The sequence below is a fragment of the Oryza sativa genome, chromosome 10, assembly GCF_034140825.1.
Source record: "Oryza sativa Japonica Group chromosome 10, ASM3414082v1".
NCBI classification, from domain to species: Eukaryota; Viridiplantae; Streptophyta; class Magnoliopsida; order Poales; family Poaceae; genus Oryza; species Oryza sativa.
The window spans coordinates 7100278-7172366 of record NC_089044.1 but is presented as its reverse complement, the minus strand read 5'-3'; the positions used below and the strand labels follow the sequence as shown (position 1 = coordinate 7172366).

The window sequence follows — 72089 nt, the reverse complement described above, 5'->3', positions numbered from 1 at the left end:
GAGCAATTCCACTATCAGTATCCGCCTGCGGAATTCTTATCGAAAAGAGGAACCAGGAAGAATTACTCGAGGAACCAGTTCATTTACATTGCAAAGTAGTCTCATGGAATGGTATCAGGAGAGAAAATATGCCAGACAGGCTAAAGCCACTGCTGAAGATACCATTCTCCACGCATAGTGGCTTTGATGACCATGAAAAAGTTTACCCAGGTGGTGACTCCGTATGCTGGCGCTGTGTGCTAGGTTTTCAAGTCGAGGCTCCCGTGTCTTTACGAGGGTATGCTCTCAATTGAGGTGGCGTCTCGGCTCCTATGTGGTGGCACACGAGGCCACTCGTCATTCTGCATTGTATATGCCTTTCGAGAAATGCTCAGGGGTCTTCCTGCTATCTCCACAAGGTGGTGGGCTAGACGACCTGGGTTCAAAGCCTCACCCCTTCTAATTATTTGATATTAGGTTATTTCCTAATATTCGAGTTTTTTTTTTTTTAATATGCCTTTCGGAAGCAGCTTGTTGCTACTCTGTTTACAGATGACAGGGCAAGTTTATGTTGATTCTTCTCTGGTAGTGGGCTTGAGGGTTGTGTTTCATCACGTAATTATTCGTACTGTCTATTTGGTAGTATCTTTTTAGTAAAGAGCCACATTAAGTATTACTACTGCCTATCACGCACTTTTTAATATGCAATGCCCTTGATTTTTAGACATATTTAATCAATCGTATTATTTAAAAATTTTGCGCAAACATATAAAAGTATAAGTCATTCTTATAGAAGTTTTAACAATAAGTGATAATTACATATATTTTTTTAAGATGAATGATCGCATCTTAAAAAATCAACGTCATATATTAAAAATCTTTTAAGAAGCGGGAGTAAAAATTGACTCTCTTCTTTGAGTGAAGTCCATTTTGCAGCAGGAAATTTCAATTTGTAGATTGTACATGATTTTGCAAAAGTTTTTTGCTTTCGAACTAGGGCTAGTAATATATGATTACACCACCATACTAACATATTTGACTGCGTTTAGTGTTATCTCAGCTGTGTCGATGGCTCCTTTGCCACCTGGGGCATCTATGTGGCATTCGAATCCAAGGTGTGGAGCAGATCAGTTTCACCTGATTTATATCAAATATTAGAGAAAGCTCAAAATTTTATCGTTTCCTTTTGATACCATTTGAATTATTTCCAGACATGTTATCAGCAAATTATTTCCTCAGTTTGAGGATGTTTGGTTTTATGACAGTTTGAGGATGTTTGGTTTTATGATTGGGAATAATTTGCTGATAACATGTCCGGAAATAATTCAAATGGTATCAAAAGATACGTTTCACAAGCGTATCTCATGTTTACAGTTTTCCTTATTGACATATTTACGTATAGGTGTGAAGCTCAGCTCATACCTGAGAAATTTAGACGACTCAGTGCTTAGGTGGGTATGATTGGCCAAAACGATCGGAAACGGTCGGAATCGGCAATATCTCTTTGGAAACGATGCTCGATCGGCTGGAATTGACCATATTTATCATTTAAACTACTTAATATCGACGTTAATATGATGCAGAAAGAAATTAGAAAAAGCAAAATTTCAAAATAGTCAAAAAGGGTATGGTCAGAAATGGTACCCCTTAAATGGAAACGACGTCCGGTCCATCGGGAATTTCCGTGACCGTTTTTACCCTTTTGGGCGTGAGTATGATGTATGTGTGCCCGACTTGTGCTTGACAAAAAGCACCATACCTGAGATATTGTACTTTAATGTGAAATTCCACATAGCTAAAGGTAAAGGTAACGACATGCAATTAATAATACTGAACAATCAAAACGATGACTTTTGTGAGGTCTCTTTAGTTGTTTCTTTTCCTTTTCTGTATAGGTTTTTGCTGGTTTTCCGTTTAATTAACCGTGCTTGTTTGGTTTTCGGGACCGGTTTCCCTTATTAACTAGGCCAATTCTTTTCTTCTATAAATTCCGGCAGGAGAAACTCCTGTCGTCGGTTCCTAAAAAAAAAAAATATTGCAAACTTCATAGTCTTTGGAGACGTCATCATGGGGAAATCACCAATCTTGTATCGGTGTAGAGCATTCTCATTCCCGTAGGTACAAAGCATGCACTGCTACTTCCATACTTGGCTCAACAATTGATACCATAGGCTTTTACAACAACAATATTCTGAATCAGCCATACCATTTCAAACTAGGATCAGTGCTGACATATATTGTAACACCTGGAAATTTCGAATTTAAAGTCTGGAAACTAAAATTTGGAGCCAACAAAAACTTTTCAAAAATTGCATCATGCTGAGTCTTCATGGATTTTATTGCAATTTTTGCCAGTGCCAATATTTAATTATCTCAAACTATAACACCATAAATTCAAAAAAAAATTTAACCTTAGTCCCTACTTTTTCTCCAAGTATTTTGATCAAAATATTTAATTTCCACCCATTTTAAACAGAAGAATCATCTAAATAATGTTTTATCCATGAAAAGATTTTGAATCAACTATATTTACGGGTTGTTACACGTGTTGTCTGCATGACACCGAGTTATCGTCAATGTAAGACAGGTCCATGACGAACTTGTTGACCGTGATGGATCGATTGTGTTTGTCCTTTTATTTATTTTTCATTATATTATTATTCATGTGACTCCGTATATCATGATTCTATTTTCATACTGGTATTTTTTGGGCATCCATGTTTGAAGTTAATTCTCGAGATGATGATGTTCTTCCATGTTCAATTGATCTTGATTTTAGTTTTGGTTAGATAATTCAAGTTCATTGCTAGTTATGGATGTGCGAATTGGTTATTTGGTTAAATAATTAATGTTCCTTACGAGTCATGAATGTGCAATTTAGATTTTTATTCATATTCCTGTCAGTAAGGTCTGGCCTTGTTAACCTTGCTTTGCTGGCAAAATGCTAAACATGTATTCACTACAACAAAAAACCATCTTTCGTGGCGGCCATTTTGGGTTTTCGCTGGCGGAAATTGCATCCGCCACAAAGCAAAGGCCAGTGAAAATGTAGATCTTCGCTAGCGGTTATCGACCGCCAGCGATAATTCATTTTCGCTGGCGGTCATCTTAAGCCAGCTGCCAGCAAAAAATCCATTTTCGCTGGCGGTTGCCTTAAGATGGCCGCCAACGAAAATGAATTATCGCTGGCGGGTTATAGGGACCAGCCGCCAGTGTTAATGCTGGCCATGTTTAAAAGAAAACGACGGACAGAGCAACACCGCTCCGTCTGCCTCCGTCAACGCTCGACCATTCAAAAATTTCATAGAAATTTACCCAAGCATTCAAAATTCCTCAAAAATTTACATTAAATAATTTTCATTCACCCAAGCATTCAAGCATCACAAAAATCAACACAATAACAAAAATATTGAAGTCCCCTCGCCACAGCCACTGCATCTCCTCCTTGGATACATCGGCGAGCGGGTCGCCTCGCCGGAGCTGGTCGTGCTGCTGCCTGGGCTCGCACCCCCGCATCTTCTCGTTCTTCCTCGCCCACAACACCTTCGTCACCTTTGCGCATCCACCACCACCACCACACACGGATTTCAGATTGCCGCGTCAACAAAAATATGGCGAATCGAAGCGCAAGAATGGATGGGTGCTGACCTTGGGAGGTGATGAGGCGGTAGACCTGGACGAGGAGTAGCTCCACCGGCGTTGGGCTTGTCCCTCACGGTGGCAGCAGCCTTGTCCCCGCGGCGGATCCGGCCTCCCAGCGGCACGGCGGCGGCAAATCCGGCCTTCCCGCCCACACCGAAGCGCCGCCAGCCGCCGCCGCCCTCCCTATTGCCCTCGCCCGAGTTCGCTGCCGCCTGCGCCAGCCCTCTCCTCCGCCCTCCCTTTCGCCCGCGCCCGAGCTCCGCCGCCGCCCTCCCTGTTGCCCATGACTGAGCTCCACCGCCGCCCTCCCTGTTGGCTGCGACCGAGCTCGCCGCCGCCCGCGCTAGCTCTCTCCTCCGCCCTCCCTTTCGCCCGCGCCCGAGCACGCCGCCGCCCATGCCCGAGCTCGCCGCTCACGCCTATCATGTGGATGGAGGGAGAGATGGTTGGAGGGAGGAGATAAGGTAGGTGGAGTGAACGGAGGAGGAGATAAGGATGGGTAGGTGGAGCGATTTTTAATGCCGCGATATTTTCAAGTGCTGGAGCGGCGCGGTCCCTGCCAGCAAAAATCTTTTACAAGCGGATAAGAGGTCCATCAACAAAAATAGAGATATTTTTACAAGTGGGCTTTTTAACCTACCGCCGTTTTCGCTGGCGGTTCTAAACTCACCGCTAGCAAAAATAGATTTGTACTAGCGGTCCTAAACCCACTATCCCTCATTAGAATTTTGCAAGCGGATTTCTTATATAACCGACAGTGAAAAAAATAGGGTAACGCCATGAAAAATAGTTTTTCTAGTAGTGATTCCCGATTATGTAGGATGGAAACTATTATTTTAATTCACGTCGGGATAGAAACTACTATTCAATTGATGAACTCTTGCAATTTTTTCAATGGACAGCTGTATTTTGCTCATAGAATAAAGATTTTTATGTCATATGTATTTGGGACAATTGCTCATTTTGACCCTATTTTAAAGTTTAACTACCAATTTAACTTTACTTTTTTTTGTTTGCTCATTTCATCCTGCTTTTCAAAAATCAAGTTCAAAGTTGACCCTATTCCATGAAAACCAAATAACAGTGTTAACTAAGGGGTGAATTGTCCTTTTTGCCTTTGCTCATTTAATCATGTTATATTTGGAACTTTTTAAAATATTTGTAATGAATTTGGCATAGTTTTTTATATCTAAGATTTGCCTTCAATTTGAAAATTTTGATTCAATTTAACAGATTTTTTTACAAAATTTTGACAACATATTATCCAACAGGAAATTCATATGCAAATCCAACCACAAATTAACATCAACTGGCAACAGCAGCTCAGGAGCACACGAAGCTGCAGCGCCGCCGCTTCTTCCTTCCGCACGCCAGCACTGCCCCTCGATCCTCACTTCGCATGTCGGCGCCGCCACTCCTTTGCGTGCTGCAGCTGTCGCCGTCCCTCCCCTCGCGCAGGAGCTGCCGCTGTCCCCTCTGAGCGCCACCTCTCCTCCATGCGCCGGCTAGCCACGCCGCCGCTTCTCCTTCTTCCGCGCGGCGCAGCCACCACCGTTCCTACCAAGTGACGCTGCTCCTCCAGCGCGCAACCATCGCTGCCGCTCCTCCGTGCGCTGGCCAGCCGAGCCGCCGCTTCTCCTTCCTCCATGCGGTGCAGCTGCCGCCATTCCTTCCGAGAGCCGCAGCTCCTCCGGCGCAGCCATCGCCGCCGTGCAAGCTCCGCTACTGCTGAATTTTCAATAGAACAATTACTCCCTCCATTACGTATTATATGATGTTTTGGGTTTATTCGAAGACAAATTTCTTCAAGTTTAATATGGTTTTTCTTTTAGCAATATTTTCAATAAAAAACAATTATATTATAAAATATATTCAATGGTGGATTTGATTAATTTAATTTGGTATTGTAGATGTTGCTATGATTTTTCTCTAAACTCAGTGAAACTTAGAGAAAACTGACCTAAGACGAACCTAAAACATCTTATAATGCTATGAAAGGAAGTTTTTTTTAGAAAGTAGATCACCATGACCCGGTTTTTGTAGGACTCTACTTGGCAGCATAGGGTTTCCAGCAAACATCGTAGCATAGGTTCAAATGGAAAATACGAAATTGGTCACAGCCTCTTAGCTATAGACTTCGAGTCCTAAGGACAGCAAAATACCGACATAGCTCCTGCAGGATTTGGTCCCTTGGGCTCCAAACACAGATCCCTGACGACACAAGTAAAAGCTAGACCAACTCTCTCTCACACACAGAAACAAAGCCGGTAACAGGCAAGCAAGAAGATAATATGCCCACCTGTGCCCTAGGTTGTCTCAGACTTGCCACAACACTCCTCATTTTTGTTAACCGTGCCTTCATCTCTTCTTCTTCTTTATGGTGAAGAGGCTTCCATTGCAAAAGACAAAGGATAATATGGAAAGGGATTGTCAGTGGTGAGTATACCAGTTTGTTCCAAAAAATCATGTTATTTCTAGTTAACCACAGGTTCCAGCATATTGCAGCCATCAAGGCAAATTTAAATCTATTATGTTTAAACCCAACTCTAATTGTAATAAGAAGAAAAAAAAAGATCCTCAAAGCCATTAGGAATGGAATCCCAGTTCATAGTATCTCAACAAACACATCAAACAAACTTAGGCTGTGTTTAGATCCAGGGGTGAAAAGTTTTGGCTTGTCACATATATACAGACACACATTTGAAGTATTAAACGTAGACTAATAACAAAACAAATTACAGATTCTGCCTGTAAACTGCGAGATGAATTTATTAAGCCTAATTAATCTGTCATTAGCAAATGTTTACTGTAGCACCACATTGTCAGATCATGGAGCAATTAGGTTTAAAAGATTTGTCTCGCAATTTACATGCAATCTGTGTAATTAGTTTTTCTTTTGGCTTATTTTTAATAATCCATGCATGTGTCCATACATTCGATGTGACATGGTGAAAAATTTTGCCATGGTATCTAAACAGGCCCTTAGTGATGGGACAACTAAACAAAATATGGCTATTTGATTCAATTGCAACACCAAGTTGATGTCGAAACTAAGATTCGGCAATACTAAAAAGGGTAGCGAAAGTGGATGGGTTATGAGACAAAAGATTTATACAGGTTAAGACCCTCTCAATTAGAAGTAATATCCTACTCAAGTGTGGTTGGGGATTTGATATGTTGATTTCTATATTAATCTGACGATCTCAAGTATGGTTATGCCCCTTAAGAGGCATCCTTCCCTCCTTATATAGTCATAAGAGACATGATTACAAGATAGAGACTTTATCCCTTACGGTTTAAATCTCTATAACTATTTTACAATCATAACCGATTAAGACTACGAGATATTTCTTTGATACACAAGTTAATACAATACCCGAGTCTTATCCTATACATATTCTAGCCATATATATGGACTATCCCCCATAATGATGTGACCATGGTTACCATTAGTACAACCAATGCTCACATCATGGATTAACAAGAAGTCATCAAGATCAATTCCTCCAAGTCTTGGAATCTGATTTGGCCACCTGCTACATTATTGCTGACTTCAAACAGCCGCCAAGTATGCATACAAACTCAGTACTTGATGGAAAGCTCTAGGAGTCCTCTTTCCAATGGATCCAGCCTCATCGCTAAATTCCATCTCAGTCATGTGCAATTGAAGAACCAAGGTGTTGTATCACTGTTAACGATCAAATTTGGTAAGATATGAACCAGGTTCGACATTGGAATCGAAGCGGATTTGGCAAGGAGATAGGTTCGAAGAACAAAGTATGCATCGGCTGCGAGGACATCGGCTGGAATGTGCATCGGCTGAGTTGGATCGGTCAGAGGATGGATGAGTCAGCCGATAGAGCCGGTACAGCCGATTCCGATGGAATGGGTTCCAAGACTGTTTATAGAATCGATCAACATGCTTCATGAGGATTGCCACGATGGAGATAAAGCTCTCAGATAGGCAATTGTATCTATTAATTATGATATTTTATGTAATTTCCTTAGAGATATGTTTGGGCAAAAGTCTGCCGCAAAGACTTATGGTATCTTAGTGTTTGTTAGAGATAAGAGTCGTGTCCGGTAAGGACATATTTTGTATCTCGGGTATAAATATGACCCGAACCCATGTAATCAAATAACACACGTTCAATAACACTTTCGGTGCATCGCCACCCTTTTTACTTTTGTTCTATTTCGACGAGTTCTTGCTTTCGGGTTGAGCTGCATCGATTCGATCTTCAACTAGAGGTAAACTTGTCATGACGGTTTGCGTTCTCGGGATTAGTGCTTCCATCTTTATGACACTCTAATCTTGTTTATGTAATTCGTCGAGTTATCACATATACTTTATAATATCTGTTAGTTTCGCTATATAACTTGCCATCGGCTGGTTTTTATTGTTAGAAAGTAGCCGATAGAGTTAAATTTCATTATTAATCTAGATTATATCGTATATCTACCATCTCTTGGAGGTTTTCATCATCTTGTTTAGATCTTACAGTTATCTTCATACTTAATGCTGCATCGGTTGAGTTTGATTTATTAAGTTTTATCTATAATTGTGATATCTTGCCTGTTTTATGATCATCAATAGAGATAGCATCGGAGTTTCAGCCGATCTTACCTGATTTAGCTATTCTTATCTCATATGTTTAATTATCATGCTAAATCTGCCCTTTATATTAAGATCTCGTTGCATTAAGGTTATATTAGGTTTCTTATTTGATATATCTTGCTTGTCTCGATATCTTGATATAGAGTGGTATCGGAGTATTAGCCGATACATGTTAGATCTATTCGATCGGCTATGCTATAAACATCTATATAATCTTTGCTTTAGTATATATTTCGTCTTAAGTGATTTATACTATCTCGGCATGGCGACCGATCTATCCCAATCACTTAGTTTAAATATGCATCGAAGTAAAGATTATACATTGTTAATATCTACAGGCGATCAAGTAGATTTAGTTTTATTTTATTAATTCATCATCGCCGATCGATTCAAATATGACATTGGCTCGAAGATAAATGATATGTCAACGGCAACTAGCCAATCGGCTATCGTTTATAGATTTAACCGCGGTTTTTCTTGTCTTTATTCTTGTTGATTGCAGGATCAAATCAACTGGCACGCTCACGAACCTAAAGGCGAGATTTTGGACCTGCACAGGAGTTAAGTAGATCTTCTAGGCCAGTGTGTGTTTTTCGCATCAACACGCTTTTGGCACGCCCGGTGGGACACGAGTTGCGACAACTTCCTCATGGCAGAAAATCAGTCACCGGGATCAGGCAAGCATATAGGGGCTAAACCTCCGTTAAACAAGCCACCACCCGAGAAGTCATCTGAGATCGATGAAGGGAACATTGTCCCAATTACTATAGACAAATTATCACAAGAACAAAGGCAGGAGTTTGAGCGGACGATGAAAGCCGTACAGGACAAATTCATGAATTCATTTGTCACGCCCGGAATTTCTATCCAAAATTCCAAACGCTTACATGTGTATGATCCCTCGTCCAGGAATCAGCCGAGGCACACAATAACAAATTGATAATAGAGTACAATTATTACTCTAATTAATAGGCGAATAAAAAGTCATTACAGAGGTAGATAGTTCCTCTCAAACAATAAAGATCTAAGCAGCGGAAAATAAAATAAACAGCGCGGACGACTCCATCCCACAAGCAGCCTGACCAGGGCTACGCCTAATCATCCACACCTCCAGCATCACTGTAGAACTCCTCCTCTGATGAATGATTACAAGGTGAGTATATGACATACTCAATAAGCCACACAACAAATATGCAATTGCAGGGGAGAACAAAGGATGGCATAATATGGTCTCATTTGCATAAACATCATTTAATAAGTATTTGAGATAATAGTAAAACAGTTGAGTAATTAAGCAATATTAAATAAACACTATACAACACACCCGTGTTGCATAGGCCCAACCATTCTGAACAACCAATCCCGGCTGCACAGTTCTATCTCCAAACCAGGAATATACCATTCCAAACCAGGAGCTAAACAAATTATTATCATCATCATTTATTATGGTGAGAGGTATGAAACTAATCACGAAAGACATTGTTAGACCCGCCCATAACCGCGGGCACGGCTATTCGAATAGTTTTACTCTGGCTAGAGATGTACCACTGTACCCACAAGACACAACCTCAACATCATGTCAACCATGCGTCGCAATACTTAGCAAGTACCCGAATAGAGATTGTGACAATACCCTCTGCATAACACAATTCAAAGTAGTGCACCGTTCCTGGATCATAATCACCTCCTTATAAACAAGGCATGGACTCCCCAGCGACCCCCGTGGGCTTATCTCCGCCACTTCACAGTCTGGTGCTCCACAATGAACGACACTATACAAAAAGTAAAGCCGTTGCCCACGCTGGCTTGTGGTTGGCACGGTTAATGTTTCACAACCGAAAATCGTGAACCGGTCCTTAATTGTTATGAGCACGACCATCAAAACCATGCGCTCACAACCCACCATTAGCAAGTTTTAGTTGGCAAATTAATTAATTAACCAATCAGGAGTGCTTGTTAACACTTTAACAAATATGATCAAGTCTGTGGTTGACGGCACAATTGCTGAACATCAAGACAGGGGACCAATTTATCTGGTAGGAGGTGTATTCCCAAATTATAGAAATTTGGTAACCAATAACCAACAACAGACTGCTAACGTACCTCCAGGCTAGCCGATGGCAATAGTTTCTGCTCCAGGACCAGTTGCCTCATCATCGGCACAGAGATAGACGGGCAACCCTTACTTGTTGTCCAGAGAACAACCTCAATATGCTGGGCAGAACATCAATCGGCTGACTCAGGAGCAGATTGCAACAATGTTTGGACTTACTCAGCTTGTTGTCGAGCTAGTTCAGCATACACCAATCAGGCAACCAGTGGTTCAGCCGATTCGGCAGCAAACAGTTCAGTCGATACCGACTAGGCAGAGAACACCTGTCAATCGGCAACATCAGCTTGTTGGGAATCAATTTGTTCCCGAACAGAAGATACATAATGTGCAATAGCCTCCTCAGTACTATCTTGGTGGCGACTTGAATTATCAATATCAACCTCATTCACCTCAGGTTCAGTACCAGATGGGAGGATCACCTTTACCTCAGCTTTTTCCTCAATACAACCAGTTTGATTCACTCCAGCAGCAGATGCAAGGAGTACCCCAGTAGAAGCCTTGGGCTGATTTGATTGTCGATGTGATGAAGGAGCAATTCGGACTTAAACTGAAGGATGCTGGAACCTGTATCGGCACCCCTATCATGAGTGGTTTGAAAGGGTTCCACTACCTAACCGATACAAGGTCCTAGATTTCTCAAAGTTTTCAGGACAAGACAATGTTTCAACTTCTGAGCATGTCAGCCGATTATTGGCTCAATGTGGTGAGGCATCGGCTGTTGATGCTTTAAGGATTAGATTGTTTCCTTTGTCCTTGTCTGGATCGGTATTTACTTGGTTTTCTTCTCTACCTTATAATTCTGTCAATAGTTGGGCCAATTTAGAGAAACAGTTTCACAGCTACTTCTACAGTGGAATTCATGAGATGAAGCTTTCTGATTTGATGGCAATAAGACAAAGGCATGACGAAACTGTGCAAAAGTATATTCAGAGATTCAGAGATGAGGAATAGGTGCTACAATTTGGCTTTGACCGATTCTCAGTTAGCCGATCTGGCTTTTCAGGGTTTGATAGCTCGATCAAGGAAAAATTTTCGTCCCAAGACTTCGAGAGCTTGTCCCATCTTGCATAGAAGGTGACCCTGCATGAGCAAAGTTTTGCGGAGGCTAAGGAAAATTTCAAAAAGGTCAATCATGTGTACCCTTATATGTATGACTCTGAAGAAGAAGATGACACCGAGGTAGAAGCAGCCGAGTGGGCCAGAAGCAAAAAGATTATAGTGAGCCCATGGGTGAAGAGTTTTGGGAAGGAAGAAAGATATGATTTTTACATCAACAAGGCTGACAAGATTTTTGATTTGCTACTTCGGGAGAGACAGATTGAACTTCCTACCGGTCATGTGATTCCATCGGCTGAAGAGTTGGGGAAAAGGAAATATTGTAAGTGGCATAATGCTAGCTCTCATGCTACTAATGATTGCAAAGTTTTCAGACAGCAGATCCAATTGGCTATTGAGGGAGGCAAAATTAAGTTCACTGACTCCAAGAAGCCGATGAAGGTCGATGGTAATCCTTTTCCTGTCAATATGGTGCATACATCTGGGAGAACAGCTAATGAAGGCAAACATCGGAGTTCACAGCTGAATTTAGCCAGGATTATCAACAAATATCAAAGGAGGCACGACAAGCAGCAGGAGAGGCATTTTGAAGAAAAAGATGGCGGTTTTGATCCACATTGGGATTGTGAGTTTTTCAGGTTCTGCTGGAATGAAGGGATGAGACTGCCATCAATTGAAGATTGCCCTGGATGCAGTGACAATGCAGGGAGTTTAAGCCGATCCTACAACAGAGGCAATCGGCTGAGTCAGAAAAGAGTATCTGTTCATCAGAGGTTGGGCCCGGTGCACTAGAATCGTGAAAATGATGAAGATGAAGGTAGAAAATCACAATAGTGTCTTTCTGGTATTTTCACCAAAAATCATAAGAGAAGGGTTCAAAGGATGAGGAACAGGGAACGTTTTCAGAAGGTGCAAGAAATCAACCATTGGCTGAAAAAGACCAAGCAAGAATGGCTCGTCAAGAGTAAAGTTACAACAGCCGATGAAGTTGAAGCCGACAAGGTGAAGAGGTTGATCAAGGGCAAGACTGTTGCATGTACATTGGTGAACATGGTTTTCATGCTACCTGCAGAGTTCAAAGCTAAACAAGCCGATGTCGACGATGTAGAAGAGGCCTCTGCTAGGTTGATTTTGTCACCAGAGCAAGCAATTTTTGAGAAGCCAGAGGGGACAGAAAATCAGCACCTTAAGCCATTGTACGTGAATGGGTTTGTCAATGGGAAGCCGATGTCCAAGATGATGGTTGATGGTGGGGCTGCTGTGAATTTGATGCCATACGCTATATTCAGGAAGCTAGGCAAGAATACAGATGATCTCATCAAGACAAACATGATTCTCAAAGATTTTGGTGGCAATCCATCAGAGACCAAGGGAGTTTTAAATGTGGAGTTGACAATCAGCAGCAAAACTGTTCCTACCACGTTTTTTTGTCATTGATGGGAAGGGGTCCTACAACCTGTTGCTCGGAATGGATTAGATTCATGCAAATTGTTGTATTCCTTCAACCATGCACCAGTGCTTGATTCAATGGCAAGGTGAAAAGATTGAGATCGTGCCAGCCGACAGGTCAGTTAACGTTGCTAGTGCCGATTTAGCTCTTTGGGAGATGGATGGTATTGATTGCCTGTCTAGAAAAGTTTGGGATGGAGATTTTCTAAAAGTGTCCGATTGTGATATACAGCCAATTGAAGATGGAGAGCCCAAATTATTACTTTGATGGCGTCGTAGAGGGTTCAAATGTCTACACCAAGAACACGGTAGATGATCTCGATGACAAGCAAGGACATGGTTTCATGTCGGCCGATGATTTGGAAGAAGTTGACATTGGTCCAGGGGATAGGCCAAGGCCGATATTTATTAGTAAGAATTTATTTGCAGAATTCAGAACCATGTTGATAGAGCTATTGAAGGAATATAGAGATTGCTTTGCTTGGGAATACTATGAGATGCCAGGACTCAGCCGATTGATTGTTGAACATCGGCTACCTATTAAGCCAGGATTTAAACCACATCAGCAACCTCCAAGGAGGTGTAAGGCCCAGATGTATGATGCTATCAAGGCTGAAATTACTCGATTATATGATGCTGGTTTTATTCGGCCATGCCGATATGCCGAGTGGGTTTCCAATATTGTCCCAGTTATCAAGAAAAACGGAAAATTTAGGGTGTGCATTGATTTTCGAGATTTAAATAAGGCTACCCCTAAGGATGAGTATCCGATGCCGATTGGTCGATGCAGCTTCAGGGCACAAGATTATAAGTTTCATGGATAGCAATGCTGGTTACAATCAGATTTTTATGGCAGAGGAAGACATTCATAAGACTGCTTTCAGATGTCCTGGTGCAATCGGCTTGTTAGAGTAGGTTGTGATGACTTTCGGCTTGAAGAGCGCTGGAGCTACATATCAGAGGGCCATGAATTACATTTTCCATGATCTGATCGGCTTGTTGGTTGAGGTCTATATTGATGATGTGGTTGTTAAATCAAAACAGGTTAAGGACCATATAGCCGATTTGAGGAATGTTTTTGAGAGAACCAGAAAATATGTCCTAAAGATGAATCCTACAAATGTGCTTTTGGTGTATCGGTTGGGCAATTTTTGGGTTTTCTTGTTCATGAGAGAGGAATTGAGGTCCCTCAAAGGAGCATTAATGCTATCAAGAAAATTCAACCTCCGGAAGATAAGACACAACTGCAGTCATTGATCGGCAAGATTAATTTTGTTCGAAGGTTTATATCTAACTTTACTGGAAGGTTGGAACCTTTTACACCTTTACTAAGGTTGAAAGTCGATCAAGAATTCACCTGGGGGTAGAGCAGCAAAAGGCCCTGGACAATATTAAGGCATATCTAAGCTCCCCTCCGGTGTTGATTCCTCCATAAAAGGGAGTGTCTTTCAGGTTATATCTATCGGCCGATGAAAAGTCGATCGGCTCAGTTTTGATTCAGGACCTAGAAGGCAAGGAGAGAGCTATTGTAATGCCCCGCAATAATTAGAGAAAAAGAAAAGAGAGAAAAGAGCAAAACTAGCAGCCCAGCTAAGCCTTGGGGCTTGGCCCATTCGTGCAGCCCAGCAAGTAGCAAGCAGCAGCAGGCCAGCCCATGCATGCATGCAGCCAACAGCAGCAACAGCAAGGCAAAGCAGTAGCAGCTAGCTAGCAGCGACAGTGCAGCCAGCGAGCAGAGAGCAGCGGCAGTGCAGCTGCAGCTAAGCTTTAATCCCACCTCGCTAGTTCACAGAGAAGAGGAGCAAGTTAAATAGGAAATGTTGCCCAGTGACTGTAACTCCTATTTGGAATTTTTGCGATAAAGCGAGAACGAAAAAATCAATGAGTTGCACTGTATACGTGGTGCCAGTAGGGGAAGTTGGAAGTTCCTGGTTAAATTTGAAAGCCCTAATGCCCCGCAATAATTAGAGTAAAAGAAAAGAGAGAAAAGAGCAAACTAAGCAGTCCAGCTAAAGCCTTGGGCCTTGGCCCATGCATGCAGCCCAGCAAGTAGCAAGCAGCAGCAAGCCAGCCCATGCATGCATGCACAGCCCACAGCAGCAACAGCAAGGCAAAGCAGTAGCAGCTAGCTAGCAGCGACAGTGAAGCCATCGAGCAGAGAGCAGCAGCAGTGCAGCTGTAGCTAAGCTTTAATCCCACCTCGCTAGTTCAGAGAGAAGAGGAGCAAGTTAAATAGGAAATGTCGCAGTGAGTTGCAGAGTTTGTGCTTCTCTTGCACAAAGTTGAGGCATTATTTGTTGTCCAACGAATGCAATGTTGTATGCAAAGCCGATGTGATCAAATACATGCTATGCACAAAGTTGAGGCATTATTTGTTGTCCAACGAATGCAATGTTGTATGCAAAGCCGATGTGATCAAATACATGCTATCGGCTTTGGTTCTAAAAGGAAGAGATGGATTCGATACCGAAGTTGAGGCATTATTTGTTGGACCAACGAATGCAATGTTGTATGCAAAGCCGATGTGATCAAATACATGCTATCGGCTTTGGTTCTAAAAGGAAGAGATGGATTCGATACCGAAGTTGAGGCATTATTTGTTGGACCAACGAATGCAATGTTGTATGCAAAGCCGAGCAAAGCTGATGTGATAAAATACATGCTATCGGCTCCGGTTCTCAATGTTGTATGCAAAGCTAATGTGATAAAATACATGCTATCGGCTCCGGTTCTCAAAGGAAGAGTTGGGAAGTGGATATATGCCGATTTTATTGTGGAGCATCGTGATGACTCAATCGGCTCATTGGACTTTATTCTTCAATGGATGGGTTTGTACTCACGGCTGCGGTATCGGCTCGGTTATAATTTCCCCTCGGGGGGCAAATTTTGAGTTTGCCTATACCATTAAACCTTATACAACTAATAATCAAGCTGAGTATAAAGCAGTTCTCAAGGGGTTGCAGTTGCTTAAGGAGGTCGAAGCCAATGCTATGGAGATCATGGGGGATTCTTTGTTGGTGATCAATCAATTGGCAGGAGAGTATGAATGCAAGAATGATGTATTGATGATCTACAACGAGAAGTGCCGGGAATTGATGAATAGTTTTCGGCCAGTGACTTTGAAGTATGTCTCTCGGGAGCAGAACGTTGAAGCTAATAACTTGGCTCAGGGGGCATCAGGATACAAGCCGATGATGAAGGATATTGAGGTGGAGTTAGCTGCAATCACAGCCGATGATTGGAGGTATGATGTTTTTCAATATTTGCAGAACCCATCTCAATCGGCTTCACGAAAATTGCGCTATAAGGCCTTAAAATATGCTTTATTGGATGATGAGCTATATTATTGGATGATTGATGGGGTATTGCTTAAATGTTTGAGTGCCGATCAAGCTAAGGTTGTGATGGGCGAAGTACATGAAGGTATATGTGGTACTCATCAATCGGCACACAAGATGAAGTGGTTGCTTCGGCGCACAGGGTATTTTTGGCCGACAATGTTAGAGGATTGCTTCCGATATTACAAAGGATGTCAGGATTGCCAGAAATTTGGAGCAATTCAGATAGCACCAGCGTCGGCTATGAATCCTATTATCAAGCCATGGCCATTCAGAGGATGGGGAATTGATATGATCGGTCAGATCAATTCACCTTCAAGCAAGGGGCATAAGTTTATATTGGTAGCGACCGATTATTTTACCAAATGGGTGGAGGCTGTTCCTTTGAAGAAAGTTGATTCTGGGGATGCAATAAAGGAGTATATTATCTACCGATTTGGGATTCCTCATACTATCACAACCGATCAGGGATCAATCTTTGTATCCAATGAATTTGTTCAGTTTGTCGATAGCATGGGTATCAAATTGTTGAATTCTTCACCATATTATGCACAAGCTAATGGGCAAGCCGAGGCATCTAACAAGTGCCTGATTAAGTTAATCAAAAGGAAGATTTCTGATTTTCCTCAGCAATGGCACACAAGGCTGGCCGAAGCATTATGGTCCTATCGGATGGCTTGTCATGGATCGATTCAAGTCCCTCCTTATAAGCTTGTTTATGGACATGAGACTGTTTTACCATGGGAAACTACAATCGGCTCAAGGAGAATAGATCTACAAGATAACTTAACAGCTGATGAGTATTATAATCTTATGGTAGATGAGACAGAAGATCTAGTCCAATCTAGATTGAGAGCCCTTGCAAAGGTGGTCAAGGATAAAGAACGAGTTGCTTGGCATTATAATAAAAAAGTGGTCCCCAAGTCTTTCTCTGAAGGGGAGCTAGTGTGGAAATTAATCTTGCCGATAGGAACTTGTGATAATAAATTCGGCAAGTGGTCACCTAATTGGGAAGGACCGTTTCAAATATACAAGGTTCACTGGTGGAGAAACCGTTTGTAGTCCCGGTTGGTAACCCCCCTTTAGTCCCGGTTGTCCAACCGGGACTACGAATCCGGGACTAAAGATAGCTATCTTTAGTCCCGGGTGAAATAACCGGGACTAAAGATCGATCTTTAGTCCCGGTTGGTAACACCAACCGGGACTAAAGACGGCTCAGCCACGTGGCCGGCTGAGCCATCTTTAGTCCCGGTTGGTGTTACCAACCGGGACGAGCTGACCTTTTTTTTTTTTTTTGCATGGCCCTGTTTGCTGCATGGTTGATTTTATATATATACACACACACACACACACACACACACACACACAAACATATATATATATATATATATATATATATATATATATATATATATATAGGGAGCGTATCCTATGCACACAGGCACTCGCGTGTATACACTGTGTACACCAACTAAAAATTATCACAAAAAATTCTAGGAAAATTCATACATATACTTTCAATAGTATTACATCTACGTGCAAAGTCGCATCTTTAAATTCATTCTACATAGAGAATAACAAAAAAGATAAAATTCTGACAAAATTGCAACCTTAAAACTGTCAGATTTTTTGTTTTTTTTGTTACGGCTAAAATATAATGAATTTGACGTTAAGATTTTAACCCTAGGTGTAATACAATTGAAAGTATGTGTATGATTTTTTCTAGATTTTTTGGTGATATTTTTTAGTTGGTGTGCACGTGTGTACACGTGAGGGCCTGTGTGCATAGGATATGTTGCCATATATATATATATATATATATATGTGTGTGTGTGTGTGTGTGTGTGTGTGTGTGTGTGTGTGTGTGTATAAATCATATATTATATACACACACACATATGTTTAATTAAAGCTACTTAACATTTTATGTGCTATATATATATATGTTACCAAAATATATATTAACACAAAAGCAAATGTGTATATATATATATATATATATATATATATATATATATATATATATATATATATATATATATATATATATATATATATATATATATATATATACATGCATATATAGTACAATTCATTTGCTCGGTAGCTATAGCTACGAATTCGACTTCGACGCCGGCGTTATGTCAGAAGAGGAAGGACCAACGTTATGAATTATTGATCCGTCGTAGTAGAATTCACCGTCGGGATTAAGGACTTCTTCGTTGATGAATCCCATCAGTTGTTCTTGAACAGCCGTGATAAAATCCTTGTGTGGAAGATTATCCCTCATGTGAATACGCTATCATTCCAAAAATAATGACGTATCAATATATGAAATTAATAAACAACTTAACAAATCGATACGCAATGAACTTTTGAATGGTTTATGTATACGTACATCGAGCTCTCGTGTTATGCATATTTGGTTTGATAGGCAGTGGGCATACTCGCATACGTAGTAGCCGCATAAGTTAGTTCTCTGTTCCTGCTTTGCACACTACATGAGAAACGAAGAGAGATTTAATATACTCTTTATATTAACTGTAATTAGAGATTCATTTCAATATAATTTTGGATCATGCATGTACTCACTGGAAAATGAAACCTCCGTCCAAGTTTTTCTTTCCAAGTCCCGCGGACCAATTGACGGAACCGATCCCAAGCCCTACATATGCAGTTGCAAGCAATGATTAATTAATTATTACCTGAGATCAACATAATAGCAATAGATTCCCCGCGACTTTGGAATAGATGGCATTATATTACCTGTCTATCAGTTTGAAGACCTTGTCAAAAATCTTCTCCTCTTTATTCATTGAGTCGTACACAGTGACTCTGCATGCATCCAAGTCGAAGAATAACAGGACCTAGTGGAATCTGGAATATGCGTGAGATGAGATATATATGATCGAAAATGTACATGCTATATGTATGGGAATGAAATTTGTTCGAACGACAATAAAAACTCACTCTGTGTTGTATGTGTTGTACGGCAGTAGTATGTACGTCTTGAAATACTGCTGCGTTAGGAGATGGACGAGATTGTCCTCTGTGTCTTTCTCGTACTTGTCGATCATTTCGGAGTTGATTTTCCGAGGGTCGATGAACCCAGTATCGTAGACCCTCCGCCGTCGAGCCCTTTGAATCTCCATTCTGCAACGATGAAAGGAAAGTATTATTGCTTACATATATGCCAGGAGCTAATTATTGAACGAAACAAATCGAACTCAAAGATACTCACAAAATCCATGTGCTCAGGAGAGAGACGTCGAGGGCGTCCAACTGGTACAGATCAAAGAGATCCTTGAAATGGATCCAGAGAACATCGTCTCCTTGCAAGAAGTCGGGGTTTCTGATCCTCGCCCCGAACATCTCTCTACCATTGGCGCTCATTTCCATGTACCGTTCATGGAATTTGTACATCTGTGTCGGTAGGGACTCCAGCTGTTCAGGTTTGACAAGCGGTTTACAGAGTTCAAACTTGTATGCCACTTCCGCCTTCGGGATTGGTGTGGCTCCAACCAATTGATCCACAGATAGACCGGTGTCTGCAATGAAATCCGTTATGCCAAAATCTTCGCCGGTCACCAACGGCTCGACCTCTTGGTTTGGTTGTTCTCCAAGCTAAGGGACTGGTTTGGACTTCTTGTGATAGGCTCTCTGAAGTGTTCGGTCATAGTCCGATATCTGTAACACCTCCTTGTTTGTTTTGGACATTCCCTTGAAGAAGTTCTTCACGCTCGAGTCAATAGGTATCTTCTTTTCAGGACTCCGAGGCTTGAGTTGCCTCTTCACCTCTCCTGCCACATAAGCATCAAGCTCCTCTTGACTGCAATCGTATGGTGGCTCCTTATTTTTGGTGGCGTCAACTTTCGCCTTCTTCGTTGCCCTTGTGCGGGCAAGCGGTGGAGCTTGGCGAGACCTTGTCTTGGGAGGTGCAGGCGGACACGGTGGAGGCGGAGGAGGCGGAGGAGGCGGAGGAGATGGTGCAGCAGGAGGTGGCGGAGGAGATGGTGCAGTAGGAGATGGCGGAGCCGGAGGAGATGGTGCACGAAATGCCGCTTGTCGCCTAGGAAGGATGATGTACCGCTTGCGCCATAGTATGATGGCGTGGCTTGTGTCTCGTAGATGCGTCTCACCGTCCCCTCCTGGGTAGTCCAACTCGAGGTCCTCGTACGCGGCTTCCACCAGCTCAACTTCGACCCTCGAGTATCCTGCTGGAATCGGCCTGCAGTGGTAAGTCCCGGAAGGGTCCGTTGGGATGGCCATTCCCGACGCCACCTTCATGTGATAAGAGGTTATCTATTAGTAATCAACCTAAGCAGCAACTTGCGGAATGTATAAGTCAAAAATCATCAAACTACGAGCATACCTTGATTGATAAGTTCTTGAAGGGAATATGCAGCTCACATGGTGTCCGCTGCATGATCTCATCAACGGGGCAGGAGGTTTCGTCCTGGGTTTGCATGGCATCCATGCTCTGTGATCCGACCTGCCCCGTTGAGGCGCAGCTGCTACGATTGCCTGATGGGCTGACCATTGCAGGATGAATGTACGGCTGGGGATCCTGGGACCGATGTGCGGCCATACGTTCATCCACCTTCCTTGCCACCTCCTCTTGCATGCTGAGCTCGTAGCTCGATACCCTGTACTCAAGATCTGCAATCTTTACCTCGGTATCTCTCTGGCTAATATCCGACTCCTGTACGTGTGGATGTCCTCCTTAAATCCAATCTTCCAGGGAATCACGCCTTTCCCTCGTGTTCGTCCTGGATGCTCGGGAGTCCGTAGGGCGAGTGACAGCTCATCCTTCTCTCTGTCGGGTCGGAATGTGCCCTGAGAAGAGGCTACCACTGCGTCCGTTAGTCGACTGGCAGCCTCGCGTATCTAATCGCTGAAGACAAGGGAGCCATCAACTGGGTTAAGCATTCCACCGTGAGCATAGTACCAGAACTTCGATCGATCCGGCCAATTAGCGGTGGCCGGTTCGATACCCCTCTCAAGCAAGCTAGCCTCCATCTCCTCCCACTTCGGCTTCGCGACGCTATATCCGCCTGACCCCAAGTGGTGATGGTACTTCTTCTTGGCGGCATTTTCTTTGTTTCTGGCCATCATCGCTTGCCCTTGTTGCCCTATCTTGTAAGCAACGAACTCGTCCCAATGATCCCTTAGCTTTGGGAATACGTCGAAGTTCGGTGTTAGTCCCTTCAGGATGTATTTCTTGTAGAGATCTCCCTTGAAGCTCTGGAACTGTTCTGCCATTTTCTTCAGAGTCCACTGTTTCACTAAGTTATCCGTACCCGCGGGTAGAGTGAACGTCTCGAGCATTGTGGTCCACAACATCTCTTTCTCTGAGTCCGGGACAAAGCTGTCATCATCCCAGCGTGCCCTAGTTCTGCGCCAGTACACCGTGCTGACAGGCACGTTGTCTCTCACAACCCAACCGCTGTGGCGTACAAAATTCTTGGCTGCTTCTGCCGGTGCACTAGGTCGGCAGTCTTCGTCCACCTCAGTTATGATGTGCCGACCCTCTATCTTCTTCGCGGCACCTCGTTGTCCGCGTGCCCTCTTCTGTCCAGCAGAGGGCTGATTTCCACTAGCCTCCTCCGCATCGTTCCCCTCCTCGTTCCCCTCTGCATCCCTCTCCACGTTCCCCTCCTCGTTCAAGTACTGGTTTGGATCCTCGTTCCCCTCTTCTTCGTTCCAGTACTGGCTGCTTCCCTCTGCGATTGTATCGTATAGTATCTGTTCCTCATTGCGATCAGCCATCTGTGCATACAAAAAATATTTGTTAGGTATATAGGATGTATTTGCTAACCGTAATATCGAAACTCTGCTAATCTTATATTAAATCTCTTATAATCTTATATTAAATGGCTACTAATCTCATATTAAAATTGTAATAATCATTTATATATGCTAAGTTTAACAATCTTATATTAAATCTCCAACAATCTTATATTTAATCTCTAATAATCTTATATTAGAATTGTAATAGTCATATATATATATATATATATATATATATATATATATATATATATATATATATATATATATATATATATATATATATATATATATATATATGCTAAGTCTAATAATATTATATTAAATGGCTACTAATCTTATATTTAATCTCTAATAATCTTATATTAGAATTGTAATAGTCATATATATATATATATATATATATATATATATATATATATATATATATATATATATATATATATATATGCTAAGTCTAATAATCTTATATTAAATGGCTACTAATCTCATATTAAAATTGTAATAATCATTTATATATGCTAAGTCTAACAATCTTATATTAAATCTCTAACAATCACTTATTTACATCACTTGCCTGCGCGAATTCCTTCGATGGCTAGCTACCACTTCGGCTTGAGGGACAACGCCGACGTCTTCTCTGCAACATTACCAGGAAAATGTATTAGTCTAAATGGGCCAAGTTACATATATAATCATATATGTATTACCAGTAAATTGTATAAGTAGAAACGCGTTCGTTCTAACACTTTTAGTACAAGTGCATTCACGTTCGTAAGCGTTTCGTGCACGTTCGTTCGCGTTTCGTGATCGTATCGTTCACGTTCGTTCGCGTTCGTTAACTTTTCGTTACGTTCGTCCGCGTTCGTTAACGTTTCGTGCATGTTCGTTCGCGTTTGTTAACGTTTCGTTACGTTCGTTTGCGTTCGTTAACGTTTCGTAATCGTATCTTTCACGTTCGTTCGTGTTTCGTGCATGTTCGTTCCCGTTCGTTCAAAGGTCGTCCACGTATCGTTCACGTTCTTCGCGTTCGGTCATGTTCGGGCATGCGCGGCAGTGGCGTGCAGTGGCGGCGGCGTCGGGGCGCCGTCGGCCGGCCCGGCGGCGTGCGGGCGCGGCGGCGTGGGGACGCGGCGGCGGCGTCGGGGGGCCCAGCGGCGTGCGGGCGTGGTGGTGGCGCGCGGCAGCCGCGGCGTGGCGTAGCGGTGGCGTGGCGAGCTCGAGGCGGGGGCGGCCGAGTGGCGTAGCGGCGGCGTGGCGACCTCGAGGCGGTGGCGGCGCAGTGGCGCAGTGGCGACAACGGCCGGCGTGGCGTTGCGGAGGCGTGCCGTAGTGGCCCGGCGGCGTGGCGAGCTCGAGGGGGGGCAGCGTTCGTGGCAGTGGCGACGTCGTCGTCGGCGGCGGCGGCCGCATCGATCGTCGGCCGTGGAGAGAGAGAGAGTTCGAGATCGAGATCGATAGAGATCGAGAGAGAGAGGCAGCGGCGCCTCTCACCAAGAAGTACGGTGGCGGCGTCTGCGGCGGAGGCGGCGAGGACCACCGAGCGACGGCGAGAGACGACGGCGGTGTCGGCGCGGGATTGCCCTAGGCACGGTGGCGGCGAAGGAGAAGCCGAGATCGAAAAACGGCTAAGTGTTGGTGGAGAAGACGAGGGCGCAACCGGAATATATATACCCCCGGCTCTTTAGTCCCGGTTGGTGAAAACAACCGGGAGTAAAGATATCTTTACTCCCGGTTGTTGACAACAACCGGGACTAAAGAAAAGATCTTTAGTCCCGGTTGTTCTGATCAACCGGGAGTAAAGATATCTTTACTCCCGGTTGTTCTCACCAACTGGGACTAAAGATCTTTTCCCGCTATTTCGAAATTCTTTTTAAACCCGGTTAGGGTTAGGAACCGGGAGTAAAGATAATAGCAGTTCTGTCTTCAATTCCTTTGCATAAGTGTTTCAATTATTTAAATTATTTATTTAAATAGTAAATAATGCATTACAATTATTTAAATTCGAACAATTAATGATAAAACCTTCGAAAAATTATTGACAATTATGAGTAAAGATAATAGTAAATAATGCATTACAATTATTTAAATTCGAACAATTAATGATAAAACCTTCGAAAAATTATTGTTGTATGTTGTAGAATACATGGATAATATATAATAAGCACATGAATGATTTAAAATTGTTAAAAATTCTAATTAACATATGTAAATAGCACATGCATGATTTAAAATTAATACAAAATCTAATATCATATATAACTAGCATATCATGATATTAAATTGTTAAAAATTCTAATTAACATATGTAAATACCACATGCATGATTTAAAACCTTTAGAAATTCTAATAAACATATATATGTAGCATATGGATGATTTCAATTTGATTAAAATTCTAATAATCATACATAATTAACAAAAAATCTAATGATCATATATAACTAGCATATGGATGATTTCAATTTGATAAAAATTCTAATAATCATACCTATTTTACATATGCCATACAACAATTGATTAGTATAGATATTCGGTACATCCAACATAGTTTACATCGTGTACAGAACAGTTACGGCAATACATCGGCGGTGACGGTTGACCGGACGTACTTTCTCCTCACTATTGTTCCTTCCTTGTGATCACTACGTGTGTAAGGGGTATCTTCATTTGATAGGAGGATGCTAGGGTCAATTGTCACCGTGAAAGGGGGTTGCCCATCAAACTGATCGTAATCCTCGTCAGTCTTGTGCTCTACTCCGACGATTTTTTTTTTCCCGGGAGAACCACGTGGAGCTTCGGCTCGTCAATCACTTTGCCCTTTTTTCCTTTGCTAGACATGTCCTTGACGTAAAAAACTTGGGTTACATCATTGGCAAGGACAAAAGGTTCGTCCGAGTATCCAACCTTGTTAAGGTCAACCGTTGTCATCCCACTGTCATCAATCGTTACGCCTCCACCAGTCAACCTAACCCATTGTCACCGGAACAGAGGGACCTTGAGAGGTCCATAGTCAAGTTCCCATATGTCCTCGATGGCACCGTAATACGTGCCAGTCGTACCATCGTGTCCCATGGCATCGATACGAACAGCGCTGTTCTGGTTCGTGCTCTTCATGTCTTGGGCCCTCGTGTAGAATGTGTACCCATTGATTTCATATCCTTGGAATGTCATGATCGAGCCAGATGGTCCCCTCGCCAGGAAGGCTAGTTGTTGGTTAATCGTCTCATTACCCATGAGATGTTGTCGCAGCCACGTGGAGAAAGTATCAATGTGATGCCTTGTAATCCATGCATCGGACTTACCGATGTTTTTGGCGCGAACTAGAGCCAAGTGCTCTTCGATGTAGGGAGCCATCAATGAAGATTGTTGCAGAACCGTGAAATGGGCTTTACGGAATAAATTGTTGTCTACCGTCATTATTGCTTTCCTTCCGAGAGTCCCCTTTCCCCGTAGTCTCCCTTCATGGCATGATTCAGGTACCCCGATTGGATGAAGGGCTTCGATAAATTCTACGTAGAATTCAATGACCTCCTCTGTTCCATACCCCTTGGCGAAGCTTGCCTCTGGACGAGCACGGTTACGAACATACTTCTTCAGAACGCCCATGTACCTCTCGAAAGGAAACATATTGTGTAGGTACACAGGACCGAGAATACCGTTCTCTTTGACAAGGTGACAAAGCAGATGCGTCATTATATTGAAAAATGAAGGTGGAAATATCAACTAAAAGCTGACAAGACTTTGCACCACATCATTCTGCAGGGCTTCTAATCTATCAGGATCGATGACCTTCTGCAAAATTGCTTTCATGAAAGCACATAGCTTTGTTATTATTGCCCGGACATTGTCTGGGAGGATACCCCTTATTACAACTGGTAGCAGCTGTGTCATCAACACGTGACAGTCATGAGACTTTAGATTTGTGGAGTATCCAGACGGTACCTTGATGCTCTCCAAGCATTCAAACATACTTTCCTTCTCTGCCTTGCTAAGAGTGTAGCTGGCTGGACTCAAGTAATGGCTTCCTTTCTCCTTTGGTTCCGGGTGAAGGTCACCGCGTTGTTCCATATGCTTCAGATCATTACGTGCTTCCAGTGTATCTTTCAACTTTCCATATATACCTAGGAAGCCAAGAAGGTTTACGCAAAGATTCTTAGTGAGGTGCATCACGTCGATTGCGTGGCGGACGTCCAAGAATTCCCAATAGGGTAACTCCCAAAATATAGAGTTCTTTTTCCACATCGCCGCGTGACTATCTTCGCTCTCTATAGGCTGGCTGCCAGGCCCCTTTCCATACACTACTTTAAGATCTTTAACCATAGCAAACATTGTTTTCCCGCTGCGATGTTTAGGCTTCGTACGGTGGTCCGCCTTATGTTCAAAGTGCCTGCCTTTCTTCCGTACCGGGTGGTTTGCTGCAAGGAATCGACGATGACCCATGTACACAACCTTCCTACAGTGCTTAAGATACGTACTTTCTGTTTCATCCATACAGTGAGTGCAAGCCTTGTACCCCTTGTTGGACTGCCCGGATAGGTTGCTAAGTGCAGGCCAATCGTTGATGGTTACGAACAGCAGCGCTCGTAGGTTAAACTCCTCCTGTTTGTCCTCATCCCACACGGGGACACCTTCCTTCTTCCACAACAGTTTAAGATCTTCGACCAGTGGTCTTAGGTACACATCGATGTCGTTACCAGGTTGCTTGGGGCCTTGAATTATAATCGGCATCATTATGTACTTCCTCTTCATGCATAGCCACGGGGGGAGGTTTTAGATACACACCGTAACGGGCCAAGTACTATGGCCGCTGCACATCTCTCCAAAAGGATTCATGCCATCCGTACTTAAACCAAACCGTATGTTTCGTGCGTCCTTTCCAAAGTCTTTAAATTTTCTGTCGATGTTTCGCCACTGCGAACCATCGGTGGGGTGTCTCAGCATCCCGTCCTGTTGACGCTCTTCAGCGTGCCACCGCATCATTCTAGCGTTCCCCTTGTTCCTGAACAAACGCCTTAGCCATGGTATTATAGGGAAATACCACATCACCTTAGCAGGAATTCTCTTCATCGTTAGCTGCCCGTTAACTTCTCCTGGATCATCTCGTCTAATCTTATATCGTAGCGCTTTGCAAACAGGGCATGCTTCTAGGTTCTCGTACTCCTCACCGCGATATAGGATACAATCATTCGGACATGCGTAAATCTTCTGAACTTCCAGTCCTAGAGGGCACACTATCTTCTTAGCCTCGTACGTTGTCTCGGGCAACTTGTTTCCCTCCGGAAGAATGTTCTTGACGAGTTTCAATAAATCGCCAAATGCCTTATCACTAACACCATTTTTTGCCTTCCATTGCAAGAACTCCAGAGTGGTATCCAACTTTTTGTGCCCCTGCTCACAACCTGGGTACAACGACGTTCTGTGGTCCTCTAACATCTCGTCCAATTTATGGGCCCCCTTTTGACTTTTGCAATCCTCCTTGGCGTCCTGCAACATCTGACCAAGATCATCCGCAATGTTGTTACCATCAGCATCCCTTTCCTTCTCGCCCGTTTGATTTCCTTCAAATCCAGCGTACTGAGCAAAGTCCGGAGTATTGTCGTCTTCCACTTCATCTTCTTCCATTTCAACACCTTGCTCTCCGTGGGATGTCCAACAATTATAGCTTGGCATGAACCCCGACTCAAACAAGTGGAAATGAATAGTCTTGGATGCAGAATACTCCTTCTGATTCTTACACTTATTGCATGGACAACAAATAAAACCCTTTTGCCTGTTAGCTTCGGCCACTGTCAAAAAATAATGCACGCCGTCAATAAACTCTTTGGACCGCCAGTCAGCGTACATCCATTGCCGATCCATCTACATGACATGAAAAAAAATCGTACACACATAATTATTCGTACAATAATGACAGTCATACAATAATTATAAAATAATTACATACTCTTTCAACAGTCACACAATAATGACATATCATTATTCATACAAATATTATGAAATATTACACCGAATAATTATATATTTACTATTTACAAAGTTTTAAACTAATATTAATGTGTTGTACTTATTTTAATTTTTCATTTTACTTTGTTTTCTATTATTCAAGATTAACTTTCACTATATTTTCCTTCTCAACTTTTTTATAAAACCTTCTTTACCAAATAAACTAAATTTCTATATATTCTTTCTTCTCCACACAAATTTTCTCTCTCATCAACTAACAACCAAATTTTGGAGACAAAAAAGGGTGCAAAACATAGCTCCAAATGTAATATGAAAAAAAAAACATTGGAGGATGAAGTTGCTAACCTTTTAGGCACCTCCGATTTGTATATAATCCACACAATAAATTCACTAGAAATTTTGGCATGACCTCCCCTCTTTTTTGAAGAAATTTTGAAGCTTGCTCGGGCTGGAGGAGGGAGAAGACATATATATAGGGGTGGGACTTTAGTCCCGGTTGGTGTTATGAACCGGGGCTAAAGATCGCCGAGATCTTTATTCCCGGTTGGTAAGACTAAAGTTACGATCTTTAGTCCCGGTTGGTGTTATTAACCGGGACTAAAGATCTCGGGGGGGCCTGACAGGCCCTGACAGCATTTGAACCGGGACTAAAGATGATCTTTAAAGATCAAATATGCCCGTTACGCTTTTTAACCGGGACTAAAGATCATCTTTAGTCCTGGTTTTTTGTTGCAACCGGGACTATTGTGGAATTAGCCCGACCGACGAAAGATGGTTTCTCCACCAGTGGTTGTATCGAAGGGGGCTTATATGTTGCAAGGACTTGATTTGGTAGTCAAGCTTTCGCTGTTCTCTAATAAGTTTATTTGGCCGGTCGGCCTATGTATCTATTAAGTTGTTGTAAGTCTTAAGTTTCTTTCATCTTAGTTGTGTTTGCTATGTATAATCATGCTTAAGATGAAAGTGTGAATCTAGTGTATATCCTGGCGACTAGATTCACATGAGTATGAGTTAGGAATATTTGAGAGATTGTAGATATTTAGCCATTTTTGTCAAGTCTCCTAAATGTGTAACACATCTGGTCGCCGCCTTCGAGTGGTTTGACGGGCACATCTTAGGCTGAAGTTGACTGGCAGGCTAAAGGTCCAGCAATGTCTCCAATATTCCTCTCTCGAGGCATCGGATGTTTCATTATGTTTGTTTGATGACTTGAATTATTCACTTCATCTCTCAATTATAATGGAAGGTCCGGAGAGCCTACGACAGCATGGTATCAGAGCAAATACCGACTATAGGAGCCCCTTAAGTTGTTGTTTAGAATTGATTCTTAAAAATTATTTTGAGGGCTTCGCTCTCAGCTACAAATTATTTGTGAAAATCATATTCAAGCGTGTCAGGGTTATGAATACCACATACCTAATAGTAGTCGACTACATCTCGGCAGGACCCACCACATACCATGTCCTATACGGAAAGAACCTACGGATATAGGAGGAGTTCCGGATAAGGAAAGACAACCAGAGTTCTACATGGAAACAACAAGGACTACTCGGATTGTATCCATATTGGTTTCCCTAGTTCTACTTGGACAAGGGGACACCTATAGGTCTAAATACAAGGCCCCCTAGGAGGAGAGGAGACGGACAATCGACACGGACACGATCACTTCAATCAACACCCACCACAATACACGGGATAACATACAAGCCTACATACGCCAAGACAAGACGCCGGATATCGACTTCAGGGATAAGCACGGCTAGTCCCCTACGGTGTCTCCGGATACTGTCAGGAGAGACGAAAGCGTTATCTCTGATCTTGCCGGACACGGATTGGAGGAGGAAGACTACCCTATTGTTGACTACGAGTCAGATCTTCAGACCGCCATGTCGACAACAGTTAGATAGGCTACCCCACATATTGTACCGGTGTGATTATGGTGAATAAAGAGCAACTCCGTCTCCGAACAATAGGATGTAGGGTTATTACCTGACAATTCAGGGGCCCAAACCTGTATAAAAATATTCGTCTCCGTCTCTTTTACCTCAGTCTCGCATATATCCTAGCACCGACGATCCCCATACTATGCAAATACCAGAATTGCGACATCAAACGTCGACAAAGCGTATAATCTCATCCTTCTATATAGATTATTTTCCTCTATGTCTCTATTTTGATTTCCAAAACTCTTACCTTGTTCTATAGGATCGAAACCTTTTGAAGGTTTGTACCTCTGTGAAAAAAAAAAATTGAAAGCACTTAATAATCACCACAATTCAGTACCAAAGTCTTTAGAATGGTTTTGAAAATCCATTTGCAAACTACCCCTATGTGCTAGTGCGGATTTGCAAAATATCTGGTTAGAACTAGCATTTAGAGTATGGGTTTGAAAATGGGTTGCCAAAATTTAAAATTTGGTAGAAAAGACTGGAATTCCATCTCCTTATGCTATCTCTGAACCAAAAATGAACTTGGTGAATCTTGGACTTTTCTCTCCCAACATTTTAAAATCGTATCGATATAACCTACAACGAGTAGCTTGGTATAGAATAGAATCTATTGTGTAAAACCTCTAGATTGCTTGCTTAGATGGACCACCCAAAATTCACATAGCCTCTGGACCACTCTAACATAATGCAATTAAAAGATGGTGAATTTAGATAACTTTAAACTTGCATAAAGTTTCATTTTGTGTTGGTTGTTCATCTTCTGGAATTTTGAGTCAGTCAGATTGTTATTTTTGTCTAGGATAAACCATAGAATATAAACCTGAGAATTTTTACATGCATCACGTAGACTAACCCAGTAAGCTTCATGAATTTTGGCATAATTTTTAGACCATTGCATCATGGTGAAATGAATTGATTAGCTAGCAAAATCATGTTCTGAGAATTTGTAGATAGCTGCATTCGTTTTTTTGTGTAACCCAAACCATTAATGCTAAAATATTCATCTTTTGATAGTAGCTTGTACACATACTCAGTAGATTCCACGAATTTTTGCTAAATTTTTAGGCGTTTGCATCATAGTCTAAAAATTCATATAGCACTGCATAGTCCTGTCCTGAAATCGGTAGGTTATCCGTTTCACAATTTTGTGTAGCCTAAGCTATAATTGCTAAAATCTTGATTCCTTTATGGTAGTTCACAATCCTATTCACCTATCTCTCAAATTTTTTCCCAAATTTTTGCACCTCTAAAGCCTTACTCAAATAATTAACAAAGACAGTAGGCTAACAAATTCCAGCACTGCATCGTTCGCCTAGATCATTTTCTCTAAAATAAATCCACCTCTCCAAAAATTACCATTTCTTATTAGATCGTAAACCACTTTGTTAGGAGGTTAGATATAAAATTATTCATGGTATAACATCTTTCTAGCATAACCTTTTGTTTCGGTTTGCACTTCAGACCTGTGTAGGGCAACACCTAGCATTTATGTCGGTTTAGTTCCTTTTCATTAAAAAAATTTGTTGATGAACCCCAGTACAATTTTTTTTACGGGGGATAGTGTACCATGACCAAAGTATATGGATATACACCAGTCTTTTGAGCTATTTTTTTTTCAGACAATTATAATACTTCCATAAACACTGGCTGAGTAGGATCTCCACCCACTATTTGAAAATTAAAGTTTCTAGGTAATACATTAAAGCAAGTCTATAATACAACTTAAGGATGTTAATACCTTCACTGGTGGAGAAACCATCTTTCGTCGGTCGGCCAATTTCCACAATAGTCCCGGATGCAATAAAAACCGGGGCTAAAGATGATCTTTAGTCCCGGTTCAAAAGGGTAACGGGCAACCGGGACTAAAGATGATCTTTAGTCCCGGTTCGAATGCCGTCAGGGCATGTCAGGCCCCCCGGGATCTTTAGTCCCGGTTGGTACTGGTATTACCAACCGGGACTAAAGATCCCGGTGATCTTTAGCCCCGGTTGGTGCTACCAACCGGGATTAAAGTCCCACCCCTATATATATGTCTTCTTCCTCCTCCAGCTGCCCGAGCAAGCTTCAAAATTTCTTCAAAAAAGAGGGGAGGTCATGCAAAAATTTCTATTGAATTTATTTTGGTGATTACATACAAATCGGAGGTACCTAAAAGGTTTGCAACTTCATCCTCCACTGTTTTTTTTGTCATACTACATTTGCACCTATGTTTTGCACACTTTTTTTTGTCTCCAAAATTTAGTTGTAAGTTGATGAGAGAGAAAATGTGTGTGGGGAAGAAAGAATATATAGAAATTTAGTTCATTTGCTAAACAAGGTTTTATAAAATAGTTGAGAAGGAAAATTCTAGTGAAAGTTAATCTTAAATAATAGAAAACAAACTAAAATGAAAATTAAAAGAAGTAAAACACATTAAAATTAGTTTAAAACTTTACAAATAGTTTTTAAGAATTATTTGGTGTAATATTTTATGATTTTTGTATGAATAAAGATATCTTATAATTATTGTATGACTGTCATTATTGTAAGAATAATTATTTGTGTACGGTTTTTTTTGACTCATGTAGATGGATCGGCAAAGGATGTACGCTGACCGGCGGTCCAAAGAGTTTATTGACGGCGTGCACTATTTTTTGAGAGTGGCCGAAGCTAACAGGCAAAGGGGTTTTATTTGTTGTCCATGCAATAAGTGTAAGAATCAGAAGGAGTATTCTGCATCCAGGACTATTCATTTCTACTTGTTTGAGTCAGGGTTCATGCCAAGCTATAATTGCTGGACATCCTACGGAGAGCAAGGTGTTGAAATGGAAGACGATGAAGTGGAAGATGACAATATTCCGGACTTTGCTCAGTATGTTGGATTTGAAGGCAATCAAACGGGCGAGGAGGAAATAGCTGCTGATGGTAACGACGTTGCGGATGATCTTGGTCAGATGTTGCAGGACGCCAGGGAGGACTGCGAAAGTGAAAAGGAGGCCCATAAATTGGACAAGATGTTGGAGGACCACAGAATTTCGTTGTACCCAGGTAGCGAACAGGGGCACAAAAAGTTGGATACCACTCTGGAGTTCTTGCAATGGAAGGCAAAAAATGAGGTTAGTGACAAGGCATTTGGCGATTTATTGAAACTCGTCAAAAACATTCTTCCGGGGGGAAACAAATTGCCCGAGACAATGTACGAGGCTAAGAAGATAGTCTGCCCATTAGGACTGGAAGTTCATAAGATTCACGCATGTCCGAACGATTGTATCCTATATCGCGGTGAGGAGTATGAGAACCTAGAAGCATGCCCTGTTTGCAAAGCACTACGATACAAGATTAGACGAGACGATCCAGGAGAAGTTAACGGGCAGCTAACAAAGAAGAGAATTCCTGCTAAGGTGATGTGGTATTTCCCTATCATACCACGGCTAAGGCGTTTGTTCAGGAACAAGGGGAATGCTAGAATGTTGAGATGGCACGCTGAAGAGCGTCAACAGGATGGGATGCTGAGACACCCCGCCGATGGTTCGCAGTGGCGAAACATCGACAGAAATTTTAAAGAATTTGGAAAGGACGCACGAAACATACGGTTTGGTTTGAGTACGGATGGCATGAATCCTAGCGGCCGTAGCACTTGGCTCGTTACGATGTGTATCTACAACCTCCCCCCCTGGCTATGCATGAAGAGGAAGTACATAATGATGCCGATTATTATTCAAGGCCCCAAGTAACATGGTAACGACATCGATGTGTACCTAAGATCACTGGTCGAAGATCTTAAACAGTTGTGGAAGAAGGAAGGTGTCCCCGTGTGGGACGAGGACAAACAGGAGGAGTTTAACCTACGAGCGCTACTGTTCGTAACCATCAATGATTGGCCTGCACTTAGCAACTGTCGCGACCGGGAAAATTGCCTTTTCCCGAACGCTAGTGTATTAATCCCCGTCCCAGGAAAAGCCGGGGTACACCACACAAACATGATATAAAAGACACATCTTTATTACATCGATAATATTTACATTATTACAAAGGCACTTCAGGCCTGACAAACAAAAATAAACAGCAGCGGACTAGCGGGCCTACGGCTCCATCTTCACAGGCGCTCAACTGGGGTATAAGCCAGGACTCCACCTAAGACATCTTCTCCAAAGCTTCTCTTACTGAAGAGGGGAAAGATTGAGCAAGAATGAGTACAACCACAGTACTCAGCAAGCCACACCGGAGATGCATAATTAATGCAAGGGGGGGGTACAAGGAGATAATAATATAGGGGTTAAGTTTTGCAGTAAACGGCATTTAAAAGTCACTTAGCTGCCCAAAGCTATTTTGTAAAGACGATCCTAGAGCTATACAATATTATTAAACAAGGCCGTGAACCCTCACGAACCTGCCTTAACCCAAGGCCTACGATGATTCAGACCGAACTGGCAACCCGACCCTGGGTTCCAGCTCGTCCCAAGCCAACCCAGGCCAACCATTCCACATTTTAGTTGTTGAGCAAATTTTAAGAATTATAACACTGACTTGGGTACATTGCTCGGCTTGCCCATAACCGAGGGCGCGGCTATTCGAATAGATTATACTCTGATCAGAGGTGTACATCTTTACCCACAAGATACATCTTCCTCACGTGTAACCACGTGCCACATACCACCACGGTATACGGACGGAAGACGTGACATAGTTCCCAACCCATCCTAGCCATAAACAAGAGTACCGACCCAATCCTCCTACGGCCGGGACACCCGGGACAGGCAGGCAGGACTGAGCCCCCTAGCAGCAGGGCACCAACCCTCTGCCATGACATCTCGACTACCGGGCCGCAGCTCGTGTAGCCTTCATTTGCCCTGGAGAATGTCCATCGACCCCCGACTTCATCCATCTCCAATCCGTGTACTTTTGTTTATGACCAGACTGAGCCACAAACTAAGCCTTACCCACTAGACATGTGAAAGTACGGTAGTGCTTTGCAACAGAGGCCCGAGCTTAATCCTTATAGTGGCCGGGGTGCTACTTCCCACAACTGGCATGCACCCAAACCCCACCGAAAACAGGTTTTAGGGGTTTTGAAAGAGGGAGAGAGGTGTATGTCCAATTCCACCATAAACCAACAATTCCATAGTGTCCAGGTGATATGAATATTCCCAAAGTCTAAAATTATAAAACCACCTAATGTTGTCCTATTAATCAGCGAAGCATCTACCTAAATTCATACTAGTGGAACCATAAATAGAGTGTCCACTAGTTGGGGTTTTGTTTATTCTAGGGTGAACAAGGTAATAATAACAATAGCAATAATAACGTCTTAACAAAGGTAAATAGGCATGGCTAAATAAAACAGTGATAACGCGGGAATTTCAATAAAGCGGTAATGCGTTAATTTAAATCAAAATAATTTTATAAACTGGGATTCAATATGCTCAAGGATGATGTGACTTGCCTTGCTCGCTCTCCCAAACGACGGCTTCGACTTCCACGAAGAGCGGATCTTCCGAAGCTGCAGCGTCTACACGACCAACGGAAAAGAAAAGGGCTTTTACTCTAATAAACTCCAAATAACAAGCAGGAACAAAGCACAAAAATGGGTTCTTTACATCTTAAGGAAAAATTAGAGACTTGAACGGTCCAATTCCGAGTTCAAATGGCCAAGATATGGCCATTTGAAGTTTATATGCTCTTTAAATGGATATTTGCGAATTTCTTCATTTAAATTTTAATTAAAAATCCATTTATTGCGTCAGCCGAGGGAGCGGGGCGCGCGGACCGGGTCCACGGGAAGTGGGGCCCACGCGTCAGCCCCACGGTCCACGGTGGACCGGGCGCACGCGGCTGGCGGCGGTCGGCGCCGTGGGTCCCGCGCGTCAGCCGCACCCGCGGGCGCGGGCGGCTGACGGCCGGGCCCACTTGGCAGCCGCGAGGGCGCGCCCGAGGGCGGCCTCGCCGGCGCGGCCGACGGGAGCGGCGCGCCCGCGCCCCGATGGTCGCCGCCGGCGACCAACGGCGCGGCGGAGCGGCACCCGAGAGAGAGGAGGGAAGGGGGAAGGCGAACGGCGGTCCTCGGCTCACCCCGGGACGGCGAAGGCGGCGGAAACGACGGTCGGAGCGGAGGAAGACGGCGGCGCGGCTCGGGATGACGATGGCGACGGCGCTCCGACGGTCGGCGGACGGAGCGGAGCGGCGGACGGGGTCGGCGGCAACACGGCGAAGCGGACGGAGGTGTCGCCGAGTAAGGAGGAAGTCCGGAGCGGCGGCGGCGGCGGAACGGAGCTCGGCGGCGATGGCGGAGAGAGCGGAGCACGGCGCGAGCACGAATCCGACGGCGAGAGCGAGCGGCGAGCGGCGGAAACGGAAGAGCGAAGCTCGGGCAACGTTTAAATAGCGCCGGGGGAAGGAAAGAGCGGCCGGAGAGGGAGGAATCGGTCGCGGAGATTTCGGCCGCCATACATGTCGCCGGCGAGGATTACGGGATGAATCCGGACGGATCCGAGGGAGAGAGAGAGGGGAAAACGGGGGAAACGGGAGAGGGAATCACGGGGAGTGATTCCCCTCTCTTTAATGCGCGCGGGGACGGCGGGATGCGGCGCAATCCGCGGCGGCGGCGGCGCTAGGGCACGGGCGCGGCGGCGGGCGCGGCGGGAGGAAGGCGATGACAGGTGGGCCCCACCCGTCAGCGAGAGTGGCGGGCGGGCCCGCCTGTCAGCGGAGCGCGCGCGCGGGGAGCCGATGGGCCGCGGGAGAGGAGAGAGAGAGGGAGAGGGAAGTGGGCCGAGCCGGCCCAAGAGGGAAGGGGGGGGGAAAAAAGAACTTCTTTTAGGGTTTTTCTTTTTATAAATCCTTTTTAACTTTGTTTATTTCTTAACAATTATTATTTGTGCTCTGAAAATTCCACTAAAATTTGAGGGCTCCTTTTAGACCAAGGAGAATTTAACAAAAATTCTCCGGGTCACATTTGAATTTTTCTTGTACGTATTTTAATGTTTGCCAATTTCTTTTCGAATTTTAATTAATTCTATTATTCCTTTTAGAAGATGATTTTTATTTCGGGATGAATTTATCAGGACGTGACAGCAACCTATCCGGACAGTCCAACAAGGGGTACAAGGCTTGCACTCACTGTATGGATGAAACAGAAAGTACGTATCTTAAGCACTGTAGGAAGGTTGTATACATGGGTCATCGTCGATTCCTTGCAGCAAACCACCCGGTACGGAAGAAAGGCAAGCACTTCGAACATAAGGCCGACCACCGTACGAAGCCTAAACATCGCAGCGGGAAAACAGTGTTTGCTATGGTTAAAGATCTTAAAGTAGTATTCGGAAAGGGGCCTAGAAGCCAGCCTATAGAGAGCGAAGATGGTCACACGGCGATGTGGAAAAAGAACTCTATATTTTGGGAGTTACCATATTGGGAATTCTTGGACGTACGCCACGCAATCGATGTGATGCACCTCACTAAGAACCTTTGCGTAAACCTTCTTGGCTTCCTAGGTGTATACGGAAAGTCGAAAGATACATTGGAAGCACGTAATGATCTGAAGCATATGGAACAACGCGGCGACCTTTACCCGGAACCAAAGGAGAAAGGAAGCCATTACTTGAGTCCAGCCAGCTACACTCTTAGCAAGGCAGAGAAGGAAAATATGTTTGAATGCTTGGAGAGCATCAAGGTACCGTCTGGATACTCCACGAATATCAAGCGAATAATAAGCACGAAGGAGAAGAAGTTCACAAACCTAAAGTCTCATGACTGTCACGTGTTGATGACACAACTGCTACCAGTTGTAATAAGGGGTATCCTTCCAGACAATGTCCGGGCAACAATAACAAAGCTATGTGCATTCATGAACGCAATTTCGCAGAAGGTTATCGATCCGGATAGATTAGAAGCCCTTCAGAATGAAGTGGTGCAATGTCTCGTCAGTTTTGAGTTGATATTTCCACCTTCATTTTTCAATATAATGACGCATCTGCTTTGTCACCTTGTGAAAGAGATCCGTATTCTCGGGCCTGTGTACCTACACAACATGTTTCCTTTCGAGACGTACATGGGCGTTCTGAAGAAGTATGTTCGTAACCGTGCTCGTCCAGAGGCAAGCATTGTCAAGGGTTATGGAACAGAGGAGGTCATCGAATTTTGCGTAGAATTTATCGAAGACCTTCGCCCAATCGGGGTACCTGAATCACGCCATGAAGGGAGACTACGGGGAAAGGGAACTCTCGGAAGGAAAGCAATAATGACGGTAGACAATAATTTATTCCGTAAAGCCCATTTCACTGTTCTGCAACACTCTTCATTGGTAGCTCCTTACATCGAGGAGCACTTGGCTCTAGTTCGCGCCAGGAACATTGGTAAGTCCAATGCATGGATTACACGGCATCACATTGATACTTTCCCCACGTGGCTACGACAACATCTCATGGGTAACGAGTCGATCAACCAACAACTTGCCTTCCTGGCGAGGGGACCGTCTGGGTCGATCGCGACATTCCAGGGATATGAGATCAATGGGTACACATTCTACACGAGAGCCCAAGACATGAAGAGCATGAACCAAAACAGCGCTGTTCGTGTCGATGCCATGGGACACGATGGAACAACTGCCACATATTACGGTGCCATCGAGGACATATGGGAACTTGACTATGGTCCTCTCAAGGTTCCTCTGTTCCGGTGCCAATGGGTTAGGTTGACTGGTGGAGGCGTAATGATTAATGACAGTGGTATGACAACTGTTGACCTTAACAAGGTTGGATACTCGGACGAACCTTTTGTCCTTGCCAATGATGTAACGCAAGTCTTTTTCGTGAAGGACATGTCTAGCAAAGGAAAGAAGGGCAGAGGGCCTGACGAGCCTAAGCATCAAGTGGTTCTCCCAGGCAAAAGAAAAATCGTCGAAGTTGAGGACAAGACTGACGAGGATTACGATCAGTTGGATGGGCAACCCCCTTTCACGGTGACGATTGACCCTAGCATCCTCCTATCAAATGAAGACACCCCTTACTCACGCAGCGATCACAAGGAGGGAACAATAGTGAGGAGAAAGTACGTGCGGTCAACCGTCACCGCCGATGTAATGCCGTAATTATTGTGTACACGATGTAAACTATTTTGGATGTATTGATTATCCATATAAATCAATTGATGTATGGCATAATTTACTATCATTCATATGCTACATTTAATTGACTATCATTCATATGCTAATTATAATTGACTAGAGAATTTTTAAAAGTATTAAATCATTCATGTGGCATTTACAGATGTTAATTAGAGTTTTTCACAATTTAATTTACTATCTTTCATACGCTACTTACATATGACTATTCGAATTTTTAAAAGGTTTAAATCATGCATGTGGCATTTACATATGTTAGTTAGAGTTTTTAACATTTAATTTAACATAATTCCTACGCTAAGTATATATGATGATTACAATTTTTATTAATTTTAAATCATGCAGTATGTACATACATATCTTAATTAGAGTTTTTACCAATTTAATAATATCATTCATATGCTAAGTATATATGATTATTGGAATTTTTATTAATTTTAAGTAATATATTTGCTTATTACGATTTATCCACTTAATTTATTACAGACAAAAATAATTTTTCGAAGTAATTGTCATTAATCTTTGTACTTTAAATAATGTTAATGCATTAACTTCTATTTTAGAAACACATATGTAAGCGAAAATAATATGCAGTGCTATAATCTTTAGTCCCGATTCTTAACCCTAACCGGGTTTAAAAAGAATTTGGAAATAGCGGGAAAAGATCTTTACTCCCGGTTGATGAGAACAACCGGGACTAAAGATCTTTAGTCCCGGTTGTTCTCATCAACTGGGAGTAAAGATCCGGGGGTATATATATTCCCGGTGCGCCCTCGTCTTCTCCACCAACACTTAACGTTTTCGGCCGATCGATCTCTCTCGGCCTCTCTCCTTCGCCGCCACTGCCTAGGGCAAATCCCCGCGCCGACGCCCCCGTATCTCGCCGTCGTCTCGAGCTCGTCGTCCTCGCCGCCGCCTCCGCCTCCTCCGCCGCCGCCGCATCTCTGGGGTGAGAGCTGCCACCGCCTCTCCCTTCATCGATCTCCGATCTCGATCTCTCTCTCCGTCGCGCCGCCCGCCACGAGACGCCGCGCCACGACGACGCCGCGCCACGACGACGCCGCGCCACGCCACGCCGCCGCCTTCGCTGCCACGCGCGCAACGCCGCCGCATGCAACGCCACGCCGCCGCCGCCGTCACCACGCCGCCGCCGCCGCCTTCGCCGCCGCGCAACGCCACCACCGCATGCAACGCCACGCCGCCGCCGCTGTCGCCACGCCGCCGCCGCCACCACGCCGCCGCGCCAAGCGCCGGCCCGATGCCGCCACACCGCCGTTAACGAACACGTGAACGAGAACGAACAAGTCAACGTACGTTGCCGCGAGAACGTGAATGAGAACGAGAACGATCAAACGAATGAGAGCGAGAACGAACACGTCAACGTACGTTGCCGCGAGAACGTGAACGAGAACGAGAACGATCGAACGAACGAGAGCGAGAACGAGAACGATCGAACGAATTAACGTGAACGAGAACGACAACGAACGTGAACGAGAACGAACGTGAACGAGAACGTGAACGAGTGAACGAACTAGCTTGAACGCGAACGAGCGAATTAACAAGAACGAGGGAACGAACGTGAACGTGAACCAGAACGAGGGAATGAACGTGAATGAGAACGATCGAATGAAGACAAGCGAGAACGAGGGAACGAACGTGAATGAGAACAAGCGAACGAACGTGAATGAGAACGAGCGAACGAACGTAAACGAGCTAGGGAACGTGAACGACCGAACGAACGTGAACGTGAAATGCAATATATATATGTTACTTCGCATTTATCCTAATACATCTTTTTGTATCTTGCAGAAAAGACGTGTTGTCGGAGTCGTCCCTCAAGCCGGAGTGGAAGAGCTAGCCCTAGAAGGAATTCGTGCAGGCAAGTGACGTAATAATATAAATGATTGTTATATTTGAAATGCAATTAAGAATATTAGACTTGTAATTAGACTTAGCATATAAGATTGTGTAGTGTTCTAATATTATTTGAGTTTTAATATAAGATTATTTTATTGCAAATTAGACTTAGTATGTAATTATTGACTACGGAATTGGTGCGACTCCTAGCAATTGACTATTGTAGTCTTAATTAGACTTAGCATATACGCACGAAACAATTAGCATACATGACTATTTTAGTCTTAGCATGTAATATTATTTGAGTTTTAATATAAGATTATTTTATTTGTAATTAGACTTACTATATAATTATTGACTACGGAATTGGTGCGTCTCCTAGCAATTGACAATTTTAGTCTTAATTAGACTTAGCATATACGACAGTTACACTTAGAATACATGACTCTTTCAGTCTTAGCATGTAATATTATTTGAGTTTTAATATAAGATTACTTTATTTGTAATTAGACTTAGTATGTAATTATTGACTATGGAATTGGTGCGACTCCTAGCAATTGACTATTGTAGTCTTAATTAGACTTAGCATATACGCACGAAACACTTAGCATATACATGACTATTTTAGTCTTATCATGTAATATTATTTGAGTTTTAATATAAGATTATTTTATTTGTAATTAGACTTAGTATATAATTATTTACTAGCTAGGGTTGTATAATATACGTCACCTATACTTAGCTTATATCACGATTTGTAATTAGACTTAGCACGTAAGGTTGTGTAGGGTTCTAATGTACGATATTTACACTTAGCATACATGACTTAGATTGTTAAAACATAAATGTCTCGTGACTTAGCAGATGTTTCTTGTATCAATAGATGGCTGACCGCGATGAGGAACAGATATTGTACGATACAATCGCGGAGGGAAGCAGCCAGTACTGGAATGAAGAAGAGGGGAACGAGGATCCAAACCAATACTTGAACGAGGAAGGGAACGTGGAGAGGGATGCGGAGGGAAACCAGCAGGGGCACGTGGAAAGGGATGTGGAGGGGAACCAGGAGGAGGAGGCTAGTGGTAGTCAACCCTCCGTTGGACAGAAGAGGGCACGTGGGCAACGAGGTGCAGCGAAGAAGCTTGAGGGTCGGCACATCATAACGGAAGTGGAAGAAGATGGACGGCCTAGTGCCCCAGCCGAAGCCGCCAAGAACTATGTACGTCACAGCGGTTGGGTTGTGCGGGATAACGTGCCTGTCAGTACGGTGTACTGGCGAAGAACAAGGGCACGCGGAGATCATGAGAGCTTTGTCCCAGATTCGAAGAAAGAGATGCTGTGGACCACAATGCTCGAGACATTCACCCTTCCTGTGGGTACAGAGGACAAAGTGAAAAGGTGGACTCTGAAGAAGATGGCAGAACAGTTTCAGAGCTTCAAGGGAGATCTGTACCAGAAGTATATCCTGAAGGGGCAGACACCGAACTTCGACACATTCCCAAAGCTAAGGGATCACTGGGACGAGTTCGTTGCATATAAGACAGGTGAATAAGGGCAGGCGATGATGGAAAGAAACAAAGAAAATGCCGTCAAGAAGAAGTACCTTCACCACTTGGGGTCAGGAGGCTATAGCGTCGCGATGCCGAAGTAGGAGGACATGGAGGCTAGCTTGATTGAGAGGGGCATCGAACCGGCAACCGCCAATTGGCCGGAACGATCGAAGTTCTGGTACTATGCTCACGGTGGAACGCTCAACCCAGCTGATGGCTCACTGGTCTTCGGCGATCAGATACGAGAGGCTGCACGACGACTAACAGATGCAGTGGAAGCCTCCTCTTAGGGCACGTTCCGACCGGACAGAGATAGGGATGAGCTGACACTCGCCCTGCAGACTCCAGAGCATCCAGGACGAACACGAGGGAAAGGGGTGATTCCTTGGAAGATTGGTTTCAAGGAGGACATCCACATGTACAGGAGTCGGATGAGGAGCAAGAGAGATACTAAGGCGAAGATTGTAGATCTAGAGTTCCGGGTATCGAGCTACGAACTCAGCATGCAAGAGGAGGTGGCAAGGAAGGTTGATGAACGCATGGCAGCACATTGGTCCCATGATCCCCAGCCGACCATTCCTCCTGCAATGGTGAGCCCGTCAGGAAACCGTAGCAGCTGCGCCTCAACGGGGCAGGTAGGATCACAGAGCATGGACGCCATGCAAACACAGGACGAATCGACCTATCCCGTTGATGACATCACTCAGCGGACACCATGTGAGCTGCATATTTCTTTCAAGAACTTATCAATAAAGGTAAGCTCGTAGTTTATATATTTTAGATTTAGCCATTCCGCTAGTTGCTGCTTATATATGTTGATTACTAATAAATAATCTCTCACAACATGAAGGTGGAGTCGGGCATGGCCATCCCAACGGACCCTTCAGGTACTTACCACTGCAGGCCGATTCCAGCAGGATACTCGAAGGTCGAAGTTGAGTTGGTCGAAGGCGCGTACGAGGACCTCGAGCTGGATTACCCTGGAAGAGACGGTGAGACGCATCTACGAGACACAAGCCATGCCATTATTCTATGGCGCAGGCGGTACATCATCCTCCCTTGGCGACAAGCGGCGTCTCATGCACCATCTCCTCCGGCTCCGCCATCTCCTCCTCAGGATCCTGCACCGTCTCCTCCTCATGCTCCGCCAGCACCGTCTCCACCACAGGCTCCAGCACCGACTCCTCCTCAGGATCCTGCACCGACTCCTCCTCGGGCTCCTACACCTACTCCTCCGCAAGCTCCTCTTCCGGCACCTTCAAAGTCAAGGGCCCCCCAGCTCCACCGCCTGCCCACACAAGGGCAACGAAGAAGGCGAAAGTTGACGCCGCCAAGAACAAGGACCCGGGGTACGATTGCACGCAAGAGGAGCTTGACGCTTACGTTGCATCAGAAGTCAAGAGACAATTCAAGCCTCGAAGTCCAGAAAAGAAGATTCCTATAGACCCCAGTGTCAGGAACTTCTTCAGGGGTATGTCTGCACCTGTCTAGGAGGCCATCAAGCTATCGGACTATGAGCGAACGATGAAGAAAGCATCTTCTGGAAAGTCCAAACCAGTCCCTCAGCTTGGAGAGCAACCAAACCAGGAGATCGAGCCGTTGGTGACCGGGGAAGACATGACGATAGAAGAATTTATTATTGACACCGGTCTAACTATGGATCAATTGCTAGGAGTTGAACCAATAGAAAAGGCAGAATTGAAATACATGTACGAACTCGGTAAACCGCTTGTCAAGCCCGAGCTGGTGCAGTCCCTACCCACACAAATGTACAAGTTCCATCAGCTGTACATGGAGATGAGCGCCACCGGTAGAGAGATGATCGGAGCGAGGATCAGGGACCCGGACTTCTTGCAAGGAGATGATATTCTCTGGATCAATTTCAAGGGAATCTACGAAGTATACTAGCTGGACGCCCTCGACGTCTCTATTATGAGTTGCTGGATTTTGTAAGTATATCGTTCAGTTATATTTCTTAATTACTACATCTCCTTTAATTAATTAGGTCCTTGTATATAAGTAAACTATATAAAATAAAATACTCCATTTTATCGTTGTAGAATGGAGATTCAAAGGGCCCGACGGCGGAGGGTTTTCGATACTGGATTCATCGACCCTCGGAGAGTAAACGTCGCAATGCTCGACCAATATCCGCAAGAAACAGAGGACAATCTCGTCCATCTCCTGAAGGCGCAGCATTACAAGATGTTCATACTGTTGCCGTACAACACAGAGTTAGTTTAATTTTACTGTCTTCCTACATACCAAATTTCATTCCCGTACGAACTTGCTAAGTGTTTCATATGTAATGCATCCCACGCACATTGCAGATTCCACTGGGTGCTTTTACTCTTCGACCTGTCGGCCTGCACCGTCAACGTATATGACTCAATGGATAAAAAAAAGTCTACGTTTGACAAGGTTTTCGAACTTATAGACAGGTACTGGCATAAGTTCCTCTGTTAATTAAGAAATTCTTGTTATGTTAATTATTTCTACTACGAATCATATCTTTAAACTCCATGTAGGGCTTGGTATCGGTTCCGTCATTTGGTCCGCGACAACTGGAGAGAAAGACTTAGGCGGAGGTTCAAATTTCCTGTGAGTACACATGCTCTACATTTATATTTCTCCGATTCAAATTAATACATACAAGTGTATATTAATTAGATCTCACGCCGTTAATTTGTCATTTATTTGTAGTGCGCAAAGCAAAAGCAGGGAACTAACTTGTGCGGCTACTACGTGTGCGAGTATTGCCACTGCCTTGCAGACCAAATCATCACCACAAGAGAGCTCGATGTACGTACAAATAAATTCAAAATTTCATTACGTAACGATTTCTTGTTTAATTACTAATCAATTTCATACATTCATATAGTTTATTCGCATGAGGGATAACCTGACCACACACAAGGAATTTATCGCGGCGGTTCAAGAACAACTCATGGGATTCATCAACGAAGAAATCCTTGATCCCAAGGGTGAATTCTACTACGACGGAAACACAATTCACCGGTCCTTAGCTTCTGAGCTAGCAGCGAGTACTACTACTACGTCGAAATCGTAGCTAGCTAGGACATATAATGGATTGTAATTAATACATGACTACATATGTTTCTATATGCATGTGTACACATTTTCTATAATGTAAATATATTTTGGTCATATATATATATATACATATGCATTTGCATAACATATATATCAATAAATACATATATATTATGCATGTACATATGTACTGAACCATATATACATATAATATAATATAATATATATATATATATATGTATGCATATATATGTATTGAAACATATATATGCATGGTTTATATATATATATATATAAACCATGCAGCAACAGGGCCATGCAAAAAAAAAAGGTCAGCTCGATCTTTAGTCCCGGTTATTTCACCCGGGACTAAAGATAGCGATCTTTAGTCCCGGATTGGTACTCCCGGTTTCGAAACCGGGACTACAGGGGGGTTACAAACCGGGACTACAAAGGGTTTCTCCACCAGTACTTCTATCAAACTTCAGGAGTTAGGTATAATCTTGAGCCGACCCCAGCCACAGGAATTAAGTAGAACTTTTCCGAATTATTTTATTTGTAGTAATATTCTTTTCCAAAATTAATTAAATAGTAATTCTAAATAGGGATTATGAGAAATAGGAAGGACGCTAGAAGTTAGAAGAGCGTCCAGATGCGGACGCTTGGGAGAATAACGTCCATCTTGGGACGTAGTTTGTAACAGCGTCCAGCTGTTTGGGCCAAACACAGCATGGGCCTGCGTCCACGTGCATGGGAGCACACAGTAAACACTTATCTAATCCAAATCTTTGAGCATCCACGTGGTGTTTACTGTGTAGGTTATAGTCCATATAATTTGTTTAGAAGGATCTTATACTAACAGATATTGAACAAATTTAGTAGTTAATATCAGTAGTATGCATATTGGCTTCGGTCCTTTAATAACGCAGTAGTCTTATAAATCCATGGATAGTTTGTAGCCATTTTCAACCAATAGATAATGTCAACGAGCTAGCTATCACGAAATTCCAGCAGCAACACGACATGACAACAATAGTATAAATAAAAAAATCCAGGGTTTTTCCTCAATTGCATTAGCATGCATTTCATTGAATTATGGTGGATTATCGAATCATACAAAAAAAAGGTCGAATAGTATAGGTACAAAGGAGGACGAAATCTCAAAGAGGAAACCAGTGAGAAAACTGAAAATTGGAAGAAAACATTGACATATCCCTAAATTACAAGAAAGGGCTAATTACACCTCAATTCAGTATGTAACAGAAAGAAATACTTATATGCAGACTCCCTCCGTCAGATTATGCATTTTCCTTTTCTTCTGATGGTCAACCAAGCAAAGAATTTGCATTTGCCTTCATGTATGTGTTTGTAGGTAAGATGTGTTGTTCTGTTGTACTAGGTAGTCACTCCAGATAAAGGTCCACCGCACTCTTACTGTTTCTATGACTGTAAAACCGTGCAAATCAGTTGGTAAATAAATATCTTGATACGAATTTCAATCTGAAACAAAAAAAATCAGTTACAGTGAATCGTCTAAATGTCATTCTAATAATCGCTTTGTGGAGATGACAAACATGCAAAAGACACAGGAAGAGCCAAACGGCAAGGAAGAAACCCTGTTTACTAACTGAAGGTGAAGGGCAGCGCTGGCCACAAACATAGCTCCGCAAGAACGATGGCATCTCGGGCATCGATGAGAACGCCGGTGGCTGCGCCTCAGCGCCTCTCACAGCGAAGGTCACCGAGTTGCTGACAGCCTCGCACCTAGGACTCTATGATCGACGTCCTCAACCAGACAACGTGGAGGTGGGAGAACGGTGTCCGCAGACCGCAGCCTATTGGCGTAGTGCCGTAGTCAGCGTGGAGACGACGGTGCGGCCGCCTCTCACGTTTTCACTTAATCCCTCCCTGATACTACGGCGGCGGCGGCCGTGTCGTGGGTGTGCCCTACGAGGATGATGAACCGACCACTGATCAGTTGTTGGGCTTGGGCCGTAGTTAGGGAGGACATTGCTTTAAACCGCGTCCAGTCCTGGACGCTTTACATAACAACGTCCACAGCTGGACGCTAATAGGGAGGGCGTCCTTCCTATTTTTACAAATTGTAGTTTAGATTTACCACTTATTTAAAATTTACTATTAATAATTATTATGAATAAAAAAATCGAACTTTTTGTTAGAGTTATTAAATCTGGTATGTTTGAAAGAGACTTAGATAATAATTAAATAAGATACTATCGTGTTAACAGAAAGCATCATACATGTAAAACTTCTAATAGGTCTTTCAATTATCTGACGAGGTTAGGATTATAATCCATTCTTGCTTTGACAAATTACCGGAGCTCGATAGTGCACATTGATCATAATCATCCACAACACTACCCAAATCTTGGGGACGAGATTTTTTTAAGGGGATAGACTCTAATATACCCGAAATTTTAGGACTTAAAAATTTCTTAACAAAATAAACAAAATAATTAGAGGTTAACTTCTCCAATTTTGAGAGCCAAAAATTTCCGTTTTAACTTAGGTGAGACTAACCTAAGCCATTGCATAAATAAAATCTGAGAACAAAACAAGGCCTTTTCATTCCTAACTTAGATTAGGCATGCCATCAAGCATATGAGCATACATGTGCATAATGCATGCCTAGGTTCGAGTCTCTCGTGCATTTGGATTTTCGTCTCGCATTTCATAATAGGTCTCGTGAGCATAATCTAAAAGGATCAATTCGCAAAACAAACCTATAGTTAATCTTGGGTGATAACATATAGATTTAATATAATTCAAATATCATCTTCTCATCCCAAAAGAAATCTAATGTAATCCCAGTAATAATATTAAGTGCAATTATGAAGTGGGAACACACATACAAAGAAAGGTCATCCTAATTCTCTAAAATAATATGTGCAAGTTAAAATCATGGAAAAATTTAGGTAGACAATGACTAGCACAAGCTATTCACTGTGATTTTGGTATAACTTAATAACTAAGTTTAATGCCTAAAGTAAATTAGTCAAAATAGTCACATAGTAGACTAATTAATCCACCGAAGAAGGTTTGCTCTCGAACCATGGCTATAAAGCCAGGACTGATTTCGTAGCCATCAGAAAGGATTGGTTTTGAAGAACAGGATAGCTCACAAAGATCAGCCCGAGGAGCAGAAAGGGTTTGAATTGTGGGTTGCTCCATCAAGAAAAGAAATAAAATAAGAAGAAATAAAAATAAAGATACGAGGATGACCTAGACTCGGATAAATTAGTAACCGTTCTCCGGCAACGGTGCCAGAAATGCTTGTTGGTATTTCTTACGACCACAAATAAATCCGCAAGCACACGAAATACCGCTGTAGCACTTCACCTTCGAGTGACTCCAAAAGGATATCGAACTCAGGGAATGTGTGTAATCTACCTAAGGCTAAGACTATCCAAGGACAACAACTGATGATAGGTAGGCTAGGATAGAGATGACTTTCTGTGTGTTTTAATTATCTACGCTAAGCAAGGTAATTCCCTATCTGTTGCTTCGGGCACCGACCCCTGCTGGTCTGCTAGCGTGGTTCCGGCTATAGCTCTATGATGTATCCGAACGTGGAGGATTACTAGAACGGTATTCAGGGCCGTCACCACCTGCCGCCTACCTCTGACAAATTCGTGGGATACACAACAAACAAAGGTAATCTTTAACCTAGACACCACGTCTAAGTTATTAATTACTACTCTAATACTTGTACAGGAACTTTCTTCTCTATCCAGAGTCCTGGTACTAGAGCACTTAGTATGAATACTAAACAATGAACCGCAAAGATGGAAATCTATATTACTCAGACTAAATAATTAAGGGTGTGTTTGGACAACCAGGTTGGGAACAAATATGTTGCGTGTCACACCCTAAAAACTCAAAATATATAAATTGTTGTTTAATTGGAATTATTAGAAATGATTTTAAAAGCCTTGAAGAGAAGATCTAATTTTAATTAATAAATTCCAATATAAAATGGGGCCAGATAAAATTTCATTAAATACTTTGCTTAATTCTATAATTCCTAGATTTTTCTGGGATTTATTTGAGCTAAGGAAGTATTTTTAATAAATGGAATTGCATTTAAGGAATAATTTAAATTGAAAAAGGTTTTAAAAGTCTTCTTTTGGCTTTGGGCCGAAAGTCGGCCCAAAACCCTTTCTCTCTCTCCCCGGCCCAGTCGGCCCAGTCCGCCGTAGCCACGCGCGCCCTCGCTGTCGCTGACAGGTGGGTCCCACCTGCCAGGCCCGTCGTCTACCTTCGGCCGCCGCCACCCGAAACCCTAGCGCCGCGCCGCCGCCGTCTCCTTCCAAATTCGGCCGATCCTTTCCATTTCTGGTGAAATCCATTGAGGGGAAACAATCTTCGGGATCTCCTCTACCTTTTCTCTTTTGGAATCATCGGCTAAAATCGCTTGGAAAGTGTTTGATTCGAGGTCGATTCGGATCGGTTTCCCTCTCTCCAAGCCCGAGGTTTCCTTCGCGTCGCCGGTCGCCGTGGGCCTTCGCCGCCGCCTCCTAGACCCTTTAAAAGGATCCCCGGTGTCTCCTCTTCCCGCCGCCACCCTTGTTTTCGCCTCTCGCCGTCGGAAGAGCCCTAGCGCCGTGAGACTTCGCGCCGCCGTCGTCGCTGTCGCTCCAGCCGTGCGCCGCCGCCGTTCCAGTCGTCGCCATCGCTCGGGAAGGCCGTCATCGTGGTCGCCAAGTCGCCGCCGTCCTCGTCCGCCCCTCCGCCGTCGCTGTTTACCGCCGGAGCACCGTCGCCGTCGTCAAGCCGAAGGTCGCCGCCGCTTCTTCATCGTCGCCGTCCGTTGATCTTCCGCCGCTTCTTTGGTCACCGGTGAGTTCGCCTCGTCGCCCGCATCCCGTTGGTGCCCTCCGTTCGTGCCGCCGCGCCACCGTTCGCCATCGAGCTTGCGCCGTCCGAGCCGTCCGAGCTGCCGAGCCGCCGCCACCGGTGGTGACGTCATTGCTGACGTCATCGTCCCCGTCTCCCGTGAGCCGGTCGTGGACCGATCGATCTCGGCCGTCCGTTTTGGATGGATTGATCTCGGCCGTCCGTTCGCGTGAACCGCTGCCGTGCGCCCGGTCCACCGCAAACACTAGCCGCTGACGCAATAATTCCCTTTTTCCTTTTCAAAAATAATTCATTATTGCGTCATAATTCAATTAAAATCAATATAAGTGTTTTAATCCGATTTAATCTTCAAAAATTCATAACTAATTCATCTTAGCTCCGATTTAGTTGGTTCAAGTCTCTAAATTTTTCTAAAATTGAGATCTACATGTTAAAAATATCCACATGTACTGTTCATGCTTGTTTATGTGCTGTTTTGGTGATTTTGCTTCTTTCTGCTTAGATTCCGACGTTTCCGGAGAGTCCGTTTTTGCAGGAGAAGAATTTGAAGAGTTCCAAGGCCAGCAAGGCAAGTCACACAGATCCCAAACAACCCTTTGAGCATGTTGATCCTGTTTAAAGCTATTGTTTCTATTCAAATACTGCATTTATTTTCGAATGTCATTGGGTGGAATTAACCTATTGTTTGTTATAGCCCTTTTTGATCCTGATTACTTTATTCCTTGATACCTTGGGTTATTATAACTTGACTAGTTGAGCTCTATATATTGGTTCAGCTAGATATTAGGTGTGATTGCTTAGCCATGCTTAGAAACATTAGCACACTATTGGGATAACTTATGATTCACTATTAATTAATTAATGATGGCTTAATGATAATTCACGATAGTCAATCGTGATTGGTTAATTAATTAATGTGCCAACTAAAACCTGATAATGGTGGGTTGTGAGCACATGGTTTTGAGAGTCGTGCTCATGACAATTAAGGACCGGTTCACGAGTTTCGGTTGTGAAACATTAACCGTGCCAACCACAAGCCAGCGTGGGCAACGGCTATATCTTTTGTACAGCATGGTTCATTGCGGGGCACCAGACTGAGAAGTGGCGGAGATAAGCCCACGGGGGTCGCTGGGGAGTCCATGCCTTGTTTATAAGGGGGTGATTATGATCTAGGAAAGGTGCGCTGTAATGGATTGTGTTATGCAAGGGGTATTGTCACAACTCCTTTCCGAGGTACCGTGGTGGTATTGAGGCAAATGGTGACATGATGTGGGGTTGTGTCTTGTGGGTACAGTGGTACACCTCTGATCAGAGTAAAACTATTCGAATAGCCGTGCCCGCGGTTATGGGCGGGTCTAACAATGTCTTTCGTGATTAGTCTCACACCTCTCATTATAATAGAAGATATTATAACTGGTAATAATCTGATTTGCTCCTGGTTTGGAATGGTATACGGTTTGGAGATAGATCTGTACAGCCGGGTATGGTTGTTCAGAAAGGTTGGGCCTATACAACAGGGTATGTTGTATAGCGTTGGATTAATATTGTTTAATTATTACTTAACTGTTTTATTAAATTCTGAAATGTTTATTAAAGGCTGTTTATGCAAAAGAAACCCTACTATGCCATCCTTTGTTATCCTGTGCACTTGCATATTTGCTGCGTGGCTTGCTGAGTATGTCATATACTCACCTTGCAATCATTCATCAGAGGAAGAGTTCTACAGTGAAGCTGATGGTGTGGAGGATTAGGTGTAGCCTTGGTCAAGCTGCCTATGGAGTGGAGTCGTCTGCGCCGTTTATTTTATTTTCCGCTGCTTAGATTTTTATTGATTGAGAGGAACTATCTACCTCTGTAATGACATTTTATTCGCTTATTAATTAGAGTAATAATTGTACTCTATTATCAATTTGTTATTGTGTGCCTCGGCTGATTCCTGGACGAGGGTTCACACACATGTAAGCGTTTGGAATTTTGGATAGAAATTCCGGGCGTGACAAGTTGGTATCAGAGCCCCTTGACCCTAGGTTATGCCAAATGGTTATCTATAGAAGCCCTCTAAAAATATTGAAAAAGTAGAACTGTTCTCCTCTCCTTCTCTTTTAATTAAACCAAACTAATGGCACATGCACTTCATAATCTTTTTTAGTGGTTCTCATTCAAAATTTATTTCAGCGTTGTTAGTACTGTACATCTATTACTGTACTAATGGCTCATATACCAGCAAAAGTTTTACAATATTGCTTTATTTAATCTTGCTGCAATAAAATAAATTTAGCATGTTGATTTTATAACTTTCTTTCATTTCTTTTGAAATCTGTTATTCAAAAGTACAAAATTTGTGACCTCGTTTCCAACTGTTTCAACTTATCTTGCAAGCTTGGTTTACTTTATTTGCTTACCTTTTTACTTTGATTTTCTAACTTTATTCAAATTAATCCAAAAACTTGTGCTATTAATTGGATAAATGTCTTAACTCCCTCTTTTCACTTGTCTTTAGATGCCGCGTTACAAGCCTGAGTACTTGTTTGGTGTTGAGGGATTTGTCCAGGAGTTGCGTACGATGTCCTTTGTCATATGATTTGGGACTGCCCCTTTTTATGCCCAGATTCCTCATGATCGTCACGAAGAGAAGTGCCGAGTCAAAGTCACCTTGAACAGTAATAGTGAAGATATCCCCTCAGTGATGTTCGAAGCTGGAGGAAGAAACTATATCCATGCATGTCAGGAAGTGGCAAGGATCGCCATAGGAGAGCTCCGCGATCGCTACAGTGATCAGTTGGCCGACACTGAGTATCGCTACCATCCTCGTCAACCACAGGGAAGTGATCGTGGCAGCTACCTCGAGACTGAAGGAATTGAGAATGATGCTACCACGAGGCATTTGGTTGAGATGCTGTGGGCTATGGATGAAAGTCGTGCGGAGACTGTGTTAGCAGCTCAAGATCGTGAAGATCGGAATCGTGGTAAGATTTGCAAGCTAGAGGACAAGGTGGATCGTTTGGAGAAGGAACTAGCCGCGTTGAAGGGAGAAGCACCACCGCAGAAGGCCAGGATTCATCTCACCGCAAGGAAGAGAGCTCTATTTGTCCCTCGCTATCAATTGGCGCCAAAGGTCCGTGTGGTGGAAAAAGAAGTTACCCCAGCTCTAGCGGATCCTCCGGTCATCATCATAAGTGATGATGAAGAAGAAGAATCCAAGCGCACCCATTCCAAGATTGAGTGGGTAGCTACTCAAGACGATGAAGACGAGCCGAACGAGCCTTCAATCGACCTCCGATGCTCGGAAGAACTAGAGTGCCATGTCTAACAGTTGTCTTAGTTCGTTGTGTTAGCTTGCTTGTTTTAAGTTTGGTTGTTTGTGTGGGTCTTGCATGTGATTTACATCAGTGGTGGGATGTAAGTGCATGCGTTTGTTTGCTTCTGAGTGTTAGGAAGTTGGTGAGTTTAGTGGTGTGAGAGTCTTTAGTTTTGTAATAATGAAACTCACTTAAGATCAATAAAACTTAAATTAATTCCCTGTCCTAAGTAGTTTCCCCGGTTTCTCTTCTTGTGCTCCTGTCCATGCCAGATGGTGCTCACTTGCCGCAACGGGAATGGCCCCAACAACCCCAATAACAACAACAATGGAGAGAATCCCACACTTGCCCAAGTTCTTGCTCAACAGACACAGCTTATGAACATGATGATGCAGCAACTTCAGAACCAGCAAAACCAAGGAAATAACCATGCACCTCCCCAGAACAAGTTAGCAGAATTTCTTCGTGTGAGGCCGCCTATTTTCTCTAGTACCACTAATCCTGTTGAAGCTGGTGATTGGCTGCATGCCATAGAGAAGAAGTTGGATTTGCTTCAATGCACTGATCAGGAGAAGGTCTCATTTGCATCACATCAGCTGCATGGCCCTGCCTCTGAATGGTGGGATCACTTCCGCCTTAACAGGACTACTGCTGAACCTATTACTTGGCTGGAATTCACCGCTGCTTTCCGGAAGACGCATATACCATCGGGAGTAGTGTCTCTCAAGAAGAAGGAATTCAGGTCGCTCACCCAGGGATCTCGCTCTGTTACGGAGTATCTGCACGAGTTCAATCGTCTTGCTCGTTATGCTCCGGAAGATGTACGCACTGATGAAGAGCGCCAGTAGAAGTTCTTGGAAGGACTTAATGATGAGCTTTCTTACCCACTCATGACTGGGGATTATCCTGATTTTCAGAAGTTAGTGGATAAGGCTATTCGCCAGGAGGACAGGTACAATCGCATGGAGCAGAAGAAACGCCGGATTGCTCAATTCAAGACACAACAGGGGAATAATCAGAAGCCGCGTCTTACTTTAGGACACCAGCCCATGCCACAGGGAGGTTCTTCGTCTGTTGTTCGTCCGCAGCGTCAGTTCTTCAACAACAACGCGGTCAACAGCATCCGTAATCAAGCTCCACGCCCTGTTGCAGCTGCGACACAGCAACAACCTGCCAAGAGGGAGCAAGGCAGCAAGCCCGTGGTGTGTTTCAACTGTGGAGACCCAGGACATTACGCTGACAAGTGTCCGAAGCCCCGACGTGTGAAGGTTGTCCCTACCCAGAGCAATTCTACGGTACCAGCATCAAAGGCTCGTGTCAATCATGTTGCTGCTGCAGAAGCTCAAGATGCTCCAGATGTGATTTTGGGTACGTTTCTTGTTAACTTAGTTCCTGCAACAGTGCTTTTCGATTCTGGTGCTACACATTCATTCTTATCTATGAGTTTTGGGGGAAATCATGGGATGGAAGTAGAAGATCTTAGACGTCCTTTGATGGTTAGTACCCCAAGTAATCAAGCACTCTCTTTGCAACGTAGCCCCTCTGTCAGAATAGAAATTCAGGGAGTACCATTTCTGGCCAATCTTATCTTGTTAGAATCCAAAGACCTTGATGTCATTCTAGGGATGGACTGGTTAGCCAGACATAAAGGTGTGATAGACTGTGCTAACAGAAAAGTAACTCTCACCAGCAATGATGGTCGAGTTGTGACTGTTCATGCATTGTCTTCTGAGTCTTTAAGGTCAAGACTGAACCAAATAACTTTGGAAGAGATTCCTATAGTCCGGGAGTATTCCGATGTGTTCCCAGATGATTTACCTGGTATGCCGCCTAAAAGGGATATAGAGTTCAGAATAGATTTGGTACCAGGAACAACTCCGATCCATAAGAGACCTTATAGAATGGCAGCCAATGAGTTGGCAGAAGTCAAAAGGCAAGTAGACGATTTGCTTCAGAAAGGATACATCAGACCGAGTTCATCACCATGGGGAGCTCCAGTTATTTTTGTGGAAAAGAAAGATCATACCCAGAGGATGTGTGTGGACTATCGTGCACTAAATGATGTGACTATCAAGAATAAGTACCCGCTGCCCAGAATTGATGATTTGTTTGATCAGCTTAAAGGTGCCACCGTTTTCTCCAAGATAGATCTTCGATCAGGGTATCACCAGTTGAGAATCAAAGAGGAAGATATACCCAAGACAGCTTTTACCACTAGGTATGGATTGTTCGAATGTATTGTTATGTCTTTTGGACTTACCAATGCCCCTGCTTTCTTCATGAACTTGATGAATAAGGTGTTTATGGAATACCTAGACAAGTTTGTGGTGGTCTTTATCGATGACATTCTTATCTACTCTCGAACCAAAGAAGAGCATGAAGAACATCTTCGCCTTGCACTAGAAAAGCTACGAGAACATCAACTGTATGCTAAGTTTAGCAAGTGTGAATTTTGGTTGTCTGAAGTGAAGTTCCTTGGTCACGTAATCTCAGCAGGAGGAGTTGCCGTCGATCCTAGTAATGTGGAATCCGTAACCAACTGGAAACAACCAAAGACAGTTTCAGAGATTCGCAGTTTCCTAGGCCTCACAGGATATTATCGGAGGTTTATAGAGAATTTTTCCAAGATTGCTAAGCCCATGACACGGCTGCTTCAGAAAGATGTGAAGTACAAGTGGTCGGAAGAATGTGAGCAGAGTTTTCAAGAGTTGAAGAATCGCTTAATATCAGCTCCTATTTTGATTTTGCCTGATCCAAAGAAGGGTTTCCAGGTGTATTGCGATGCATCCAAACTTGGGTTAGGTTGTGTTCTGATGCAAGATGGGAAGGTGGTTGCCTATGCATCTCGTCAGTTACGTCCGCATGAGAAAAACTACCCTACTCATGATCTTGAATTAGCTGCAGTAGTTCATGCGTTGAAAATTTGGCGTCATTATCTTTTCGGTACTCGTACAGAGGTGTATACCGATCACAAGAGTTTAAAGTATATCTTTACTCAGCCGGATCTGAACATGAGGCAACGGAGATGGTTGGAATTAATTAAGGATTATGACCTAGGAATTCATTATCACCCGGGAAAGGCTAATGTTGTAGCAGACGCTCTTAGTAGGAAAGGCTATTGCAATGCTACGGAAGGATGACAGTTGCCATTGGAATTATGCAAGGAATTTTAAAGGTTAAATTTGGGAATTGTCAGTAGAGGTTTCGTTGCAGCCTTAGAAGCGAAGCCTACTCTAATTGATCAAGTTAGAGAAGCCCAAATTAATGATCCTGATATTCAAGAAATCAAGAAGAATATGAGAAGAGGAAAAGCTATCGGTTTCTTGGAGGATGAGCAAGGAACTGTATGGTTGGGTGAGAGAATCTGTGTCCCCGACAACAAAGATTTAAAAGATGCAATTCTGAAAGAAGCTCATGATACCTTATACTCCATTCACCCTGGTAGTACCAAGATGTACCAGGATCTCAAGGAAAGATTTTGGTGGGCAAGTATGAAGCGTGAAATCGCAGAATACGTGATGTTTGTCAGCGAGTATGTGATGTTTGTCAGTATGTGATGTTTGTCAGCGAGTCAAGGCAGAACATCAGAAACCTGCCGGTTTGTTGCAGCCTTTGAAGATTCCTGAATGGAAATGGGAAGAAATCGGTATGGATTTTATCACTGGTCTACCCAGAACGTCATCAGGCCATGACTCTATTTGGGTGATAGTCGACAGACTTACCAAAGTGGCTCATTTCATCCCAGTAAAAACAACTTATTCTGGAAGTCGGTTGGCGGAATTGTATATGGCAAGGATTGTGTGTTTGCATGGCGTCCCTACGAAAATAGTGTCTGATCGATGTCACACCCTGAAAATTCAAAATATATAAATTGTTGTTTAATTAGAATTTTTAGAAATAATTTTAAAAGCCTAGAAGAGAAGATCTAATTTTAATTAATAAATTCCAATATAAAATGGGGCCAGATAAAATTTTATTAAATACTTTGCTTAATTCTATAATTCCTAGATTTTTTCTGGGATTTATTTGAGCTAAGAAAGTATTTTTAATAAATGGAATTGCATTTAAGAAATAATTTAAATTGAGAAAGGTTTTAAAAAGTCTCTTTTGGCTTTGGGCCGAAAGTCGGCCCAAAACCGCTCTCTCTCTCCTCGGCCCAGTCCGGCCCAGTCCGCAGCCGCCGCGCGCGCATCCGCTCGCTGACAGGTGGGTCCCACCTGTCAGGGTCGTCGTCTACCTCCGGCCGCCGCCGCCCGAAACCCTAGCGCGCCGCCGCCGCCGTTTCCTTTCCAAATCCGGCCGTTCCTTTCCTTCTCCGGCCGAATTGATAGAGGGGAAATGATCCTCGGGATCTCCTCTACCTTTTCTCCTTTGGAAACTTCGGCTAAAACGTTTTGGAAGTTCGTGGAATCGAGTTCGATTCGGATCGGCCTCTTTCCTTCAAGCCGCGAGCTTTCCTTCTCGTCGCCGGCCGCCGTGGGCTTTCGCCGTCGCCTCCGAACCCCTTTAAAAGGACCCCCGGTGTCTCCTCTACCCGTCACCAGCCTCGCCTTCGCCTCTCGTCGTCGGAAGCGCCCTAGCGCCGTGCCGCCTCGCGCCGCCGTCGTCGCCGTCGCTCCAGCCGTGCGCCGCCGTCGCTCCAGTCGTCGCCGTCGCTCGGGAAGACCGCCGTCGTGCTCGCCAAGTCGTCGCCGTCCTCGTCCGCCGCTTCGCCACCGTCGGAGACCGCCGGACCATCGTCGCCGTCGTCAAGCCGAAGAGCGCCGCCGCTTCTTCTTCGTCGTCGTCGCCGTTCGTTCCTCTTCCGCCGTCGCTTTGGTCGCCGGTGAGTTCGCCGTGCCGCCCGCTTCGCCCTGGTGCCTTTCGTTCGCGCCGCAGTGCCGCCGTTCGCCGGCGAGCGTGCGCCGCCCGAGCCGTCCGCTCCGCCGAGTCGCCGCCGCTGTCGGTGACGTCATTGCTGACGTCATCGGAGTCGTCCGCCGTGAGCCGGTCGTGGACCGTTCGATCTCGGCCGTCCGTTTTGGATTGGATCGATCTCGGCCGTCCGTTCGCGTGAACCGCCGCCCGTGCGCCCGGTCCATCGAAACCCTAGCCCGCTGACGCAATAAATCCTCTTTTCCTTTTCAAAAATAATTCATTATTGCGTCATAATTCAATTTAAAATCAGTTTAAGTATTTTAATCCGATTTAATCTTTAAAAATTCATAAATAATTCATCTTAGCTCCGATTTAGTTGGTTCAAGTCTCTAAATTTTTCTAAAATTGAGATCTACACATTAAAAATATCCACATGTACTGTTCATGCTTGTTTATGTGCTGTTTTGGTGATTTTGCTCTTTTCTGCTTAGATTCCGTCGTTTCCGGAGAGTCCGTTTTCGCCGGAGAAGAGTTTGAAGAGTTCCAAGGCCAGCAAGGCAAGTCACACAGATCCCAAACAACCCTTTGAGCATGTTGATCCTATTTAAAGCTATTATTTCTATTCAACTATTGCATTTATTTTCGAATGTCATTGGGTGGAATTAACCTATTGTTTGTTATAGCCCTTTTGTTCTTGATTACTTTATTCCTTGATACCTTGGGTTAAAATAATCTGACTGGTTGAACTTTATTTATATTGGTTCAACTAGATATTAGAAATAATTGCTTAGCCCTGCTTAGAAACATTAGCACATTATTGGGATAACTTATGATTCACTATTATTTAATGATGGCTTAATGATAGTTCACGATGGTCAATCGTGATTAATTAATTAATTAATGTGCCAACTAAAACCTGGTAATGGTGGGTTGTGAGCACATGGTTTTGATGGTCGTGCTCATGACAATTAAGGACCGGTTCACGAGTTTCGGTTGTGAAACATTAACCGTGCCAACCACAAGCCAGTGTGGGCAACGGCTTTATCTTTTGTATAGCATGGTTCATTGCGGGGCACCAGACTGAGAAGTGGCGGAGATAAGCCCACGGGGGTCGCTGGGGAGTCCATGCCTTGTTTATAAGGGGGTGATTATGATCCAGGAAGGTGCGCTGCAGTGCATTGTGTTATGCAAGGGGTATTGTCACAACTCCTTTCCGAGGTACCGTGGTGGTATTGAGGCACATGGTGACATGATGTGGGGTTGTGTCTTGTGGGTACAGTGGTACACCTCTGATCAGAGTAAAACTATTCGAATAGCCGTGCCCGCGGTTATGGGCGGGTCGAACAATGTCTTTCGTGATTAGTCTCACACCTCTCATCATAGTAAAAGATGCTTAAATTGGTAATAATTTGATTAGCTCCTGGTTTGGAATGGTATATTCCTGGTTTGGAGATAGAACTGTGCAGCCGGGGTGGTTGTTCAGAATGGTTGGGCCTATACAACAGGGTACGTTGTATAGTGTTGGTTTAATATTGTTTAATTACTTAACTGTTTTATTAAATTCTCAAATGTTTGCTAAATGCTGCTTTTGCAAATGGAACCCTATTATGCCATCCTTTGTTATCCTGTGCACTTGCATATTTGCTGCGTGGCTTGCTGAGTATGTCATATACTCAACTTGCAATCATTCATCAGAGGAAGAGTTCTACAGTGAAGCTGATGGTGTGGAGGAGTAGGTGTAGCCTTGGTCAAGCTGCCTGTGGAGTGGAGCCGTCTGCGCCGTTTATTTTATTTTTCCGCTGCTTAGATCTTTATTGATTGAGAGGAACTATCTACCTCTGTAATGATATTTTATTCGCTTATTAATTAGAGTAATAATTGTACTCTATTATCAATTTGTTATTGTGTGCCTCGGCTGATTCCTGGACGAGGGTTCATACACATGTAAGCGTTTGGAATTTTGGATAGAAATTCCGGGCGTGACAATCGAGGCAGTCAGTTTACTTCAAATTTTTGGAAGAAACTTCAGGAAGAGATGGGTTCTAAGCTGATCTTTAGTACAGCTTATCATCCGCAAACAGACGGACAAACCGAAAGGGTGAATCAGATTTTGGAAGACATGTTGAGAGCTTGTGCTTTAGATTTTGGTGGAAGTTGGGATAAGAATCTACCTTATGCAGAATTTTCGTACAACAACAGTTATCAAGCTAGTCTTCAGATGGCTCCGTACGAAGCACTGTATGGTCGAAAGTGCCGCACTCCGCTTTTGTGGGATCAAACGGGAGAACGTCAGGTTTTCGGGACGGATATCCTGAGGGAAGCAGAAGAAAAGGTGAAAATCATTCAAGAAAGATTGCGTGTGGCCCAGTCTCGTCATAAGAGTTATGCCGACAATCGCCGCAGAGATTTGAGTTTTGAAGAAGGAGATTATGTGTACCTCCGTGTCACGCCTCTTCGAGGAGTTCATCGTTTTCACACCAAAGGAAAATTGGCACCGCGTTTTGTGGGACCTTATAAGATTGTCAGTAGAAGAGGAGAGGTTGCTTATCAGTTGGAATTACCTCAATCTTTGGCAGGAGTCCATAATGTGTTCCATGTGTCGCAATTGAAGAAGTGTTTAAGAGTACCTATCGAAGAAGCTAATCTTGAACAGATAGAAGTCCAAGAGGATCTGACCTATGTGGAGAAACCAATCCGTATCTTGGAAATAGATGAGAGAAGAACCAGAAATCGAGTTATCCATTTTTGCAAAGTTCAATGGAGTAATCACTCAGAAGAAGAATCAACTTGGGAACGAGAAGATGAATTGAAGTCAGCTCATCCGCATCTGTTCGCCAGTTCTTCCGAATCTCGAGGACGAGATTCTGTTTAAGGGGGGTAGGTTTGTCACACCCTAAAAATTCAAAATATATAAATTGTTGTTTAATTGGAATTATTAGAAATGATTTTAAAAGCCTTGAAGAGAAGATCTAATTTTAATTAATAAATTCCAATATAAAATGGGGCCAGATAAAATTTCATTAAATACTTTGCTTAATTCTATACTTCCTAGATTTTTCTGGGATTTATTTGAGCTAAGGAAGTATTTTCAATAAATGGAATTGCATTTAAGGAATAATTTAAATTGAAAAAGGTTTTAAAAGTCTTCTTTTGGCTTTGGGCCGAAAGTCGGCCCAAAACCCTTTCTCTCTCTCCCCGGCCCAGTCGGCCCAGTCCGCCGCAGCCACGCGCGCCCTCGCTGTCGCTGACAGGTGGGTCCCACCTGTCAGGCCCGTCGTCTACCTTCGGCCGCCGCCACCCGAAACCCTAGCGCCGCGCCGCCGCCGTCTCCTTCCAAATTCGGCCGATCCTTTCCGTTTCCGGTGAAATCCATTGAGGGGAAACAATCTTCGGGATCTCCTCTACCTTTTCTCTTTTGGAATCATCGGCTAAAATCGCTTGGAAAGTGTTTGATTCGAGGTCGATTCGGATCGGTTTCCCTCTCTCCAAGCCCGAGGTTTCCTTCGCGTCGCCGGTCGCCGTGGGCCTTCGCCGCCGCCTCCTAGACCCTTTAAAAGGATCCCCGGTGTCTCCTCTTCCCGCCGCCACCCTTGTTTTCGCCTCTCGCCGTCGGAAGAGCCCTTGCGCCGTGAGACTTCGCGCCGCCGTCGTTGCTGTCTCTCCAGCCGTGCGCCGCCGCCGTTCCAGTCGTCGCCGTCGCTCGGGAAGGCCGTCATCGTGGTCGCCAAGTCGCCGCCGTCCTCGTCCGCCCCTCCGCCGTCGCTGTTGACCGCCGGAGCACCGTCGCCGTCGTCAAGCCGAAGGTCGCCGCCGCTTCTTCATCGTCGCCGTCGCCGTCCGTTGATCTTCCGCCGCTTCTTTGGTCACCGGTGAGTTCGCCTCGTCGCCCGCATCCCGTTGGTGCCCTCCGTTCGTGCTGCCGCGCCGCCGTTCGCCGGCGAGCTTGCACCGTCCGAGCCGTCCGAGCTGCCGAGCCGCCGCCACTGGTGGTGACGTCATCGCTGACGTCATCGTCCCCGTCTCCCGTGAGCCGGTCGTGGACCGATCGATCTCGGCCGTCCGTTTTGGATGGATTGATCTCGGCCGTCCGTTCGCGTGAACCGCTGCCGTGCGCCCGGTCCACCGCAAACCCTAGCCGCTGACGCAATAATTCCCTTTTTCCTTTTCAAAAATAATTCATTATTGCGTCATAATTCAATTAAAATCAATATAAGTGTTTTAATCCGATTTAATCTTCAAAAATTCATAACTAATTCATCTTAGCTCCGATTCAGTTGGTTCAAGTCTCTAAATTTTTCTAAAATTGAGATCTACATGTTAAAAATATCCACATGTACTGTTCATGCTTGTTTATGTGCTGTTTTGGTGATTTTGCTTCTTTCTGCTTAGATTCCGACGTTTCCGGAGAGTCCGTTTTTGCAGGAGAAGAATTTGAAGAGTTCCAAGGCCAGCAAGGCAAGTCACACAGATTCCAAACAACCCTTTGAGCATGTTGATCCCATTTAAAGCTTTTGTTTCTATTCAAATACTGCATTTATTTTCGAATGTCATTGGGTGGAATTAACCTATTGTTTGTTATAGCCCTTTTTGATCTTGATTACTTTATTCCTTGATACCTTGGGTTATTATAACTTGACTAGTTGAGCTCTATATATTGGTTCAGCTAGATATTAGGTGTGATTGCTTAGCCATGCTTAGAAACATTAGCACACTATTGGGATAACTTATGATTCACTATTAATTAATTAATGATGGCTTAATGATAGTTCACGATGGTCAATCGTGATTGGTTAATTAATTAATGTGCCAACTAAAACCTGATAATGGTGGGTTGTGAGCACATGGTTTTGAGAGTCGTGCTCATGACAATTAAGGACCGGTTCACGAGTTTCGGTTGTGAAACATTAACCGTGCCAACCACAAGCCAGCATGGGCAACGGCTTTATCTTTTGTACAGCATGGTTCATTGCGGGGCACCAGACTGAGAAGTGGTGGAGATAAGCCCACGGGGGTCGCTGGGGAGTCCATGCCTTGTTTATAAGGGAGTGATTATGATCCAGGAAAGGTGCGCTGTAATGGATTGTGTTATGCAAGGGGTTTTGTCACAACTCCTTTCCGAGGTACCGTGGTGGTATTGAGGCACATGGTGACATGATGTGGGGTTGTGTCTTGTGGGTACAGTGGTACACCTCTGATCAGAGTAAAACTATTCGAATAGCCGTGCCCGCGGTTATGGGCGGGTCTAACAATGTCTTTCGTGATTAGTCTCACACCTCTCATCATAATAGAAGATACTATAACTGGTAATAATCTGATTAGCTCCTGGTTTGGAATGGTATATTCCTGGTTTGGAGATAGATCTATACAGCCGGGTATGGTTGTTCAGAAAGGTTGGGCCTATACAACAGGGTATGTTGTATAGCGTTGGATTAATATTGTTTAATTATTACTTAACTGTTTTATTAAATTCTGAAATGTTTATTAAAGGCTGTTTATGCAAAAGAAACCCTACTATGCCATCCTTTGTTATCCTGTGCACTTGCATATTTGCTGCGTGGCTTGCTGAGTATGTCATATACTCACCTTGCAATCATTCATCAGATGAAGAGTTCTACAGTGAAGCTGATGGTGTGGAGGATTAGGTGTAGCCTTGGTCAAGCTGCCTGTGGAGTGGAGCCGTCTGCGCCGTTTATTTTATTTTCCGCTGCTTAGATCTTTATTGATTGAGAGGAACTATCTACCTCTATAATGACATTTTATTCGCTTATTAATTAGAGTAATAATTGTACTCTATTATCAATTTGTTATTGTGTGCCTCGGCTGATTCCTGGACGAGGGTTCACACACATGTAAGCGTTTGGAATTTTGGATAGAAATTCCGGGCGTGACATTGCGCACGGAAAACGGAGTAATCGATTAGCACATGGTTAATTAAGCATTAGCTAATTTTTTTAAAAAAGTGGATAAATATGATTTTTTTTAAACAACTTTCGTACAGAAACTTTTTACAAAAAATACACCGTTTAGCAGTTTTAAAGCGTGCGCGCGGAAAACGAGGGAGATGGGTTGGGAACCTTCAGTAGCAAACACAGCCTAAATAACATAAGAAAGGAACATGAATGCTTACTTAATAGAAGAAGGTTCTCCGAACCCGGAGCAGAGTGTACCGACAGCTCCGGTACTCCTCCAGAATTCCTCCTAGAAAACTACACTCGTCGAGGTAGAAGTCGGATGAGCGCCAAACTTCCGGGCACTCCTCAAAAGCTTCTCCTCACTCCCTACCTTATTCTAATGTACAAAAGATACAATAGAGCCTCTTGTAATTCAGCTCAATGTTGTGTGTGCTTGAAGTGAGATGGAGACCTCCTTATATAGGTTTCAAATGACAGTTAGGGGCATGGGAATTGTCCAAAACACCCTCCAACCGCCTTTAGGAAGAGATCCGAGCTGTCCACGTGAAGCCAGATGGCGGGAGGCCCCAGAACGGGTTCGGTCGAACTGGTGGGTTCGGCCGAACCCAAAAAGTGTCCTCCCGGCCTCTCCTTTGGCCAGTAGGCTGCTTAATGGGCCACCAATAACCTGCACTATGTTTTGGCCCAATTCTAAATGGTTTTCATAGACTTATGGGGCCTCCAATCCGTGTAAACGTGTCCTGAATGTGCATAGGTGCATTTTTTCGCATGACGGATGTGTTTTCTCCTCAAATTACCTGCATACACATATTCCACCAACACTAGTGGAAATGATTAGTAATAATACCTACCACTAAGTTGGATACCATATTTTATTGCATTATATGCAAGTATTGACGGTCAGATATTATGATTTAAGGACCGCTAACAAAGGCCGCCTTGTTCATCCCTCAGTCGTCGGAATCCACCACCAGAGCCCACTCCTCCCCATGCGCCAGTCAGTTTCGCCATTGCCGCCGCCTTCGGCCGGCGTCCTCGCTCACCGTGGACTCCCTCTTCCCCACTAATCCATCTCGTTTTGCTGGTCAGTCCCGTTGCCGTCGCCGTTTGCCGTCGCCTCCCTCCGCGCCGGCCGAACCTCACGGTGAGGACGCCCCTCCTTTCCCCTCTCCCTCTCTTGCCGTCGCTCTCCGCGTCACCTGCCGCTGGCCGCCAGTGGCCGACCCCGCGCCGCCACGTGCCATGGCTGCCGGGCTGGCTTGAGTCGTGCCCGTGCGTGCCCCAGCCGCGCCGCACCACCGCCGTCCGGCCTACCATCCATTAGATCAGGGCCGTCTGTCCTCCACCCGCGTGGTTGTCCACGTGGCCGCCACATCGGCGCCTCATGGTGCGCCGCTCCCCTCCGGTCTTGTGAACCCGGTTCAACGTGGACTGGTGACCCATGAGCCTTTGACAGGTGGGGTCCGCCTGTCGGCGCCACCCTCCCCCCTCCCCCCGATGACATCAGCCAGGGTCATTTAATGCGGAATAATGCAATTAAGGTTTTTCTGTTATAGTAATAAAACACAGTGTACCTTCTAAAATTCATAGAAAATTCATCCGTGCTCCGTTTAAGTCCATTGAAGTCTCAGTATATACAGAAAAATCAAAAGAATCCATTAAAAATGGTTTTGTTCTCTGTTTCAGTAGCCTTATAGCCTATTTGCATTGTTTTCCTTGTATATCGTGTAGAATCCGGCTCTTCCGACGCTCCAGTGTACTTTGAGATAGTCGCCGAGGTCCCCCCCCCCAATCAGCATAGCAAGGCAAGTCATGCTTGTCACTTGAACATATTGCTCCTATATTTCAAATGCTCTACTTTTCCTTTAAATTATGCATTGTTTTATAATGTCACTGTATGAGGTATTTACCTACTATTCTCAGCCTTATCATTTTTATGCCTTATTCCTTTGATAACTTGGGATGTAACATGTTTAGATGTTGGTTTAGGAATTGCTTAGCCCTGCTTAGTTCAACTAGTACACAAAGGGGGAATTGCATTAATGCTTAGACATTGATTATTAGCATGACTTTGGACTTGTACCACCGCAATGGTGTTAATTAATTAAGATACACTAAATGGTGGGTTGTGGGTGCATGGTTTTGCTAGTCGCGCCCATGGCAATTAAGGACCGGTTTGAGGGATGCCCTGGAAGAACTTACCGTACATACCACAAGCCAGCGTGGGCAACGGCTGGGCTTGTAGTGTAGCTTTCCTCTAGTTGACGCATCCAGGCAAGGGTGAGCGTGATGGTGTTCGGATAGGCCCTGCGATGGCCTATGCGACTTGCTGATTCGCTTAGGCACGAGAGGGGGCTGCTCGCTGCCTGATGAGGAGTGGGGGCAAAACCTGAGGTGTGGTGTGCTTGGTTAGAGGGGCTTATGCGAAGGGTCCTGTCACGGCCTCTTTCCGGTATGTCATGGTGGCATGTCGGCGCACAGAAACGTGTCGTGGGGCTGTGTCTTGTGGGTACAGTTGTACACCTCTGATCAGAGTAAAACTATTCGAATAGTCGTACCCGCGGTTATGAGGGGTCAACCAGATTCACCGTGATTAGTCACATCATTAGTATAGCTTAATGGATCTGGTTAGTTCAGGTAGTGGTTTGGGTCTATCTCAACATGGTGTAGCGTAGAGCAGCGATGATTAATATTGATTAATTACTACATCTATTTTACTGCTCTCAACTACTGCTTTTAAGTGCTAACTTTATGCATATGAACCCCTCTAGCTCTCTTTGGTTATATCCTGCATAATACCTTCTCTTCCAGTATGACTTGTTGAGTATAGTGGGTAGTACTCAGTCTTGCCCGGTCTCTCAACCCCAGAGTTCGAGTATGCGTCAGATGGTGGTACTCGGAGGAGTAGGCTTCGTCCGTGCCGTCGAGGATGCCCGTGGAATGGTGTCGCCCGCTATCCAAGTCAAGATCTAGCTCAAGTTTATCTTTTAATTTCCGTTGCATTTATGTAAGATTTTTATATGCCTGTGGAATGTTTTTAATTTCCGTCGTGGATCTGTATGTCAACTTTGTCGTTTGTGTACCCTGGCCGGTCCTGGACAGGGGTTTTAATGCACATTCTGCTTGGAATTCTATTCGGAAATTTCTGGGCATGACAGTTCCGTATAGAGTTTCGAGTTCTGGTCACATCTAGTACCACCATTGTTGTTACCGCCGCCATGTCTTTGTTGTCGTCAAGACCTACGAAAACGGACTCGTCTCACCGCCAGGGTTCGATTTTTGTAGTTTTTAGAAGTTTTGTTCGTCAGTTTTGGAGTTGCATCTAGGTTTTTGTCGTGTGGTTGTATCATGTCCCGTGGTTGTATCCGTGATGGTGCACTGCGCATGTGTAGGATGGAAGGAGGAGATTAGATTAGATTGGTTTGGTTTGTTTCGGAAAGAAATATTGGATTTGTTAAAAAATATGTTTCCTTTTTATCTCTTGCACCAAATCTGGAGTAGTAGCCACCGTACCACCTCCCCACCGATACTAAGACTAGATTAACTAAGATATATGATAACAATGGTCACGATCAAAGGGCTAATACATCTAAAACGATATAATAGCCCCGATAGCGCTAGCCATCGAGACAAGTTACTTCTTGCCAAGAATTCATGGCCGATGCTCCGACTTGAAGCAAGAACTCGTCGAGAAGTAAAAGAAAAGGGGTGGCAATGCGCTGAACGTTGTATTGATTGGATTCTCTCTCTTATTACAATGGTCTGGAGTTTATATTTATACCCCGAGTACAAAACTTGTTCATTGTGGACACGACTCAAGCTTTTCTAAAGAGAAAATACAAACAAATCCATTCGGCAGACTCTTGCCATATCTCTAACTCAAACCGACATAAATATTCTAATTAATAGATACAACTGCCTTAAATGAACTATATCTCTAAACGGCAATGACGGTTATCTCAATCGAGGCCCAAACTGAGCCTAAGTAGAGCTGTATCGGCTACCTGCCATATCGACTCAACCAAATTCCAACTCTGTTTCCAGCCGATACGCTGCCCAGTCAATGCGCAGTCCATTTTTGGTAAGATTCTATCTCCTTCGATTCCGCTTTGATATCCAACTCCAATTCGAGTCTATCTTGCCAAATTTCACTGTTAATAGTAGTTTAGGCATCTAAGTTTGTGCAATATAACAGTACAGTACCTCATGGGGTAACAGATGCGTTTGCCGCCACGATGTTATGTTCAAGGCGTAGGCCCACCACCTAACGGTCACACTTGCCGTTCTGGTGCAAGGCTAGGCATTAGATAATATAAAGGCTACGTGGTGACCTCTAGACCACATTCAACGTGTAGAGTGTGCTAGTACCGACGGGTACAGGACAAACTAGAACGATTCACATTATGTTGGTAAAGTTGTTAAAACTATTCAACTAGCCATACTCGCGGTCATGTGTGGCATAGTATATGATCTTGTTTTGCAGGTATTAGATTTGACTTAAGTTGAGTGATTCGGGTTCCGACTTCTTCTAGGACTCGATTCGTTAGGTGTCTACCCCTAGTAGAGGCTGCTTGTGGGAACTAGTATACAAGCTTCTGCGGATCATTATATATATATTTGTTCGGTCAGCCTAGGTAATTACATCCGGTAGTAATTTGAGTTCTAATTTGTGTTTATGCCCTATTTCTGCTTATCATTGCTTAGATGAAAATGTGAAACTAGTGCTTGTTGTAGGAACTAGTTACACATGAGTATGAGTTTAGAGCATTTGAGATGTTGTAGAGCTCCAACAATTTGTCAAGTCTCCCGAGTTGTGTAAAACATCTAGTCAACACCTTCGTGTGGTTTGACGGGCATGTCTCAGGCTAAAGTTAACTAGCATGTGGAGTCCCAGTAATATTTCCTATGCTCTCTACGCGATTCTTTGGGTTACATAATATGTTTGCTATTTGACTTGATAGGGCAGCGATGAGGTTGGACGATTACTGTTTTATTTGAGTTTTATTGAGACCCCATCCAACTAAGCTATCGTTTCGAATAGTTTACATAATATTTAATCTGGGGTGTCCCACAGGCATGTTCACAAAAATTTTAGAATTCAAAATGTTTTAAATTTTCCATACAAAATTTTCCTAAGTGAATTTATGTTACGAAATATTATGAGTTTATAAAATTCGATCATCAAAGATAAAAATATTTGACCAAATACAAATCCGTAACTTCCATTAATTTGAAATGGAGGGAGTGGAGTGCGCACGTTGTGAGCGCCTGCGTTTGTACTGTGTTTCTCAAAAAAAAAAAAGAAATGGAGGGAGTGCAGTGTAGTTTTTCAGCACATTGAAGAGAGCTACAGTACATACTTGTCCAAGGCCGATCAGCATCAATTTATTAAGACCTTTATTTTATATTTTCAAGTTTATTTTATATTTTTCCTCTACTAAGGGGGCAGTTCTTCTGAAATAAGTAAACAACTAACTACCAATAATGAGGTGTTTTACAATATGAAGGTTAATTACTAGCCAAGTTTCCGACTCCCTTTGCTTTGTAACGGACCATCAAATCGACTACGACAAAAATATATATACAGAGAAAATTTGATAGAACTTTGTTACGGACTCTCAAATTGACTATGACAAAAATATATAGAGAGAGACAATTTGATAGAACACAGCTGGTTCAAAATTAAAACTTTAAAAGATAAGCTGACGATAACATAACAAGAGTATAAAACTGTAGAACTGTACTGAGACAAAACAAATATGAATAATGAATTATCGCTTATTCTTATATCATCTTCCATATATTGGCAACATGCTTTCTGCTTTCTCCAAACTCATACATGCATCAAATATCTCTGTAGAAGGAGTGATACGCGTGGGACTGATCAACGATATTTTGTTCTAATGGTATAATGAAAGGACTGATCAACAATATTTTCTTCAAATGGTGTATAATATAATATTGCAGTAGCATTAATTCTTCAGCAACAAACAAACAAACAGTATAAGTAATTAAGCACTCGTCCTCCAGTATATTGTTTTTGCATTTAAATTACTGCTATATAAATATACATCTCATTGTCTACATATACAACTCCAGTGTATTCTGTATCTTCAAGAACTTATGTGGAATCTACACTATATGTTTACTGCCTAGGTACTTCTCATGCTTTGGCCCAGAGAAAAAGATAGAGCCCAACAATCACCATTGCTGTGCCTATGATACTGCACATTCAAAATAAGAGAGCAACTAAATCAAATGTTATGGTCGAATATTAAAGTACTGCTCACATGACCAGCTTCGTCACTTGTTTCTTTTTGTTGTTCAGTACTACAGAAATGACCTTTGTAACAATCCCATCACGGCCTGTTCCTTTATATCTGGCCGTAATACTACTAGGTTCTTGTTATGAACCAGCACTAATATATCATCGCTAGTTCTGTTACATAATAGAGCATACAGTCGTCCTGCCCAATGACTGAACCATCCTCTCCACTAAGTACGGAAGCATCATAATGAATTTTCTTTTTAAAAATGGAGAAGTTGGATGAAGACAAGCTTTAGATCGAAATCGTAGAATTTGCTGAGATATATAACCTTGTAATTTATGATCTTTTTATTGTAGATCTTTTACATGCCAAGATATATGTTAGAAGTGTTGAGATCTTCTATGAAAAACAAAACCATTTTTAAAATTTTAATTTCGGTTGGAGATAATTTTTATGTCAAAACTGTATAATTTGTTTATATCTACTATACATCTGATTAATTTTTTGTTTGAAGTTATATAGAGGCTCAAATATGCATTTGAATTTTTGAACTATTAGAGTTAAAAGAAAACATGTGTTTCCTTAGATGCCAAAAAAGCTATGCTTAGATAGAAGTAAGATGCTACGTAAGCCATGCGTGGAGAGAGATATTCAGATTCAAATGCCGAACATATCAGATAAAACATCAAGACTTCCAAACCCAATATATATCAGGTAAAATATGATCATTTTTCGAGCCTTTTCTTTTGGCAATGATATGCCGCTTGGTTAGTGCCTGGTCAATACCGTTCACTGTTGCCCATTTGTGTAATGGTGGTTGTTCACCGTAGATAATTATCCATTACTGTCAGAAATATGCATGCCACTTTGGAATGTGTTTTTAGGCTACGGCTGTGTTTAGTTCACACCAAAATTGGAAGTTTGGTTGAAATTGGAACGATGTGATGAAAAAGTTGGAAGTTTGTGTGTAGGAAAGTTTTGATGTGATGAAAAAGTTGGAAGTTTGAAGAATTATTTTGAAACTAAACACGGCGTATGTAAAATTGGGTGTCATGCAAATTCGGCTTAGCAAGACCACTGATAATGGGTTGACATGCATTTTCTGTTGGAAATACCGAACATGCATCATAGATAGTACAAATGATTGCAACTGACCTTCCTACTGTCACATCATCCCCCATAAGGACGGAGTCCAGCACAACAGTGAAGACCACTGATAGTGGGTTGAACATCGGGGGATAGGCTGGACCTCGCTTAGCCACTACCCATGAATTAAGGCTATATTTCCCGCCCGTTGCAAGTGCACCCTACACCAAAGTGGTTTTGATGTCAATATCCGTAGAACAATTAGGCCTATTGTGTTTCATGAAAATTCATTATTCCTTCAAAATCATATTATAACTCCAGGACTATTAG

At 43.5% G+C, this 72089-nt stretch overlaps 3 protein-coding genes, 1 long non-coding RNA gene and 1 pseudogene across 9 annotated transcripts in view; 1 reads left to right on the top strand and 4 right to left on the bottom strand.

The window, feature by feature from the left end:
* The window catches only part of LOC4348258 (cysteine-rich receptor-like protein kinase 44), an 8243-nt gene extending 7588 nt beyond the window's left edge, over positions 1-655 (top strand). For all 5 annotated transcript variants that reach the window (XM_015757545.3, XM_026020980.2, XM_015757544.3 and 2 more), the window contains one exon: positions 1-655. This exon is cut by the window's left edge and continues 797 nt beyond it. In XM_015757545.3, coding sequence (XP_015613031.1) covers positions 1-178 — 178 coding nt within the window. In that variant the 3' untranslated portion in view covers positions 179-655.
* Positions 656-3290: 2635 nt separating this feature from the next.
* On the bottom strand, positions 3291-3865 carry LOC136353802 (uncharacterized). The gene is made up of 2 exons (XR_010737242.1): positions 3628-3865; positions 3291-3531 (listed from the first exon to the last, which is right to left on the bottom strand). It is a non-coding gene; the product is annotated as an uncharacterized lncRNA (long non-coding RNA).
* Positions 3866-22978: 19113 nt separating this feature from the next.
* On the bottom strand, positions 22979-23398 carry LOC136353506 (lysine-rich arabinogalactan protein 19-like). The gene has a single exon (XM_066304504.1). It carries the CDS (start codon positions 23396-23398, stop codon positions 22979-22981), a length of 420 nt encoding a protein of 139 aa, XP_066160601.1.
* Positions 23399-24556: 1158 nt separating this feature from the next.
* LOC136353505 (uncharacterized) lies at positions 24557-27054 on the bottom strand (annotated as a pseudogene).
* Positions 27055-70337: 43283 nt separating this feature from the next.
* LOC4348257 (WAT1-related protein At5g64700) overlaps positions 70338-72089 on the bottom strand; it is a 6719-nt gene continuing 4967 nt past the window's right edge. For both annotated transcript variants that reach the window (XM_015758979.3, XM_015758981.3), the window contains exons 6-7: positions 71829-71980; positions 70338-70628 (exon numbers count right to left, since the gene is read on the bottom strand). In XM_015758979.3, coding sequence (XP_015614465.1) covers positions 70568-70628; positions 71829-71980 — 213 coding nt within the window. In that variant the 3' untranslated portion in view covers positions 70338-70567. The remainder of the gene's footprint in view (positions 70629-71828; positions 71981-72089) is intronic.

Excerpts from the sequence above, each read along its gene's own strand:
- LOC136353506 (XM_066304504.1), bottom strand. The coding sequence starts at position 23,398 with ATGCGGCCGCCGCCGCCGACGACGACGTCGCCACTGCCACGAACGCTG.